This window comes from Triticum urartu, chromosome 2 (assembly GCF_003073215.2).
Source record: "Triticum urartu cultivar G1812 chromosome 2, Tu2.1, whole genome shotgun sequence".
Taxonomy (NCBI): Eukaryota; Viridiplantae; Streptophyta; class Magnoliopsida; order Poales; family Poaceae; genus Triticum; species Triticum urartu.
This window is the reverse complement of record NC_053023.1, coordinates 520048820-520120908: the sequence shown is the minus strand read 5'-3', so window position 1 is coordinate 520120908 and position 72089 is coordinate 520048820.

Sequence of the window (72089 nt, the reverse complement as noted above, 5' to 3'; positions counted from 1 at the left end):
CTGTCATGCATTTTGTTGCCATGTTTGAGTGCTGTAGCATGTTTAACTTGTTGCATTTATAGGGCTACTTGCTGTTTATCGCAGACTGGTGCCATATTTGTTTTGCTTTCCATTTCCAAACCGTGTCTCCGATTCCGGTGTTCATATCAATTTCAACCGAAATCACCTCACCTTTCCAGTGGCACACTTGGATTTCCAAGTTGAGGCCAGGTTCATTCATTCCCTTGCAAATCATGCATATGCATCGCATACCGCATCCCGCATATCATACCATGTTCATGTGTTGGTTGTTTACTATGTTGTGTGCTTATTTCCGGTGTTGCTTCTTCGGGTTGGTTCCGGTAACGTCGTGTTGTGAGGATTCGTTCGACTACGTCCGTTTGTCTTCTTCATGGGCTCGTTCTTCTTCCTTGCGGGATTTCAGGCAAGATGACCATACCCTCGAAATCACTTCTATCTTTGCTTGCTAGTTGCTCGCTCTTTTGCTATCCCTATGCTGCGATACCTACCACTTGCTTATCATGCCTCCTATATTGTTGAACCAAGCCTCTAACCCACCTTGTCCTAGCAAACCGTTGTTTGGCTATGTTACCGCTTTGCTCAGCCCCTCTTATAGCGTTGTTAGTTGCAGGTGAAGATTGAAGTTTGTTCCTTGTTGGAACATGGAGATGTTGTTCCTTGTTAGAACATGTTTACTTGTTGGGATATCACAATATATCTTATTTAATTAATGCATCTATATACTTGGAAAAGGGTGGAAGGCTCGGCCTTATGCCTGGTGTTTTGTTCCACTCTTGCCGCCCTAGTTTCCGTCATATCGGTGTTATGTTCCCGGATTTTGCGTTCCTTACGCGGTTAGGTATAATGGGAACCCCTTGACAGTTCGCTTTGAATAAAACTCCTCCAGCAAGGCCCAACCTTGGTTTTACCATTCTCCACCTAGCCTCTTTTTCCCTTGGGTTAGGCCAGCCCAAGGGTCATCTTTATTTTAACCCCCCCGGGCTAGTGCTTGTCTAAGCACTACTAGGAAAAGGCATGCTAGTGGCGCACCAAATTTGCCTTCTAATGGCGCACTACCGGTGCGCCACTGGCATCACGCCATTAGAATTAAATTCTAATGGCGCACCACCGGTGCGCAATTAGTATCTGGTGTTCTAATGGCGCACCACGTAGTGCGCCATTAGTATAGCCTGCAGTGCGCCATTAGAATGCCTCCCAGGAGGCCATATGTACCCATGTGCTTTGGCATTCTAATGGCGCACCAGCAGTTAATGCGCCATTAGTGTGATGATCAGAGTGCGCCATTAGTGTCTTGTGTGGTGCGCCATTAGTATGAATATTAGGTTTTATTTTTTTTTGCTTTTCTGATTTTTGCACAGGTTACAAAATATATTATTGGACAGAATATAGACAGCAGCACACAGCAACATCAGATTCATCGAATACAATAGAAGATTAGTCTCCGAATACAATTCATCATATTAGTCTCCGAATTCAAAAGACCGAACAAAGATAAAACATTACAAGTCTCAAGACCGCGAGTATCTAGTTTGCCTTCACATTACAAGTCGATATCGATCATCTAAACTACCATCACATAGAAGAGAGTTGTGGTCATCACGATGAGCATCATCGCGATCAAATTGGTCTTCATCCGGTTCCTCCAACGCTCCCTCCTCTCTCCCTCTAGATAGCGGGCGTATCTACATTCGGCCTCCGCCCTAGTGGTGTACCCTTTGTAACTGTTACCACTGAAACGGTGAACCTGTCTCCGACACTCCTCCCAGTCGTCGTAGACTCCGGGAACCTTACCCTTGTACACGACATACGACGGCATCTCTATGCACAAGCCAAACAACAGACAATACATAAGCAATATGTAAGTATGCAACAAAATGATCGGAAGAGAAAAGCAAGACATTAATAGCACGATTCATGGTCCTACTAATAAATAGCATCGATTACATCTAAGTTGAATGACTGTCCAAACCAAAGAGACATACAAATTCATTAAAGTATAATTACAACATGAGCCAATCAATGTTTCAGAACTACACATCACTACTTTCGACTCGACTCATCGGACAGGAACGTGGATGAAGCCGCCGTCTATCGTGATGGTCATGAAATCGGGGTCGTTGTCACCCTGCATTTATAGCATTTCATCTATCTCACTGTTGGACGGTTGATATCTGAGGAAGAACTGCCCCGAGGTATGAAGGACATATTGATGGATGATGTCCGCAAACTCCGACTGGATGCGAAAGAATTCTTGTCTGAGGTCCGCGTCCTGGACTGCCGACAAGCTCGCGGCCCAATCTTTGAGATTATCTGGTAGCAGAAGTTGATGATGGTCCCTTACGATCGCCCGCATGTGATGGAGGGCGTAGTAGGCATCCTTCTGACCGCCAGGCGGCTGCTTGACGCAGCAGAACTTCGTATTGTGTGAGAACATGTGCTTGCCGTACTTACGAACTGCCCTGGTGAAGGTGCCTCCAGATTTGGCGTAGGCGGGGAGAACATCATCAAGAACTTTCTTGACATTTGTGTAGTCTATCTTGGAGTTACGGTTCGGGTCTAAATACGTGGCCATGGAATATTTCGGGCTTAAGAGGATGAGTGTGCAATGTGTGTCACTGCACAGAACACGAAATGTTAGAAAAAAAAGAACGATCGAAATCTAAGAAATCATATGTTACGGGGCGGTTAAGGGATGACTTACTCGGAAAAGTAAGCCACAAGGAAGTTATCCTTATCTGGGTTTGCCAGAATGACGCCTTTGAGGTGTGAACTCGCAACTTGGCGGTCCCCAGCGCTGCTCAAGTGCTTGGCACGCATGTAGAAGGGGTTGACTATCACGATGTCCGGGGTCTTGTCTCTAATGATCTGCATCTCCATACTCAGCTAAAACAGCCGAACGAAGGTGTAGTGCAGCGGATGAAGGTTAAACATAGCAAAGATGTCATCAAACCGCAGGACGATCGTACCCCCGATGTCGCCATCCACAAAGCCCTTGCCCTCTGGCACCTTGGCCACGAAAACCGGGTATGCCACATCCTTCTCTCTGAGACGCCGCTTCTCCAAAGAAAGAACACTGTCGTGCAGACTCCGCATAGCACCGGTTGCAGCATTCAGCATATTTGGCAGTAGCATCGCCCTACCCGCCACATGCACCCTTTTCGGGGTTCGGTTTCACCATCGAACAGATCCTTGCATTTCCTCCACGGGTCATCGTCGCGAAGCCACCTTCGATGTCCCATGAACACGGTTTTCGAAGACCCGGGATCTCTATCTAGCTGGCGATACGTTGTGTCATCCATGCACCTTACGCATCCAGAAAATCCGTGGACTACCTGCCCCGCGAGATATACGTAACCGACATAGTCGTGCACCGTCGTGAGTAGTGTGGCTCTCATAGGGAAATATTCTTTCTCTGCAGCGTCCCACGTATTGGCTGGTGTTTTCCACAGCGTGTCTAGCTCCTCCTTCAGCAGCCCCAGATACAGATTGATGTCGTTCCCTGGTTGTTTCGGCCCTTCAATTATCATACTCATGTGAATGTACTTCCTCTTCATGCACAACCAGGGGGGAAGGTTGTACATCCACACAAACACAGGCCAGGTGCTATGTGTGCTTCTCTGGCTGCCAAACGGATTGACTCCATCGGTGCTCGTGCCCAGCATGATGTTCCTTGGATCCTTCCCAAATTCCGGGTATTCGAAGTTCAACGCTTGCCACTGGCTCGCATCCTTAGGGTGACTCAGCATCTTGTCTTTTTTATTTATCTCCGGATCATTTCCGTCATCTTCTCGCTTCTTCTCCTCCCTATCCGCGTGCCAACGCAGGAGCTTTGCTACCTTAGGGTCCGCGAAATACCGCTGCAGACGAGGAGTGATCGGAAAGTACCACATCGATTTTCGAGGAGCTTTCTTCCTCTTCTTGTATCGAGTGACGCCGCACACCGGACATATGGTAGACTCCGCGTGCTCGTCCCGATAAATGATACAATTGTTCATGCACACATGGTATTTCACGTGCGGTAAATCCAGAGGACACACGATTTTCTTCGCCTCCTCGAAACTGGTCGGGCACTTGTTCCCCTTGGGAAGACGTTCGTGCCAGAATGACATGTTCTTGTCGAAGCATGCGTCGGTCATTTTGTGTTTTACCTTCATCTCCAGAGCCATGAGCGTTACTTTCAGGCGGGTATCCTCAGGCCTGTATCCTTCATACAATGGAGTAACCGCGTCTATCTCCAGTTGATCCAGCTTGGCTTTCTCTCGGGCGGCAGCTCTTGCGTTATCCGTCTGCTTGAGAAGCAGCTCTTGAATATGAGGGTCCTGCACCCAGCCTCCATCGTCGTCTGCTCCGGCATCTTCATCTTCATGATCATGCCCTTCGTCTTGATCTTCCTCATCATCATGTACGACATCTTCTACATGATGACTGTGTACAGCATCACCGTCGTGATCATGTCCTGGAGATTCTTCGTCTTCTCACCCGCCCTCACCGCGGTGGTACTTGTCTTGTTGCCCTTCCTCATTTCTTGCCCGCCCCCATGGACGACTTCATAGTCATCTTCATCACCTGGCCACTGATAGCCATCCATGAAACCACGCAAGAGCAGGTGGTCCCACACCTGCCCGGAATCCGGGTCCGCAATAAGGCTCTTCAGCTTGCATCTTCGACACGGACATCTTATCTCCGTCTCGTTCTTTTGAATCATCTCGGCCTTCGCGAAGCTCAAAAACCTATTCACGATGCCTTCAGTCATCGTGCGGACCATGGTCGCCTGCGGGGTAGAGCAAAACGATATTTTAGAACCAAGAAAAAATTTGGCATGATCTTCCCTAAAAATAGGACCAAAAAGAATGCATAGTGCCAAAATTCTCGCCGAAACGGAAATGAATCAAAACATTCCGGCAAAATATTGGCAACTATCGCATTTCAAATACCAGTACCTTCAAACACAAACATATATGCAACACCACAAACACATGCAACACCACAAACATACATAGATCTAGCTAGGCCACAAAAAGTGCATGTGCACGTTGTTGGAGCGAGCTAGGGAGAAAAAAGTAGATCTACATCATGAAGATAGCTTTCCCCTTACTTACCTATCAAAAAAGGTAATTTCACCACTTAATTTTGATGAATCTATGGTGGAAATGAGGTGAGGAGGAGGAGATGGCCGAAAGCTTGGAGAAGGAGGTGGAGGGAATGAAGTGGGGAAAGTGAGTGGGTAGGTGTGGGGCTATCCAAAATATCTTGTTGGGGTCCCAGGTTACTAATGGCGCACCACCAGCAAATGCGCCATTAGTAACCCTGGTTACTAATGGCGCACCTGCAGGTGGTGCGCCATTAGTAGTTTTGCAAAAAAGTAAAAAAATAAATATATATATATACTAATGGCACACCGGGTAATAGTGCGCCATTACTAGTTTAAACTAGTAATGGCGCACTGTGAAATGATGCGCCATTAGTAGTTTTGCAAAAAAAAGAATATTTTTTTACAGTAATGGCGCACTGTTTGCTTGGTGCGCCATTACTACTTAGAACTAGTAATGGCGCACTTCGACCTGATGCGCCATTAGTATGTATGGAAAAATGAAAAAATAATAATTTAATACTAGTGGCGCACCCTGTTTCTGGTGCGCCATTAGTGTCTTCCACACTAATGGCGCATCACCAACCGGTGCGCCATTAGTATATAGTAGTGGCACACTGCTTCCATGGTGCGCCATTAGTATCAATCCTATCTATAGCCCTTTTCCTAGTAGTGAAGTGTTGGTCCGAACTGAGTAGACTGCGGGGCCACCTCGGGGAAACTTGAGGGCTGGTTTTACTCTTAGGATGTCTCATCCGGTGTTGCCCTAAGAACGAGATATGTGCAGCTCCCATCAGGATGTCGGCGCATTGGGCGGCTTTGCTGGTCTTGTTTTACCTTTGTCGAAATGTCTTGTAACCGGGATTCTGAGTCTGATCGGGTCTTCCCGCTAGAAGGAATATCCTTCGTTGACCATGAGAGCCTGTCATGGGATAAGTTGGGACACCCCTGCAGGGATTTGAACTTTCGAAAGCCGTGCCCGCGGTTATAGGCAGATGGGAATTTGTTAATGTCCGGTTGTAGAAAACCTGAAGTTGACCTTAACTAAAATACATCAACCGCGTGTGTAATCGTGATGGTCTCTTTCCGGCGGTGTCCGAGAAGTGAACACGGTGTTGGAGTTATGCTTGATGTAGGTTGTTCTAGGATCACTTCGTGATCATAGTTTCTCGATCGTGCTTTGCCTTCTCTTCTCGCTCTCTTTTGCGTATGTAGACACCATATATGCTAGTCGCTTGCTGCAGCTCCACCTCATACCTTTTACTCTTCCTATAAGCTTAAATTGTCTTGATCGCGAGGGTGCGAGATTGCTGAGTCCCCGTGGCTCACAAATACTTCCAAAACCAGCTTGCAGGTGCCGAAGAGTCCGTGCAGTTGACGCAACCAAGCTCAAGGAGGAGCTCGATGAAGATCTCATTCTTTGTGTTGTTCCATTTCCAGTTGATCAATAGTGGAGCCCAGTTGGGGTCGATCGGGGACCTTGTCACATTTGGGGTTCTTCTTTTATTTTGGTTCCGTAGTCGAACCTTGATTGTATTTGGTTGATGTAATGCTTATTCATGTATTTGTGTGAAGTGGCGATTGTAAGCCAACTATGTATCTTTTCCCTTACGTATTACATGGGTTGTGTGAAGATTACCTCACTTGCGACATTGCTTTCAATGCGGTTATGCCTCTAAGTCGTGCTTCGACACGTGGGAGACATAGCCGCATCGAGGGCGTTACAAGTTGGTATCAGAGCCTTCCCCGATCTTAGGAGCCCCCACTGCTTGATCGTTTTTAGCAGCCTTTGTTGAGTCTACAAAAATGTTTTGAGTCATTTAGGAATTATATATCGGAGAGTTTAGGAATTCTTTTTACTCCCCAGTCTCCTCTTCGCTCTGGTAAGGCATCCTGACGTAGAGTTTTGACTCTTCTCTTCACAAATTTCACTAAAAAAATTTAGGATCACGCGGGTATCTTGGAATCGTTCCGATCGATTTGTGACGAGAACATTGTTCTTGGTGCCTCCTGTCATTTAGGGGTTGTGGCAGTGTCCCGGGGAGTTGACCTCCGAGGTGTTGTCGTCACAATTTTATCGTTGCAGTTCTGGAATACCTGAGTTTAGTACGCCGACATCGAAAATCTCTTTTATGCAGTTCGTGGGTGAGATAACCTCGACGCCACCCAGTACTGGGGCGGGAGTTCAGGAGTATTGCCATAACTTGTATAACGGATGCTTTTCGAAGGTTGAGGTAGATGATTTCCGAAGGTTTGTTGGTTATGTGTTGAAGGATGGATACAGCTGGATGTAGGATTTGCTAGTTTGGGTGAGATATTATGCTTCCCCTGTATCCCCAACACCTGATTGCATAACTGGAAAATTTCGGGAGTTTATAAGTGGGAATTCAAGTAGCTCTTAGGATATCTTTCTGACAGATGTATGATATGAAATTGGGGTTCGACGTCTAGTGGTCCGCCTATTCACGGTTGGTTTTACAGTGGTCTCGTTGTGTCTTAAAGAGTCCTTGGCTATGCCGACTTGGGGACGCTTCCTATGTCATGTGCACTGCCTTGTACATGATGGTGTTGTACGATCGAGCCCGTGTAGTCCCCACCACGAAAACTTCGGACGAAATCTCTATCATATGTTTGTTCCGACCTATTCTGCAAGCCAATCCTTTGTTTTGTTTTGATTTGTGGTATTTGAGTTGCTTCGAAGTCAAATGTTGATTCCATACCTTCTCTAAATGGTGTTCTCATACTCCGATGTGGATACTAATCCTTCTTGATCATCCAGATTGTCATGTCAATCCTTTCAACCGGTGTGTTTCTCTTCAAGTGGATCCGATCATTTCATCAGCAAGATCAATTATCATTTCTTCTCAACGGTGTTTGTTTCATCCGTCCCAAGTTACCTTTGTTTTTCCGCCCACCCACCCTTGTTCTTCAAGGACTCATATGTCTTAATCAAGTATCCTTTTATTCTTGTGAAGTCTCTCCATCTTTTTCCGTCTATGTTCTTATCCGGTGATTCTCATGAAGATTCTAATGGAGCTTCAAGTTCGTCATTCTTCATTCTTTTCTTCTCCGGTGGATTCAAGTCAAGCTTTGTTGATCATATCCTTTCCTCGTTTCAATGTTTTCTCATGCTGGTGCAATTCTTAATCATTCACCTCTCGCTATTCAATTGTTCCGGAGTGCCAAAGATATCTCAGAAGGATCGTCTTGTCATTCAAGATCCGTTAATCCTATTTTGAGGATGTTTATCTCGTTCAAGCCTTTTAATTCAACCGGTGCAACCTCTCTTTCAAATAATTCAACGATGTTTTATTTTGAGTGGGCCCTAACCCACAGGTCTTTTCCCAGGATCTTACCTGACTCTTCTTATTTCCCGAAGCTATCCTCAAATTTCTTTTCAAAGTTTAACGTAAGAATGTATTATCATCACTCTTATGTTTTCTCCAAGATCGTCCACATTCTTTTCATCATGGGCTCAACATCTTCGCTTTTGATTCTTCCGGAGTGTCTAAACAATTCACGGTGGTGTTTCTCATCGTCTTTCTCATCATTTAAAGACCAAAGAAGATCCTTACCTCCATATCTTATCCGTTCTCTCAGGGATTCGTGGTTCTAGTTCGAGACCATCCTCTCATAATTGTTTTCGAATGTGAGATTTCTTTTCACCTATCCGGAGCAATTCAGGAGTCTTTTCAGTTTGATTCTCCGGAGGCCATAATATCAGAATTATCCATTCCAGCTTTCAGCTCTCATACTCCAAATCTTACTGGTGCATCATTCAAGTATTCTCTTATCAGCTCGTGATCGCTTCATTCTCATGTATCTAAATTCTCTCAAGCTTCTTCATTCATTTTCTAATTCTTCCGGGTGTTGTCCTTATCTTTTCCTCGGTCATTTTAATTCTTACGGTGGTTCGTTCAAGATTTCTCTTCCTTCGTTATCATATCAATTTATTCATTGTTTCAACCCTACCGGTGGTTCGTCGAAGACCTTCTCAAGTTTACGCTATATCTATCTTAATCCTTTCTACGAGAATAAGTAGTATGCCAAATCCGTTGTTTGTCATCTATTTAAATTGGTGAAGGATAAGCATAATGTAATTCTTATTCTTGTTTCATCGAGTAAATTCAATTATTCCGGAGGTTCATCAAATTCTCGGTTTCAATTGGTTCATCTTTTCTTTTTCCCAGAGTTCCAAGCTTTCATCATCACGAAGATCCATCTAAATCATTGCAAGGATTCACCTTGTGTTTTCAATTTCTCTTTCTTTTTTATTCTTTTGTTATTAGAGTTTCTTCTTGGAGGCTATACATGATGGTTCATCAAGGATTTATTTCCTTCTCGAAGCGTTCATCATGATTCTTTTCTAAGGAGCTTAAGTTTCTTCATCTTGCAATCCAGAGTGCAATTCTTTCTTCCATATCATTGAAGGTGGTATTACGTCATTCTTGATAATTTGAGTTCATGTTCCATGATTCACATGTTGTTAAGAATGAGATACTTTAAATCCATCAATCTTGTCATTGGAGTTATCTTGGGTTATATTTCACCTAAAGCCTTCCCTAAGGATTGTTGCTATTATGGTGCTTATAAATGACCCAAGTCCTTCATTTATCTTCCTGGTGAAATAAGTTTCTCGCCTCCTAGTTCATATCAATCCAATCTATTGTTTTCGTTAGTGGCAGAATTTTCACCTCATAAATTTTGAGATGATCTCCATAAGCCCACTACAACCTTGTTCTTTTTTTGTTGTTAATCCAACAAATCCATTCCAGCATTTGTTGTAAGCATGCTCTCCCAAGATCTTGTTCCCCTCCGTCCATTCCATTCCATTCTTTCATTTCTTCCGGAGGCTTTGTGATGTTGCTCTCTTCAACCGGAGTATTGTGCCCCTTTGCTCAAGCTCTTTCATTTTATCAAGTCTTTCATCTCTTTTCAACCGGAGTGCTACCCGAATCGGTTCTTTCTTTTCCTCTTTCTTAACGAAGTGCTTTCAACTTCGTTCATCGCTGTTGCTTTCTTTCTTTCTATTTGTGTAACCTTTTCAAGGTTCTTTGGTTTTCACTCGTTTGTCGAATAAGCAATTTAGTTTTACCTCTTCTCTTTCTCTTTAGTTTTCCCTCCGGTGTCATTCTAGATCTCGGGACGAGATCCTCTCGTAGTGGTGGAGTGTTGTAACGCCCCGAGATCGATGTGCCAGGTGTCGTGCAGTTATTCGCTGTTGTTGTGTTTTCATTGCTTGTGTGTCATGCATTTGCATATCATGTCATCATGCGCACTTCATTTGCATACGTGTTCGTCTCATGCATCCGAGCATTTTCCCCGTTGTCCGTTTTGCATTCCGGCGCTCCTATCTCCTCCGGTGGTCATTTCTACCTTCTTTTCATGTGTGGGGGTTAAACATTTCCGGATTGGACCGAGACTTGCCAAGCGGCCTTGGTTTACTACCAGTAGACCGCCTGTCAAGTTTCGTATCATTTGGACTTCGTTTGATACTCCAATGGTGAACCGAGGGACCGAGAAGGCCTCGTGTGTGTTGCAGCCCAACACCCTTCCAAGGTGGCCCAAAACCCACCAAAACCTCCTCCATCATCTCGGTCGTTCGATCACGATCACGTGGCCGAAAACCGCACCTCATTTGGAGTCTCCTAGCTCCCTCTACCTATATATATGTGCTCTCCTCCGAAAATTCCGCGCAGATCAAACCCTAGTCTCCCTCCTCCTCACGCCACCAGACATGTCCACTCCGCCGCCGGACGCGTCCACCCCGCCGCCACATCACCTGGACCAATCGCGCGCCGCCACCTCAGCCTCATCGCCGCTCTCCTCCACCCCGCGGCCGCCACCTGTCCCAGCCGGCACCCCCGCCGCACCGGCCCGCCGCGGCCCAGATCCAGCCCGCGGGGCCCGGATCTGGCACGCCGCCGGCCCGCGCCTGCCCCGGCGCGCCGCCTCCTCGCCGGCGTTCGCCGTCCGCGCCGCCCGCGCCCACCTCCGGCGGTCGGAATCCCGCCGCTCCGCCGCCTGAGCTTCCCCGGCCACCCAGCTCGCCGTTCGCCGCCGCTCGGTCCACCAGCGCATCCCGCGCCGAGATCGCCGCCCCGTGCCTCGCCGGAGCGCCCCTGCCTCGCCGCCTTGGCCCCGGGCACCGCCACCGACCTCGCCATCGCCATCGCCATCGCCAGCGAGCTCCCGTGCCGCCTCCTCCATCGCCGGTCGCCGTCCCGTCACCGGATCCGGCCGGTTGGACGAGATCCACCGGTCCAGCGAACCAAACGGCCCCTCCCGATCCGGATCCGTGCCGTCCCGCGTTGACTTTCGCGGAGGTATAATTTCACTAAGTCCCCGAAATTCCCAGATTCACATGCCCATGTTCATCGTGTCATAATTCATCATCCGTAGCTCCGTTTTGGGCGTGTAGCATATCAAAATGTTCGTCTCAGAGAGCTCATCATTTCATCCCATTGCACCATTTTCTTTTGAGTTCATCTTGATGCCCGAAATGCTGTTGGAAGAGTGCTATTTGGGATAATTGTCAGATCTGCTGCTCCAATTAGATATTTGTCATTTTTGCCATAATTATTGTGTGCATGATATGCCCCTGAGCTCTACATGTGTTTCGTTATATGTTTTGCCATCTTTCCAAAGGTGCAACCCATGTATTTTTGTGATGTGTGTGGTGACTAGCACAAGCTTGCAAAGTGGTGCATTCGTTAATGCTGATTTCAGGGACTCAGCTATTCCACTAAGTCCTTGATCTGTTTATTTCAATATGTCATATGTTCATGTTGTTTCCTAGTGATACGTGCCTCTTTTGAGGATGATCAGTAAGGATGATTTGTTAATCTTGTAGTGCTCTATCCATCCATGTCTTTGTTTGCAATTATGGAGCACCCTAGCTTGAGTCAATCGAGCTCTACTTTTGCTATTTCGTGAAACTGGGCAGATTGTCTACTTGTTAGCGATTTTGCCGAGGATGTTGTAGTTGATCCGTGCATGCTATGTTATTGTTCTTGCCATGTCTAGCTTGCATAAGTTGTATTATTGATGGGTGTATGCTTAGTTTTGTCATGACATTCTGTAGTGAGTGCATCGAGCTCGTAAACATGCCTACTTGATATCTGATTTGCATGCTCCAGTTTTTCACTAAGTCTGAGATCTGATTATGTTTTTGCCATGTTCACATGCTTGCAAATGTATTTTCTGATCCCTTTTGGCTCAAGGTCACTAAGGGACTTTTGTTAAGCTCTTTGAGTAGCTCCATGCCATGCTTTACTTTGCCATGTTCAGGTCCTGTAGCATATAGTTTTCATGCTCCAAAGTGTGCTACCTGATCTGAAATTCCAGACAAGTGTTAATTTCACTAAGTCTGAAATCTGTTTACCAAATGCATTTTTGCCATGCTTGTTTGAACCTGTTAATGGATGAATTGGCCGTAGCTCAGTGTTCATCTTTTGTTAAGCATCATGAATGGATCCCTGCCATGTATTTTGTTGCCATGTTTGAGTGCTGTAGCATGTTAACTGTTGCATTTAGATGGCTACTTGCTGTTTATCGCAGACCGGTGCCATATTTGTTTTGCTTGCCATTTCCAAACCGTGCTCCGATTCCGGTGATCTTTATATCGATTTCAACCGAAATCACCTCACCTTTCCAGTGGCACACTTGGATTTCCAAGTTGAGGCCAGGTTTCATTCCCTTGCAAATCATGCATATGCATCGCATACCGCATCCCGCATATCATACCATGTTCATGTGTTGGTTGTTTACTATGTTGTGTGCTTATTTTCGGTGTTGCTTCTTCGGGTTGGTTCCAGTAACGTCGTGTTGTGAGGATTCGTTCGACTACGTCCGTTTGTCTTCTTCATGGGCTCGTTCTTCTTCCTTGCGGGATTTCAGGCAAGATGACCATACCCTCGAAATCACTTCTATCTTTGCTTGCTAGTTGCTCGCTCTTTTGCTATCCCTATGCTGCGATACCTACCACTTGCTTATCATGCCTCCTATATTGTTGAACCAAGCCTCTAACCCACCTTGTCCTAGCAAACCGTTGTTTGGCTATGTTACCGCTTTGCTCAGCCCCTCTTATAGCGTTGTTAGTTGCAGGTGAAGATTGAAGTTTGTTCCTTGTTGGAACATGGAGATGTTGTTCCTTATTGGAACATGTTTACTTCTTGGGATATCACAATATATCTTATTTAAGTAATGCATCTATATACTTGGAAAAGGGTGGAAGGCTCGGCCTTATGCCTGGTGTTTTGTTCCACTCTTGCCGCCCTAGTTTCCGTCATATCGGTGTTATGTTCCCGGATTTTGCATTCCTTACGCGGCCTTATGACAGTTCGCTTTGAATAAAACTCCTCCAGCAAGGCCCAACCTTGGTTTTACCATTCGCCACCTAGCCTCTTTTTCCCTTGGGTTAGGCCAGCCCAAGGGTCATCTTTATTTTAACCCCCCCGGGCCAGTGCTTGTCTAAGTGTTGGTCCGAACTGAGTAGACTGCGGGGCCACCTCGGGGAAACTTGAGGCCTGGTTTTACTCGTAGGATGTCTCATCCAGTGTTGCCCTGAGAACGAGATATGTGCAGCTCCCATCAGGATGTCGGCGCATCGGGCGGCTTTGCTGGTCTTGTTTTACCTTTGTCGAAATGTCTTTTAACTGGGATTCCGAGTCTGATCGGGTCTTCCCGCTAGAAGGAATATCCTTCGTTGACCGTGAGAGCTTGTCATGGGCTAAGTTGGGACACCCCTGCAGGGATTTGAACTTTCGAAAGCCGTGCCCGCGGTTATGGGCAGATGGGAATTTGTTAATGTCCGGTTGTAGAAAACCTGAAGTTGACCTTAACTAAAATACATCAACCGCGTGTGTAACCGTGATGGTCTCTTTCCGGCGGATTCCGGGAAGTGAACACGGTGTTGGAGTTATGCTTGACGTAGGTTGTTCTAGGATCACTTCGTGATCATAGTTTCTCGATCGTGCTTTGCCTTCTCTTCTCGCTCTCTTTTGCGTATGTTAGCCACCATATATGCTAGTCGCTTGCTGCAGCTCCACCTCATACCTTTTACTCTTCCTATAAGCTTAAATAGTCTTGATCGCGAGGGTGCGAGATTGCTGAGTCCCCGTGGCTCACAGATACTTCCAAAACCAGCTTGCAGGTGCCGAAGAGTCCGTGCAGTTGACGCAACCAAGCTCAAGGAGGAGCTCGATGAAGATCTCGTTCTTTGTGTTGTTCCGTTTCCAGTTGATCAGTAGTGGAGCCCAGTTGGGGTCGATCGGGGACCTTGTCGCATTTGGGGTTCTTCTTTTATTTTGGTTCCGTAGTCGAACCTTGATTGTATTTGGTTGATGTAATGCTTATTCATGTATTTGTGTGAAGTGGCGATTGTAAGCCAACTATGTATCTTTTCCCTTATGTATTACATGGGATGTGTGAAGATTACCTCACTTGCGACATTGCTTTCAATGCGGTTATGCCTCTAAGTCATGCTTCGACACGTGGGAGATATAGCCGCATCGAGGGCGTTACGTTTATCCCTCTACATCATGTCATCTTACCTAAGGCATTACTCTGTTCTTATGAACTTAATACTCTAGATGCATGCTGGATAGCGGTCGATGTGTGGAGTAATAGTAGTAGATGCAGGCAGGAGCGGTCTACTTGTCACGGACGTGATGCCTATATACATGATCATGCCTAGATATTCTCATAATTATTCGCTTTTCTATCAATTTCTCGACAGTAATTCGTTCACCCACCATAATACTTATGCTATCTTGAGAGAAGCCACTAGTGAAACCTATGGCCCCCGGGTCTATTCTCCATCATACAAGTTTCCGATCTATCTTATTTTGCAATCTTTACTTTCAATCTATATCATAAAAATACCAAAAAAATTTATCTTATCATTATTATCTCTATCAGATCTCACTCTCGTAAGTGACCGTGAAGGGATTGACAACCCCTTTATCGTGTTGGTTGCGAGGTTCTTATTTGTTTGTGTAGGTACGAGGGACTTGCGTGTGGCCTCCTACTGGATTGATACCTTGGTTCTCAAAAACTGAGGGAAATACTTACGCTACTTTGCCGCATCACCCTTTCCTCTTCAAGAGAAAACCAACGCAGTTCTCAAGAGGTAGCAAGAAGGATTTCTGGCGCCGTTGCCGGGGAGTCTACGCACAAGTCAAGACATACCAAGTACCCATCACAAACTCTTATCCCCCTCATTACATTATTTGCCATTTGCCTCTCGTTTTCCTCTCCCCCACTTCACCCTTGCTGTTTTATTCGCCCTCTTTTTCCGTTCCCCTTCTCTTTTCCAGTTTGCCTCTTTTGCTTGTTTCTTGTTTGCTTGTGAGTTGGATTGCTTGCTCGTCACGATGGCTCAAGATAATACTAAATTGTGTGACTTTTCCAACACCAATAATAATGATTTTATTAGCACTCCGATTGTCCTCTTACCGATGCTGAATCTTGTGAAATTAATGCTGCCTTGCTGAATCTTGTCATGGAAGATTTGTTTTCTGGCCTTCCTACCGAAGATGCCACTACCCATCTAAACAACTTTGTTGATTTGTGTGATATGCAAAAGAAGAAAGATGTGGATAATGATATTGTTAAACCGAAGCTATTCCCGTTTTCTCTTAGAGATCGTGATAAAACTTGGTTTTCGACTTTGCCTAAAAATAGTATTGATTCATGGAATAAGTGCAGAGATGCTTTTATCTCTAAGTATTTTCCTCCCGCTAAGATCATCACTCTTAGAAATGATATCATGAATTTTAAGCAACTTGATCATGAACATGTTGCAAGCTTGGGAGAGAATGAAATTAATGATACGTAATTTCCCTACACATGGTTTGAATCTTTGGATGATTATACAAAAAATTTATGCCGGATTGAACTTTGCTTCTAGAAATCTTTTAGATTCGGCCGCGGGAGGCACTTTTATGGAAATCACTTTAGGAGAAGCTACTAAACTCCTAGATAATATTATGGTTAATTATTCTCAATGGCATACTGAAAGATCTACTAATAAAAAGGTGCATGCTATAGAAGAAATCAATCTTTTGAGTGTAAAGATGGATGAACTTATGAAATTGTTTGCTAATAAAAGTGTTTCTTCTAATCCTAATGATATGCATTTGTCTACTTTGATTGAGAATAATAATGAATCTATGGATGTGAATTTTGTTGGTAGGAACAATTTTGGTAATAACGCGTATAGAGGTAATTTTAATCCTAGGCCGTTTCCTAGTAATTCCTCTAATAATTATGGTAATTCTGACAACAATTATTATGGAAATTATAATAAGATGCCCTCTGATTTTGAATCTAGTATTAAAGAATATATTAGTTCGCAAAAGAGTTTCAATGCTTTGATTGAAGAAAAATTGTCTAAGATCGATGAGTTGGCTAGGAACATGGATATAATTTCTCTTGATGCTGATTCTTTGAAACTTAGATCTATTCCACCTAAGCATGATATCAATGAGTCTCTCAAAGCTATGAGAATTTCCATTGATGAGTGCAAAGAAAGAACTGCTACGATGCGTGCTAAAAAGGATTGCTTCATAAAAGCATGTTCTTCAAGTTTCCATGATAATAAGGATGAAGATCTAAAAATTATTGATGTGTCCCCTATTAAATGTTTGTTTTACAATATTAATCTTGATAATGATGGGACTGGATATGAGTCAACTTTAGTTAGATGGCGTCCTAATGACTCGGAGTTTTTAGATCTTTATGCAAAAATTGATAAAAGTGGGATTGGAGAGGTCAAAACTTTAAATAGCAACGAACCCACCATCTTGGATTTCAAGGAATTTAATTATGATAATTGTTCTTTAATAGATTGCATTTCCTTGTTGCAATCCATGCTAAATTCTCCGCATGCTTATAGCCAAAATAAAGCTTTTACTAAACATATCGTTGATGCTTTAAGAAAAGATTGAATTGGAAGTTTCTATCCCTAGAAAATTTCATGATGAGTGGAAACATACTATTAAAATTAATATTAAAGATCATGAATGCTTGCTTTATGTGATTCGGGTGCTAGTGTTTCCATGATTCCTAAAACTTTGTGTGATTTGCTAGGTTTCTGTGAATTTGATGATTGTTCTTTAAACTTGCATCTTGCGGATTCCACCATTAAGAAACCTATGGGAAGAAGTAATGATGTTCTTATTGTTGCAAATAGGAATTATGTGCCCGTAGATTTCATTGTTCTTGATATAGATTGCAATCCTACATGTCCTATTATTCTTGGTAGACCATTCCTTAGAACGATTGGTGCAATTATTGATATGAAGGAAGGGAATATTAGATTCCAATTTACATTAAGGAAGGGCATGAAACACTTTCCTAAAAAGAAAATTAAATTACCTTATGAATCTATTATAAGAGCCACTTATGGATTCCATACCAAACATGATAATAATTAGATCTATCCTTGCTTTTATGCCTAGCTAGGGGCGTTAAACGATAGCGCTTGTTTGGAGGCAACCCAATTTCATTTTTGTTTCCTGATTTTTGATTATGTTTAGTAATAAATAATTCATCTAGCCTCTATTTATATGTGGTTTTATGCTTTTAATTAGTGTTTGTACCAACTAGAACCTTTGGGAAGACTTGGGGAAATTCTTTGCGATCTTGCTGTAAAAAACAGAAACTTTAGCGCTCACGAGATTTGCTGCCAATTTTTACTGTAGAGTAATATTTAGTTAATTCTTTTTGAAGATGATTAATATATAAATTCCTCACGTCCAGCAATTTATTTTAGAATTTTTGGTGTTCCAGAAGTATTCGAAACCTACAGATTACTACAGACTGTTCTGTTTTTGACAGATTCTGTTTTTCGTGTGTTGTTTGCTTATTTTGATGAACCTATGGCTAGTAATAGAGTTTATGAACCATAGAAAAGTTGGAATACAGTAGGTTTAACACCAATATAAATAAATAATGAGTTCATTACAGTACCTTGAAGTGGTGGTTTGTTTTCTTTTACTAACGGAGCTCATGAGATTTTTCTTTAAGTTTTGGGTAAAGATTTGATGGATTATGGAACAAGGAGTGGCAAGAGCCTAAGCTTGGGGATGCCCAAGGCACCCCAAAGGTAAAATTCAAGGACAACCAAAAGCCTAAGCTTGGGGATGCCCCAAAATGCATCCCCTCTTTCGTCTTCGTCCATCGGTAACTTTACTTGGAGCTATATTTTTATTCGCCACATGATATGTGTTTTTCTTGGAGCGTCTTGTATGATTTGAGTCTTTGCTTTTTAGTTTACCACAATCATCCTTGCTGTACACACCTTTTGGGAGAGGCACACATGAATTGGAATTTATTAGAATACTCTATGTTCTTCACTTATATCTTTTGAGTTGGATAATTTTTGCTCTAGTACTTCGCTTATATCTTTTAGAGCACGGCGGCGGTTTTATTTTATAGAAATAATTGTTCTCTCATGCTTCACTTATATCATTTTGAGAGTCCTTTAGAACAGCATGGTAATTCACTTTGGTTATAAATTTTAAATGCTAAGAGAAGTTGGATGCTTGATAGATTGTTTTGAGATATACAAGTGGTAATATTAGAGGTGTGCTAGTTGAGTAATTGTGAAATTGATGAATACTTGTGTTGAAGTTGGCAAGTCCCGTAGCATGCACGTATGGTAAACGTTATGCGACAAATTTGAAGCATGGGGTGTTCTTTGATTGCTTTCCTTATGAGTGGCGGTCGGGTATGAGCAATGGTCTTTTCCTACCAATCTATCCCCCTAGGAGTATGCATGTAGTGCTTGGTTTTGATGACTTGTAGATTTTTGCAATAAGTATGTGAGTTCTTTATGACTAATGTTGAGTCCATGGATTATATGCACTCTCACCCTTCCATCATTGCTAGCCTCTTCGGTACCATGCACTGCCCTTTCTCACCTTGAGAGTTGGTGCATACTTCGCCGATGCATCCAAACCCCGTGATACGATACGCTCTATCACACATAAGCCTCCTTATATTGATACGCTCTATCACACATAAGCCTCCTTATATCTTCCTCAAAACAGGCACCATACCTACCTATTATGGCATTTCCATAGCCATTACGAGATATATTGCCATGCAACTTTCCACCATTCCATTTATTATGACACGCATCATCATTGTCATATTGCTTTGCATGATCATGTAGTTGACATCGTATTTGTGGCAAAGCCACCATGCTTAATTTTTCATACATGTGACTCTTGATTCATCGCAATCCCGGTACACCACCAGAGGCATTCACATAGAGTCATATTTTGTTCTAAGTATCAAGTTGTAATTCTTGAGTTGTAAGTAAATAAAAGTGTGATGATCATCATTGGAGCATTGTCCCATGTGAGGAAAGGATGATGGAGACTATGATTCCCCCACAAGTCTGGATGAGACTCCAAACGAAAAATAATAATAATAATAAAGAGGCCAAAAAAAAGAGAAAAGAAGGCCCAAATAAAAAAATGAGAGAAAAAGAGAGAAGGGACAATGTTACTATCCTTTTTCCACACTTGTGCTTCAAAGTAGCACCATGATCTTCATGATAGAGAGTCTCTTATTTTGTCACTTTCATATACTAGTGGGAATTTTTCATTATAGAACTTGGCTTCTATATTGCAATGATGGGTTTCCTCAAATGCCCTAGGTCTTCGTGAGCAAGCAAGTTGGATGCACACCCACTTAGTTTCTTTGATGATCTTTCATATATGTATAGCTCTAGTGCATCCGTTGCATGGCAATCCCTACCCCTTGCATTGACATCAATCGGTGGGCATGTCCATAGCCCATTGATTAGTCACGTCAATGTGAGACTTTCTCCCTTTTTGTTTTCTCACACAACCTCAATCATCATATTCTATTCCACCGATAGTGCTATGTCCATGGCTCGTGCTCATATATTGCGTAAAAGTTGAAAGAGTTTGAAAAGGCTAAGTATGAAACAATTGCTTGGCTTGTCATCGGGGTTGTGCATGACGGGAGCATTTTGTCTGGCGAAAATGAAGCATGGCCAAACTATATGACTTTGTGGGGATAAGTTTTCTTTGGCTATGGTATTTTGATAAGGCATAATTGTTTGATTAGCGTACTTGGAGTATTACTATTTTTATGTCAACAATAAACTTTTATTTTGAATATTTCGGATCTGAACATTCATGCCACAATAGAGAAAAATACATTGAAGAACATGCTAGAAAGAATTCCACATCAAAAATTATGTTTTTATCATTTACCTACTCGAGGACGAGCAGGAATTAAGCTTGGGGATGCTGATACGTCTCCAACATATCTATAATTTTTTATTGTTCCATGCTATTATATTATCTGTTTTGGATGTTAATGGGCTTTATTTTACACTTATATATTATTTTTGGGACTAACCTATTAACCCAAGGCCCAGTGCAAATTGCTGTTTTTTGCCTATTTCAGTGTTTCGCAGAAAAGGAATATCAAACGGAATCCAAATGGAATGAAACCTTCGAGAGCATGATTTTTGGAACAAACGTGATCCAGAGGACTTAGAGTGGACATCAAGCAACCAACAAGGCGTCCACGAGGCAGGGGTGCGCCTACCCCCTGGGCGCGCCCTCCCCCTCATGGGCCCCTCGTGGCTCAACCGACCTACTTCTTCCTCCTATATATGTTCATATGCCCTGGAAACATCCAAGAGCACCACTAAACCCTATTTCCACCATCGCAACCTTCCGTACCCAAGAGATCCCATCTTGGGGCCTTTTCTGGAGCTCCGCCGGAGGGGGCATTGATCACGGAGGGCCTCTACATCATCTCCATGGCCCCTCCGATGATGTGTGAGTAGTTTACTTCAGACCTTTGGGTCCATAGCTAGTAGCTAGATGGCTTCTTCTCTCTCTTTGGATCTCAATACAAAGTTCTCCTCGATCTTCTTGGAGATCTATTTGATGTAACTCTTTTTTTGGTGTGTTTGTCGAGATCCGATGAATTGTGGGTTTATGATCGAGTCTATCTATGAACAATATTTGATTCTTCTCTGAAATCTTTTATGCATGATTGGTTATCTTTGCAAGTCTCTTCGAATTATCAGTTTGGTTTGGCCTACTAGATTGATCATTCTTGCAATGGGAGAAGTGTTTAGCTTTGGGTTCAATCTTGCGGTGCTCAATCCCAGTGATGGAAAGGGAAACGACACATATTGTACTGTTGCCATCGAGGATAAAAAGATGGGGTTTATATCATATTGCTTGAGTTTATCCCTCTACATCATGTCATATTACCTAAGGCATTACTCTGTTCTTATGAACTTAATACTCTAGATGCATGCTGGATAGCGGTCAATGTGTGGAGTAATAGTAGTAGATGCAGGCAAGAGTCAGTCTACTTGTCACAGACGTGATGCCTATATACATGATCATACCTAGATATTCTCATAATTATTCGCTTTTCTATCAATTGCTCGAAAGTACTTCGTTCACCCACCGTAATACTTATGCTATCTTGAGAGAAGCCACTAGTGAAACCTATGGCCCCCGGGTCTATTGTAGCGACCAGACCTCAAATGGTCTGATCTCTGTGCTCCGGTGTCATCCCTGGATCAGTAATGCTGACACCACACAGTACTCAGAGGATTTATAGCAGAGTAGCAATCACACACTTATTACATCGAGTGTCTCAAAAGAGAACTTATTACAATAAATATGGCTTAAGGCCATCTAATAACTATAGCAACGGAAGGCTTGGAAGATAAGTGAGTCCATCAACTCCAACGGCATCACCGAGTATAGAACCACGACCTAAAAACTCCTTAATCGTCGTCTGAAAAGTCTGCAACATTAACGTTGCAGCCCGAAACGGGTCAGCACATGGAATATGCTGGCAAGGTAACACATAGAGAGTAATGGAATGAAACAGCTATACTACATGCATATTTGGCTGGTGGAAAGCTCTATGGTTACAATTTTGCGTAAAGCCAATTTTTCCCTACTTCAAAGGAATACATTTATTTAACTATCATGGTGGTTGTTAAACATTGAGAATGGTTGACAGCATTCTCAATCCCAATTAAGCATCATCATTAATCATAACCCAACAAAATTAATTTAGGGTAACATGTTGAGATTCACATGATAATCCAAGTACTAGATACTCAAGATGTCCATAACCGAGGACACGGCTAACCATGATTAGTTTATTACACTCTGTAGAGTTTTGCGCACTTTTCCCCACAAGACTCGATCGCCTCCGTTTGGTTTCTCGCACTACATGGTGTTTGAGAAGACGGATGACCGAGACATAGTCTTTCAGAAGCGCTAGCACCTTATGATCGGGTAGACCGTACCACCTACATCCCCTACATCTGCTAGTCTACCACTGTAAGAGTTCGCACGACTTAGTCAACTATGCTAGAGCCCATAATAGCTTGTGGCTGCACACGGAAGTTTCTAGTATGAATAGTCTCATGATCCCTTTGAGCCTGGGTGGCGGTCCAAAAGAAAACAGGCAAGTCCTGGAATACACAGGTGCCTCAATCCACCCAGATGTGTGTTTAAGTTGCCACCTTAGATAAACCATTAATTAACAATCTCACATCTGTCATGGATATCACTCACCCAATCCATGTCTACTAGCATAGCATGGCATAATAAGCAAACGTAGAAGTAACTCCCAAAGGTTTGATAATAACAGGTAATAGGTACTACCTCATCTACTTCCCATCCCACAATTTAATTAGATCCTAATCATGCAATGTGTGAGGATTGATCCAATGCAATAAAACTGGGTAGTAGAAAAGGTATGATCAAAGTGTTACTTGCCTTGCTGATGATCCGCGAAACATAACGATTCGAAGTAACAGGCGGCGCAGACAAACAAACAAGCATACAATAAGTACTCATCTAATGCACAGGTAAAACTCAAATAAGAGATCTAACCAGAAGCTTCATATTAAGAACTCCGGTTGGCAAAAAGAATCAACTCGAATGAAGCAACGAAAGTCAAACGGCGAAAGAAAATAACTTCGTTCTACTAATCTGGATCTAGGGCAAATTTTACAGTAGCAAAATCTTGTTTAAGTTGGTTAAACGGATAGAGGGTTTCGAGACGAATCTCTAGGCGCTTGAATCGCCTGATTCCGATAAACAAGCGAAAAGTTATACTAAAACAAAAATCGGATCGGGAATCGCGATCAGAAAAATCGCAGATTTAATCCGAGAAAAAGAAAAACGGCGAACGCCGATTTTTTTTCTCTCTTTTTTTTTACAACAGCACGGAAAACGAGGCGCGACGAACCTCGGCGGCGGGATCCGGTGGCGGCGGCGGCTAGGGCGGCAGCTGGGCTGGGGCTGGCTAGGGTTTCCCTCGGGGTGGGCTGCCCCGGCTTATAAAGGCCCCCCCTCGGGCTGGAGTCCTAGTCGGACATGGCCCGTAGGTCGGTTCGTTTTTTTAATTCCGCTCGGAAGAAAAATAAAAAGAAATACTAAACGGACTCCAAAAATTCTGAAATAAATTTTCACGGGCTTCTAAAATCAAGCCGCACAAGGTGAACATTTATTTGGGACCTAAATGCAATTTTGAAAAACACACATTTTTTCCTAAATTCAAATAAAACACCGAAAAACTCCAAAATAAAATCTTATTTGATTTTATTATTAAATCCTCAATATTTATTTATTTTGGGAAAGTCATTTTATTCCCTCTCTCATATTTTTGTAATAGAAATAATTGATGATAAAATAAATAAAATCAAATGATCCTATTCTCAAAATTTGAGAAAACTCAAATATGAAAATAACGAAATCCCCAATTCTCTCCGTGGGTCATTGAGTTGCGTAGAATTTCTAGGATCAACCAAAATGCAAAATAAAATATGATATGCATGATGATCTAATGTATAACATTCCAAATTGAAAATTTGGGATGTTACAAACCTACCCCCCTTAAGATGAATCTCGCCCTCGAGATTCGGGTTGGCTAGAAAATAGGTGAGGGTGGTCTTTGAGCAAATCTTCCTCTCGCTCCCAGGTGGCTTCATCCTCCGTGTGGTGGATCCACTGAACTTTGCAAAACTTGATAACCTTGCTGCGAGTAACTCGGCTGGCAAACTCGAGGATCTTAATTGGTTTCTCCTCGTAGGTCAAATCGTTATCCAACTGAATAGTTTCCAAAGGCACTGTGTCTCTCAACGGTATATCAGCCATCTCTGCGTGACATTTCTTTAACTGAGAAACATGGAACACATCATGAACTCCTGACAATCCTTCGGGCAATTCCAACTTGTAGGCTACTTCACCCATATGCTCCAAAACTCGATAGGGTCCTACAAATCGTGGTGCTAACTTCCCTTTAACTCCAAAACGCTTTGTTCCTCGAAGTGGAGATACTCGAAGATAAGCTCTATCTCCGACTTCGTAAACTGTCTCCATGCGTTTAGAATCCGCATAACTCTTCTGTCTGGACTGGGCTACCTTGAGCCTATCGCGAATCAACTTCACCTTTTGTTCAGACTCTTTAATCAAGTCAGGTCCTAACAACTGGCGGTCTCCAACATCGTCCCATGATAGCGGTGTCCTGCACCTCCTTCTGTACAAAGCTTCGAAAGGGGCCATCTTTAAACTGGTTTGATAACTGTTGTTGTAAGAGAACTCTGCATATGGCAAATTATCGTCCCAACTAGATCCTAATCTAGCGCACAAGCTCTCAGCATATCCTCCAAAATCTGATTGACTCTCTCGGTCTGTCCATCTGTCTGTGGATGAAAAGTTGTACTGAATTCTAGCCTAGTACCCAAAGTTTCATGCAACTGCTTCCAGAACTTTGAGGTAAACTGGGTTCCTCTATCTGATACGATACTCCTTGGAACTCCATGCAAACATACGATCCTGGTCATGTATATCTTTGCCAACTTAGCACTGGTGTAAGTGCTCTTTACTGGGATGAAATGAGCTACCTTCGTCAATCGATCAACTACAACCCAAATCGAGTCATAGCCTGAACGAGTCCTGGGTAATCCCGTGATAAAATCCATGCCTAGCTTATCCCACTTCCATTCGGGTATCGGCAATGGTTGTAACAATCCTGCTGGCTTCTGATGCTCTGCCTTTACTCTCTGACATACATCACAAACTGCTACATGCTCCGCAATATCCTTCTTCATTCCGGTCCACCAGAAAATATCCTTCAAATCCAAATACATCTTGGTGTTTCCTGGGTGAGTCGAATATGGTGAGTCATGTGCCTCTTGCAGTATCAACTTCCTGATCTTCGGGTCATTGGGCACGTAAACACGGTCTTCAAACCATAGGGTGTCGTGCTCATCCTCATGAAATCCTTTAGCTTTTCCTTTGCTCAGTTTCTCCTTTATAGTGGCAATCTCTTTGTCAGCTTTCTAAGCTTCCCTGATTTTATCCATCAAAGTTGACTGAATCTCCAATGCTGCTACGTAACCTCTTGGAACTATTTCCAAACATAGTTCACGAATATTTTTGGCTAACTCCCTTGGTAATTCTCCCGTCATTAACGTATTGACATGGCTCTTGCGGCTTAATGCGTCTGCTACTACATTAGCCTTTCCGAGGTGATAATGCAATTTCATATCATAATCCTTGATAAGCTCCAACCATCTCCTTTGTCTGAGATTCAACTCCTTCTGGGTGAAAATGTACTTCAAACTCTTATGATCTGTGTACACCTCACAATGATTTCCAATGAGGAAATGCCTCCATGTTTTCAATGCATGCACTACGGCTGCTAACTCCAAATCATGCATGGCATAATTCAACTCATGAGGCTTCAGTTGTCTTGAGGCATATGAAACAACTCTCCCTTCCTGCATAAGCACTGCTCCAAGTCCTCGACGTGAAGCGTCGCAATACACCTCATAATCTTTGGTCTGGTCTGGCAAAATCAACACTGGTGAGGTAACCAAACGTTTCTTCAACTCCTGGAAACTAGCCTCACATTCCTCCGTCCATATGAACTTGGTATCTTTCTTCAACAACTCCATCATAGGCTTCGCAATCTTTGAGAAATTCTCAATAAATCTCCGGTAGTATCTTGCGAGTCCAAGAAAACTCCGGATCTCTCCAACTGTTGTTGGGGCTTCCCACTTGGTCACGGTTTCAACTTTAGTGGGATCAACTGCTATACCTTCTCCAGATATAACGTGTCCGAGGAATCCTACTTCCTTTAACCAAAACTCACATTTGCTAAACTTGGCATATAATTGATGTTCTCTGAGCTTTCCAAGTACCAAACGCAAATGCTCCTTATGCTCCTCTTCATTCTTCGAGTAAACCAGGATATCATCAATGAACACTACGACGAACTTATCCAAAAACTCCATAAACACTTTGTTCATCATGTTCATAAAATATGCAGGTGCGTTAGTCAGACCAAATGACATAACGGTATACTCGTACAGCCCATACCTGGTGGTAAAAGCTGTCTTCGGAATATCCTGTTCTCGAATCTTCAACTGGTGGTATCCTGATCGCAGATCGATCTTGGAAAATACCTTAGCTCCTTGCAATCGATCAAACAGATCGTTGATCATTGGTAGTGGGTACTTGTTCTTGATCGTTACTTCATTCAATCCTCGATAATCAACAACCATCCTTAACGATCCATCCTTCTTCTCCACTAGTAGTAACCGGCGATCCCCAAGGCGAAGAACTTGGGCGAATATATCCCTTATCCAGTAACTCCTTAATCTGCTTCTTAATTTCCACCAAATCCTTTGCTGGCATCCTATATGGTCTCTTTGATATTGGACATGTGCCTGGTAATAGCTCAATCAAAAACTCAATATCTCTATCCGGTGGCATGCCTGGCAACTCCTCTGGAAATACATCAGGAAAATCCCTTACCACTGGTACTTCCTCCTGCACAACTCCTGTTAGGCAATTTACTTGAGTCCTCTTTGGCACATGCCGGGATACATACTTGATCCTTCTCCCTTCTGGGGTGGTAAGAAAAATTGACTTACTAGCACATTCAATATTCCCTTCATACTTTGGTAACCAATCCATGCCTAATATCACATCCAATCCTTGAGATTCCAATACTATTAAGTCTGAGGGAAAAACATAGTTACCAATCCTTAATGGTAACCGATCACACCATAGACTAGCCACATACTCTGCTCCGGGCGAGGTTACTAACATGGGTTACCTAAGGGCTTGGGTTGGTAGGTTATACTTATCCACAAATCCCCTTGAGATGTATGAATGTGATGCACCAGTATTAAAAAGAACGAGTGAAGTAAATGACTTAACCAAAAACTTACCTATTACTGCATCGGGCTGAGCTTCAACCTCCTCCACGCTAACGTGGTTCACCTGTCCCCTGTTGAAAGGGTTCGGCTTCTTCCTAGAACTTCCATTGCCATTTTGGCCTTCAGGACATTCATTGGCATAATGTCCGGTCTTCGAACACTTAAAGCAAGTGACTTGGCTCAAGTCCTTCTTGGCTGTGGTTGAGGGGTTGGTGCGGTTCTGGCCGTTGCTTCCTCCGTTGCCATTACCATTCTTGGTGCCATTGTGATTGTGCGAGCTACTTCCTCCATGGGTATGCTGAAAATGTCCTCCCGGTCTAGGGGTAAAACGTGGCTTATGCTGAGCTCCTGAATTGTACTTTCCTTGTCCATACTTCCTCTTGCGGTTCTCAATTTGCTGCTGCTTCCCTTCAATCATAAGAGCACGATCTACCAACTCCTGGTAGTTGTTGAAGGTGTCTACCATCAACTGCATGCTCAACTCATCATTCAGTCCTTCTAGAAACTTCTCCTGCTTAGCTGCATCTGTAGCGACGTCATCTGGGCATAACGTGCTAACTTACTAAAGTTCTCCACATACTGGCCAACTGTCCGTCCTCCTTGGCGCAAGTTGCGAAACTCGCGCTTCTTCATGGCCATAGCTCCTGCTGAAACATGTGCAGTACGAAAAGCCTGCTGAAACTGGTCCCATGTGACAGTGTCGACTGGGAAAGTGGCTGTGAAATTCTCCCACCATGATGCTGTGGGTCCTTCTAACTGATGTGCGACAAACTTCACCTTCTCCGCATCTGTGCATCCTGCTGTGGTCAACTCCCTAGCTGTCTTGCGGAGCCAATCATCTGCTACTATCGGCTCGGTGCTACTGGAAAACACCGGCGGATTCAGCCTAAGAAAACGGGCTAAGTGGTCAACATGTGGTGGTGGTGGGTTGTTGTTGTTGTTCCCCTGATTCTGATTCTGGACTAGCAACTGCATCAATGTGTTCTGCTGCTGGATCAACTGGGTGAGCTCCGGTGGAAAGGCAAATCCGGGGTCACGTCTCGGAGGCATCTGAGGGTTTTAGAAGAGATGAGATATAAGAATAGAGGGGGTCTAAAGAGAAAACACTACCCATATGCACATGAGGCAAAAACAAACAATTCACTTCAATCAATCAAACAAGGGCATACAATCGATCTAACTATCGCAAAAGTGCTCGGGCTACTATATTTACATGGTGGACTACTACTACTAATGAGGTGGTCTACTAGAAATATTCTTCGGTCGTTGACTCCATAATATCTGCTCCAGCTTCATCAACATAGTCATCATCGCTACTATCTGCTTCTGAGTCGGCGTCGTCGATGATGATGTAATCTTCCGGGCTAATCTCCTGGGGTTCTTCGTCTTCATCTACTGGCGTAGGGCCTCCCATAAATATTCCAATCTTCTTGATCAGGTCGTCATTCTTCTCCACCAATACTTCAATTTCCTCTTCATAATCTTCACGTGTAGCCTTGAGTTCTTCCTCCAGTTCCTTGATTCTAGTCTTAGCCTTCTTCAGATCTATCATGTCGACACACATCTGGTTCTCCTGTTGTCGAATGTGCTGGTTTAACTCCTGGATAAAAGCTGCGATTGATCTATCCTTCCTGGTGCTGATCATCTCCCAGTGCTCATCTCGGCGCCCACAAATCTGGTAGATAGTATCCTTGAGATCCTTGCGGTAAACTTCTCCAATGCGTCCCATGGCGATGTGAGCTGCCATGCTCTTTCCTAGACTCCAAGTTGGTGCATCAAAAGAAAACTCTATGGGCTTAGTGACTGGCATGAACGTCCTTCCTGGAACTTGAACTTGAATCATCCAGCGCTCTTCTTCAGGTAAAGTGGCGTTGTAGGTTCCCGTGAAGCTTGGTACTCCTATATTCAGGTATCTAGTGACTTCCTTCAAGTGTCGTCCAAAGGGTGTATCTTCATCCGGTTGTGTGAACTTGTTCCTTGCATCCACCATCCTAAAGAGTAGAAAAGATGAGAGGTCAGAAGAGAAGAGAGTGAATAGTGATCTAGGTCTTTAGCTTAGTGGTCATGTCCTACAGTCAGCGTGTGCTCTAATACCATCTCTGTAGCGACCAGACCTCAAACGGTCTGATCTCTGTGCTCCGGTGTCATCCCTGGATCAGTAATGCTGACACCACACAGTACTCAGAGGATTTATAGCAGAGTAGCAATCACACACTTATTACATCGAGTGTCTCAAAAGAGAACTTATTACAATAAATATGGCTTAAGGCCATCTAATAACTATAACAGCGGAAGGCTTGGAAGATAAGTGAGTCCATCAACTCCAATGGCATCACTGAGTATAGAACCACGACCTAAAAACTCCTTAATCGTCGTCTGAAAAGTCTGCAACATTAACATTGCAGCCCGAAACGGGTCAGCACATGGAATATGCTGGCAAGGTAACATATAGAGAGTAATGGAATGAAACAGCTATACTACATGCATATTTGGCTGGTGGAAAGCTCTATGGTTACAGTTTTGCATAAAGCCAATTTTTCCCTACTTCAGAGGAATAAATTTATTTAACTATCATGGTGGTTGTTAAACATTGAGAATGGTTGACAGCATTCTCAATCCCAATTAAGCATCATCATTAATCATAACCCAACAAAATTAATTTAGGGTAACATGTTGAGATTCACATGATAATCCAAGTACTAGATAGTCAAGATGTCCATAACCGGGGACACGGCTAACCATGATTAGTTTATTACACTCTGCAGAGGTTTGCGCACTTTTCCCCACAAGACTCGATCGCCTCCGTTTGGTTTCTTGCACTACATGGTGTTTGAGAAGACGGATGACCGAGACATAGTCTTTCAGAAGCGCTAGCACCTTATGATCGGGTAGACCGTACCACCTACATCCCCTACATCTGCTAGTCTACCACTGTAAGAGTTCGCACGACTTAGTCAACTATGCTAGAGCCCATAATAGCTTGTGGCTGCACACAGAAGTTTCTAGTATGAATAGTCTCATGATCCCTTTGAGCCTGGGTGGCGGTCCAAAAGAAAACATGCAAGTCCCGGAATACCCAGGTGCCTCAATCCACCCAGATGTGTGTTTAAGTTGCCACCTTAGGTAAACCATTAATTAACAATCTCACATCTGTCATGGATATCACTCACCCAATCCACGTCTACTAGCATAGCATGGCATAATAAGCAAATGTAGAAGTAACTCCCAAAGGTTTGATAATAACAGGTAATAGGTACTACCTCATCTACTTCTCATCCCACAATTTAATTAGATCCTAATCATGCAATGTGTGAGGATTGATCTAATGCAATAAAACTGGGTAGTAGAAAAGGTATGATCAAAGTGTTACTTGCCTTGCTGATGATCCGTGAAACCTAACGATTCGAAGTAACAGGCGGCGCACTCCGGGTATTCTATCGCAGACAAACAAACAAGCATACAATAAGTACTCATCTAATGCACAGGTAAAACTCAAATAAGAGATCTAACCAGAAGGTTCATATTAAGAACTCCGGTTGGCAAAAAGAATCAACTCGAACGAAGCAACAAAAGTCAAACGGCGAAAGAAAATAACTTCGTTCTACTAATCTGGATCTAGGGCAAATTTTACAGTAGCAAAATCTTGTTTAAGTTGGTTAAATGGATAGAGGGTTTCAAAATGAATCTCTAGGTGCTTGAATCGCCTGATTCCGATAAACGAGCGAAAAGTTATACTAAAATGAAAATCGGATCAGGAATCGCGATCAGAAACATCGTGGATTTAATCCGAGAAAAAGAAAAACGATGAACGCCGATTTTTTTCTCTTTTTTTATGACGGCACGGAATATGAGGCGCGACGAACCTCGGCGGCGGCGGACGACGGCGGCGGCGCGGCAGTGGCGGCGGCGGCGGCTAGGGCGGCGGCTGGGGCTGGGGCTGGCTAGGGTTTCCCTCGGGGTGGGCTGCCCCGGCTTATAAAGGCCCCCCCTCGGGCCGGAGTCCTAGTCGGACACGGCCCGTAGGTCGGTTCGTTTTTTTAATTCCGCTCGGAAGAAAAATAAAAAGAAATACAAAACGGACTCCAAAAATTCCGAAATAAATTTTCACGGGGTTCTAAAATCAAGCCGCACAAGGTGAACATTTATTTGGGACCTAAATGCAATTTTGAAAAACGCACATTTTTCCTAAATTCGAATAAAACACCGAAAAACTCCGAAATAAAATCTTATTTGATTTTATTATTAAATCCTCAATATTTCTTTATTTTGGGGAAGTCATTTTATTCCCTCTCTCATATTTTTGTAATAGAAATAATTGATGATAAAATAAATAAAATCAAATGATCCTATTCTCAAAATTTGGGAAAACTCAAATATGAAAATAACGAAATCCCCAACTCTCTCCGTGGGTCATTGAGTTGCGTAGAATTTCTAGGATCAACCAAAATGCAAAATAAAATATGATATGCATGATGATCTAATGTATAACATTCCAAATTGAAAATTTGGGATGTTACATCTATTCTCCATCATACAAGTTTCCAATCTATTTTATTTTGCAATCTTTACTTTCAATCTATATCATAAAAATACCAAAAATATTTATCTTATCATTATTATCTCTATTAGATCTCACTCTCGCAAGTGACCGTGATGGGATTGACAACCCCTTTATCGCGTTGGTTGCGAGGTTCTTATTTGTTTGTGTAGGTACGAGGGACTTGCGTGTGGCCTCCTACTGGATTGATACCTTGGTTCTCAAAAACCGAGGGAAATACTTACGCTACTTTGCTGCATTACCCTTTCCTCTTAAATGGAAAACCAGCGCAGTGCTCAAGAGGTAGCAGGCCGCACGTATATTTTTTTTCTATTTGGATGATTAATGTTGCCGCTTTATTGCTTAACCGAAGCATGGCACATATCCATCGTTGGTCTAACGCTCACGGTTCGAATAAATAAACCGTTTGGGATATTGGTTCCCAATTATTAATAATCTCCCGTTTGTAATTAGATAAAGATTAAATCAAAACTGGTCTCAAATTTGACAAAAAAAAGTACAATACCACTTTGTATTAGTGTCCATATGACAACACGATAAGTTCCATGAACTTCAAATAAGTTTTGGATGTACTAAAATTTAAAAATCAAGATTCTCAATGTTTGAAATTTGTTGCATGGGGAGTACACATGCACCCAGTGAGACACATGTGTTTTTGCAATCCATTTAGGTGCACTGTCACGTGTGCATGTAGCTCAAATTTGATTTTTGCACATTATACCCGTAGAAAATCAATCAATGTACTAAAACGTCTTAATGATCTCTGTGATTTTTTTTGAAATTAAAACGTCCCTCCTTTGGTAACATGTATGTTCACAACGGGAAAATTAATTTAACATGGATCGTAGTTGCGGTAGATTCGCGGTGTGTGTGGGTGTGTGCGTCTGGGGGGTGGCGGGTGTCTCACAGTACACTACGAGTTGTGAGCCACCGTGTGGGTTGGCCGTTTTGTTAGGCAGTCTGGTGCCACATCAGAGTCGTGAAATCGTCATTTAAAACATTACACAACCCTCTCATAAATAAATGTTTTGGCCACATGCAGTCGATGGTTGTCCTACACAACACTCGATACTCGCGTGTGACGCTTCCTATGGGCATGCGAGGTCGTCGTCCATCACTTTGACGAACAACCGGTAGTGAGGTTAATTTGACCAGCAAGGTAGAATCTTTTTTGTTTGTGTTATGGTGGTATATAGTACGCGTCGAAGAGGTGGGAGGGGACTAGCATATATACTATACGTACGCGTCTGTGAACAAGTAAACCTCACTCAGTGTCGGGACTTTTTGGTTTCCGAGGCACGTGCCTCATAAAAATTGTGAAATTGGTTATTCAAACATCACACAACACCTTTTTGGGCCACATGCATATCCTAGCTAGGACACTCACGTGTGATGCTTCCATCTATGGGCCCAGGAGGCCATCGTCGATGCATGCATGCATCACTTTGACCTACATCGGGAGAGGTTAATTAATTTCACCATCAATGAGGATTATTTTGGGTTGTACATATACTACGGCAGGAGCATATAGTATGCGATGAAGAGGGGGAAAGGGGACCATCATATGTAGTACGCTTGATATGAACCTCGCTTTGTGTGGGTGCATGGTTTATGGTTTTTGAGGCATGTGGCACATCAAAGTTGTGCATTTTGGGTATTCAACATATATATGTTTGGCCCACATGCAAAGCGGTGGTGGTTGTCCTCTCGCACCCACTTAAGCGGTTATCAACGATATCGATGCTTTCCATTTGTGGGCCCGCTTGGTCCATCACTACTTTTTGCCTAACAACATGAGAGGTTAATTTGACTTAGGAGGGGATTATTATATTTGCTCTGGGATGGCATGCATGATACAGCTTGAGCACACACACATGCATGTGTACGCATGAATCCCTCCCACCGAGTCGAAGTGGCTAGTACAATGACACATCATGAACCGATCTCGCTCTGTGTGGGGAGCTAGTGTACGATTTTTGACACACACGCCACATCAATGTTGTGTATTCAAACATGCATGCATGCATCACCTCCATAAATATGCATGTAGTGGTTGCCTTTGAACGATACACTCCATCACGTGGTTATCGACAACAAGCCTATATATTCGTGGGCCTATGTGGACATCCATGATCACCTGACCAACAACAAGATAGGTTACCATGGTGGATTCTTCATTTGGTTCGTGTTATCTTAGTATAGGTCATGGTGAGATTCAGACCTAATTAAGTTTGAGCGCATATACTATGCACGCATGCATGCATGAATCCCCGTCGTTGGCTTGAAGTGTGGTGTAACATACATATGCATCGTCAACCTAACCCTCACTCAGTCTGGGGATTTCTAGTTTGAAATCACGGTGCCACATCAAAGTTGTTCCATTGTTACTAAAAACACACCTCTCCATACATATGTTTGGGCCACACGCATGCAGTGGTTGTCTTCGGGGACTAGCTACTTGCGTGGTTATTGGCGAGCTAGCCCATCTCTGGGGTCACATGGACGGCCATCACTTTGACCAACAACAAGAGAGAGGTTGTACGACCAAGGTGGATTATTCTTGGTCCGTTTTACAATCCATCTTGGTGAGATATATGCCTCTCTGGCCCGCCGACTAAAAGTGTGTGTGGGGGGGTTGCTACTTTGCTAGGTGAACCTTAGTTGGGGGGGCTGCATTCATAGCTTAGGATTCCCTTCGTGGAGACATGAGGGGGGGTGGGGGGCTGCTAGCTAATTCACACTTTGCTAGGTGAACCTCGGTTGGGGGAAAGGAGGCATGCGTTCATAGCTTAGGATTCCCTTTGTGCCGACACGAGGGGGGCTGCTAGCTACTTCGCACTTTGCTAGGTGAACCTCGGTCGGGGGCGCATGCATTAATAGCTCAGGATTCCCTTCGTGCCGACATGAGGGAGGGGTGGCTGCTAGCTACTTCGCACTTTTCTAGGGTGAACCTCGGTTGGGGGGGATGGCATGCATTCATAGCTTAGGATTCCCTTCGTGCCGACAAGAGGGAGGGGGACTACTAGCTACTTCGCACTTTGCTAGGTGAACCTTGGTTGGCGGGGGCATGCATTCATGGCTTAGGAATCCCTTCGTGCCAACACGAGGGAGGGGGCTGCTAGCTACTTCGCACTTCGCTAGGTGAATCTCGGTTGGGAGGGCATGCATTCATAGCTTAGGATTCCCTTCGTGCCGACACGAGGGAGGGGGGCTGCTAGCTACTTTGCACTTTGCTAGGGTGAACCTCGGTTGGGGGGGCATGCATTCATAGCTTAGGATTCCCTTCGTGTCGACCTGAGGGAGGGGGCTGCTAGCTATTTCGCACTTTGCTAGGGTGAACCTCGGTTGGGGGGCATGCATTCATAGCTTAGGATTCCCTTTGTGCCGACACGAGGGAGGGGGGCTGCTAGCTACTTCACACTTTGCTAGGGTGAACCTTGGTTGGGGGCGGCATGCATTCACATATTAGGATTCCCTTTGTGCCGACATGAGGGAGGGGGAGAGGGGGATGCTAGCTACTTCGCACTTTGCCAGGTGAATGAACCTCGGTTGGGGGGGGGCATGCATTCATAGCTTAGGATTCCCTTCGTGGTGACACGAGGGAGGAGGGGGGCTGCTAGCTTCTTTGCACTTTGCTAGGTGAACCTCGGTTGGGGGGGAGGGGGCATGCATCCTTAGCTTAGGATTCCCTTTGTGCCGACACGAGGGAGGGTGGGGGCAAGCAATACAGTGCGCTTTGCGAGAGAGGTGTCACATCGAAGTTGCATTTGGTATTTGAAAATCAAACCACTCTTTTGATACATAAACTTGGTCCACATGCAAGTGTGTTCATGTTCTGACCCTCTCCCGCGTCATTTTTTGCCAAATTTATGAACATTAGATAAGTTGGATGATGCAACAGACACGGTTCACTCAAACTAACCGTGTGCCACGCCAGTGCACCTGTCACGCACACATCCGCACAATACATTGAGCTCCACGAGGCTCCCCCTCTCAAAAATATCTACCCGCCTCAAGGGTTTTTCTGTTTCATAACACACTGTTGTTATCTCCAGACCGTGTGCGATGTTTCTTGTTCCCAATCCCGCCTGCATCCCTAGAAAATATCTGCCCACCTCGAGGGTTTTTCTGTTTCATAACACACGGTTGTTATCTCCGGACCGTGTGAGATGCACTATCATCAAAATTTTCAATAGCCCGGCATTTCAATCCCGTGTTTGACTCCTGCGTAGCAAAATTTTCAGTACCCGCATCATTTCCTTAAACACCCCACGCCCCCTCCACACACACCACTACAAAAAAATACACTTCCATGATGATACGTGTTTGTCACAGTAGGTCGCTTTTTTGTCATGCATGTACATCCATGACAAATTTATGACAGAATCAAGATAGTCATACCTGTGCTATCGTAGAAGTGTTCCATGACATTACCAAAATTATCATCACAGAAGTGTCCACTTCCATGACAATAAATCACGCGTCATAGAAGTGCTTTCGTCAAGGGTGACCAACACGTGGCATCCACCGTAACAGAACACCGTTAAGCTATCGGGTCGGGTTTTGGATCCGATAACCCGTTAACAGCCCTGACCAATGGGGATTTTCCACGTGTAAAATCATCATTGGCTAGAGGAAACACGTGTCGGCTCATCGTTGGGACAGATGTCATCCACTCACTGGACAGAAGGCGCCTATGATACGTCGACACGTGGCACGGCCCAACAGTAACCCATTCCTATGAAAAGGCCGGCCCATTTGACTTGGTCAAAAGCTGGCGGGCCGGCCCATGGAAAGCCTATTAACGGCCTGTTTGCATATAGCCCATTTACAGCCCGCTAACCCAAGGCCCGTTATGCCCTATCCGAATTAGGCCTAGTAGCGTCATCTGGGCCGTCCAATATGATTCCAGCCCGTTTTCACTTCTGGCCCATGTATAGCCCATGACATCTTTCGGCCCATATGAGGCCCTTTGTAACTCTTGGCCCATTAGCGGCCCGTGCTGAAACTGGCCCGTAATGAATAGTGTATTACTTTACACCCATTAACGGCCCGTGGTGAAACTGGCCCGTAATGAATAGTGTATCATTTTATACCCATTAACGGCCCGTTATTCCATTGGGCCGTTTCCAGCCCAAGTTAACTTTCGGCCTTCTGAGGGCCCATTTATTCTTGGGCTCATTTGCAGCATTCGGTTACTTACGGCTCGTTACTGTCATTTTCTGTTTGTGGGCTAAATTCAGCCCGTCGTTACAATCGGCCCGTTTGTGGACCGTTAGTCTGTTGGGCCATTTTCATAGCATCTCCAAATACGGCCTATTAATGGCCCATTATGGTCAGCCCATAAAATGTACGATTTCCATTAAAGGCCCATCTACGGCACATTAAAGGCACGTACAAGACCCATAAATGAGATGGCGGCCCATGGATCCTACGAGACGTACAAGGCCCATGGATCCTACGAGACGTAGAAGGCCCATGGATCCTACGAGACGTAGAACGCCCATGGATCCGATGGCCCGTGAAGGGCCATGGTCGGGCGAATTGGCCCCCGTTTGAACGATATAGCATATTCAAAGAATTATCCTACTCAATACTATCACCTCTAAAAAGCCTACACTATTACAACAAAGAGATCAAGGCATAGAAAGGTAGAATAATCCTACACTATACAATAAACAAATTACAACCGATTATACCCACTGGGCATTATGGTTCGGCACAGGTGATAATAAAGCATACACAAACAACAAATTAGATACACTGGGCAAATACAGCTCATACATCATGGACGCGCATCAACTTAACTCCATTTGAACTATAATCTCTTCAGAAAATAGGATTGGCCGGATTCAGATAGCACAAATTTCAGTCTGCAAAATCTCCAATTCCTTCATGGTTACCTCAGTGTCTTGTTTCATTTTTTTGACTCCTGCATCTAATACCTGCATGTCCAGTCTCAACTTGTTGATTATACGTTGACAATCATGTACACGTTGTCTTGCCACCTCTAGTTGATGCTTGAGAACATCAGCACATTCCAATTCCAATCCATAATCATTCGGTAACGGCCATGCCGCACTGCTCGCAGATCTTTGTGTTGATGTCACTTCATCCTGAAATGTTTCTGTAAGTGCACATGACTAGGGCAAAAATATAGTTACAACAGTGAAGCGAACAAGACAGTATTTTGTACTACATGGCAAAACAGGACTAACAATAATGTTACACGTCACTTTCAAAAAAAAATGTTACACCTCATGAAGCATAAGCAGGTGATATTTTAAAAATTATAAAAAAGATAGTCTATGCAGCCTGCATACAGAAATCCCTCTTAGCTCACCAGAGGAGCATGATGTTGGGGCCCAATCGAAAACACAGACAAGTTACAAATTTAGGCAGCATGTTGTGTATAAGTAAGCAAGCAGTTGGCCATTCTATGCCTCAATTAAAGTCTTAGGGAGCATAATGAATAGCAGAGGGTTTCATACAAACATACTACAGCAGGCAAAACTATGCAATCATTAGCGTAGTATAAACTAGATTGTGAGCCTCATGCAATAATAGTTGGTTAATAGACTTCAAAGTTTCAGGCACACTTTGGCAGAGTAATTAAATGGTAAGGCCTTTAATTATGTCAACTAATAGTGATACAAATACCGAACATCAGGCATGATTATTTGGGCATCTCATTAACCGAGGACAAATAAAGCAATTGAAAAGAGAAAATTAACTATGCCTGAAACAAACAAGGAATTGAACTGTTGAGTTACATACAGTGACTTACCTTAGCAGGTTGAAGAGGCTCAGCGCAGCTCCTACTTCTCTTGCAAGGCTCCTTCCTAACATCTTGTACTTGGAAATCCTCAATCTTATCTTCATTGCACCCCCTCTGCAAGGTGACACAAACTAGTTACTCGTCTCCTTGGAAGATAAATATGCATACTTTCCAGTCTGTGAACACAAAAGGATGAGATTATAACAAAACAACACCACATAATTATGTCAACTAGTTACTCGTCTCCTTGGAAGATAAATATGCATACTTTCCTAACATACTTGCCTACTGTAGTTTACAGCCAAACCTTTATGTCACCTATGAGTTAGACAAGGCCCCACTATAGCAGCCCTTAGTGTTTAAATCGTTGACAAGCTCTGTTAGAGTGTTAGGTCAAGAACAACAAGTAATCAAAGCAAACAGTCCTAGTATGGCTGGCTGATGCAAACAAGCAATTGAACAGATGTGTGAGCAAATCTTACATATCAAGAAAAGAAGCAAAGAAGGAGGCTTAAAGACCATCACTTGACTGACCAGATTTAAGGGGCATTTAAACATCATGTGCAACGTATGAACTAACATAAACATTGCATATTCCAGATTCTACAATGGAATGCACATTTATTAGGTTATGCCATGTATGATGATGCCTAAATGTACAGATAGCAGGCAGGAGTGATTCATCATTGTACGCACAATTGAATTGCCGGTTAAGGGCCAGTTCGATTCCGCCTTTTCAGGGCATATTGTCAAAATAAGCCATAAAAGATGTAAAGAAGTCATTTTTGAGTTATAGGCTTGGGCTTAACTAATTTCGCTTTGGAGGGGGGTGTTTCGGGTAGAACCTCACTAAAAATTGAAGGGAAGGGGAATAGTGAAATGACTCTGTTGTCTGCCTATATTACACTCAAAATGCAACTGCTGACGCCCGTGTCACACCTGACCCTTAAGTAAAAACAAACACGCAAGCATTCATTGCACTGCCCGCTTGCATCTCCTCTCCCCTTTCCCTCTACCTCGATCCCCTGCCTGCAGCACTAGGGTTCCTCCAGCGAGTCGTCGCCACTGGTCCCATCTGGCCTTGTCCTCGACGATGCTATGTCCATCTAGGCTACATGGCCGGTGGGTAGGGGCAAATCTCCCTGGCTTCTCCTCCCTCTAGCGATGCCCCTCATTCTCATGGTCTCCAGCAGCTGCTCCACTGTGGTTCGTCCAACGCACTACTCCAGCGGGCGCTGCACAACTACGGCTGATGCCACACTTCGGCAGAAGGCACCTTATTCCCCCTTCCCTCCTCCCAGGCCATGGCCTTGAGGTGCTGTTGAAGGATGAGCTCATCCAACAAGGTGAGGATCTCCTCTGATTTTTTGCCAAATTTTCATTCTGATCCACTATACGATGAATTGCTATGAGCTGCTTCTGCTGGTGCTATATGATGCATTGCTATGAGCTGCTCCTGCTGCTGCTATATGATGAATTGCTATGAGCTGCTGCTGTATGATGAGTTGCTATGAACTGCTGCTGCTATATGATGAATTGCTATGAGTTGCTGCTGCTATATGATGAGTTGTTACAAGCTGCTCCTGCTGCTGCTATATGATGAGTTGCTACAAGCTGCTCCTGCTGCTGCTATATGATGAATTGCTATGAGCTGCTCCTGCTGCTGCTATATGATGAATTGCTATGAGCTGCTCCCGCTACTGCTATATGATGAATTGCTATGAGCTGCTGCTGGTATATGATGAATTGCAGACTGCTGTTGTTGTATGATGAGTTGCTATGAGCTGCTACTACTGCTATATGATGCTTTCAGGTGGTGCTGCTATACGATAATAACCAGCCACTTGGACTATCGAATTTCAATAAATAATTGTTCTTCATTTAAATGTGGGTCATGCGTTCTTCGTTTAAATTAGGCAATGGGATCTCTATGGAAAACATTGACCAAAGTAGACTGTGCCAAGTAGATGGTATCTTTGTATTTGCATTTTGAGCAAATAGTGATGGTCTGTTTTCCTATCATATTAATTACTGCACTGGGTTCAATTTGTGATGTTTGCAAGTCAAATTAATTTCCATATGGGCGAACACCAGAAAAATGAAAAAAATATAATGCAATCTAGACTTTCCACTGATCATACCAAAGATAAGCTGAAAACGCAATGAAAAGAACTGGTTGGCTTATTACATGGAGCTTATATTCACAGGTGCTTATTTTCTTAGGATAACTCATAATAACTATCCCTAGGAAACTTGGCTAATAGAACTGGCATACAAATAACATGTCACGATGATTGCAATGTAGGAGTGACGTACCATGGCACACTGTATAGGCTCACCGCTGCCTCTCCTTTTTTGTGATGTTCCATGAAATTGCCACATACATCTTGTACTTTTTCATTGTGTAACCCTATCTGCAAGTTGACACGGCTAATTTCAGACATCTCTACATGATACTACATTGCATATCCCTTGCGCATATTTAAACTACCAATTAACGATTGTGTGCGTGCCATAAACTAGCCATGACTCTGTATGCTGGACTAGCAGGCACTCTAAGGGAGCCTAATGTAGTGCACTGGAATTCATACATGCCACCTACGATTTTGTGTAATGTACTGCCCCTGTTCCTAAATATGTCTTTGTAGAGATTCCAGTATGGACCACATACAGATGTATATAGATGCATTTTCGAGTGTAGATTCACTCATTTTGCTCCGTATGTAGCCTATAGTGGAATCTCTAGAAAGACTTAAATTTAGGAACGGATGTATGAGGTAGTATCATGTATGACATCTACATATCTAATTTAGCAGCCAGTAGTAGAAATCGTTGTCTGCACAAAGGGATTACTGGTCGAAAATCCTAGCAAAGCACGCTGGCAGGCACAGAACAATACAAGAGAGAGAGAGAGACGCGCTTACAAGATCATAGCAATGCCTCAGTCCAGGATCGTGGTTGGCCAAGCTGTTAGATCCAGAAGAAACATCGTCCTTGTAGTTTTTGCCAGCTGCATAACAGGTAACAACGACCGGTTAGTATATTTGAAGTACATCGGGCAGGTGATGCTGGACGGGTTTAAAGGTGACAAGTACCTAGGCCGTGGCGGGTGCTTGGAATCTCTCCAGACTGTGGGAATCGGGTTAGAAACGTCGAGCGTGATGATGTTGCGCTGGCTGTCGGGGTCCGGTAAGGAGATCTAGAACCGTCGAGTAGGGTGTTTGTGGAGTGGCTCCGGTAGGGTGGACTATGGTGTGGGCGAAGCGGATCTATGGCCATGGACGAGGGCGTAGGTGAAGCTGCTCCGGTGGTTGGGTTAAGGATGGTGTCGACGATGCGGATCTGCGGCCGTGGACAGGGCGTCAGAAGCTGCTCCTGTGGTTGGGTTAAGGGTGGTGTCAACGATGCGGATCTGCGGCCATTGATGGGGCGTTAGAACCTGCTCCGGTAGGTTGGATGAGGGTGCGAGGAAGCGGACCTGAGGCGGTGGACTTGTGAGTTGGCAAAGTGGCCCCGGTAGGGTTGAGAATGGTATAAGCGAAGCTACTCCGGTAGGGTTGAGGAAGGTGTCGGCGAAGCGGCTCCAGTAGGGTTGAGGAAGGTGTCGGCGAAGAGGATCAGAGGCCGTCGATGGGGGCGTCTATGGGGCGGCTCCGGGGGGGGGGTGTGGACGAAGCGTCTCTGGTAGGGAGTACGAATGAGCCGCTGCAGATGCGCGGCGGTTGACGAGAGTACCGGCGAAGCAGATCCGGCGCCGTGGATAAGGCCGGCACTAAATGGGCTGTGGTACAGTGGTGGATGAGCAGTCTACTTGTTTCTAGGGGAGGTGGGTGGGGTAGATGCAGCCGCAGAAGAAGATCTGGTGAGGTGGACGCCACTGGCAGTGAATGGGCTATGGTACGCCAGTGGATGAGCAGTCTAGGGTTTCGAGAGGGGAGGGGAGAAAGGGCGATGAAGTATGGACGGCGTGATGTAAGATGCTCTGGTGCTGTGGAGTTAGTCATTTTTGCGGGAGGGGGAGAGGAAATGGGGGTGCCGTGTAGTGGGGGAACCGGAAGTTACCAAAGCAGCCCCAACCTATCATGTAGATGAGGGCGGTATTGTAACTGTTGGTCTCCGTGCACCAAGGACAAAAGGGGGATTTCGCATGATAAAGACTAAGGTGGCGGGAATTTTAGAAGGAGGCGGGAGATTTTGCTGCCCGCGGGATCGTTCGTATCCAGTTTCAACTAATTTTGGACCGTGCTAGCGGGAAGGTCATGCTAGACTATGTACACGGGGCATGCGTCAGCAGTTAATAACTGGTGTGAAGTCCACCCCAGAAAAAAGACAGTAACTCGGGATGATGCACCGATAACTTAGACGTTCACACGGGCGTGGCCAATCGTACGGGTGTAGTTGCGCGTTCACAAAAAAGGGATCAAACGCTCAGCCTATGTATTTCTCATGTAAATAGATAATCTAGTGCCATTGGTTATTTACTTTAAACATAATGCATTGACGCGTTAGTGTAGAGGCACACAAAAAGAAATGGATATTGTAGTCAGCTGCTTAAAAGTGTTACCTCATATGATTACATAGCCTCCATTTCATAAATTGCGTACCCGTTGAATTCATATATGAATATTACATATATTACTTCAAAATAGAAACTTAAATCATCCAAGACTAATGAATTTGAATGCAAGAGTAACAATGGTGCATGTTCATGATAGCTACATTGGTTGTTTGAAGAAACATCACTGTAACTTTGGCATGCACAACTAAAAAGGCTTATTTAAATAGAAAAAATGTGATATGTGAGTGTCCAATCTTTATAGCATTGAATCAATATTGTACCTTTGGCACGATACGAAGTAGATATTGACTTAAGTTCAAGCGATGCACGTCCACGATCGCTACATAGTGATACGTGAATGAATTGTGCAATCTCTCTCACACGCATACATATCTCATTTCCCTATGGGCATCGGAATCACACACGCGCACTTCATGTATTTCTCTCCCTCCGTCAGGGTTAAATTCGTCTTTCTACCCCGTCCTAGAAGTCTCTCACACAGAAACACACACGCTCTCTATGTCTAACATGCCCACCCCTTTAATTCCGCCCACCCACAGCCACTAATGTCTCTCACACATATGCTATCTACCTATCCCTTAATATAGCTAGATATGTGTCACACAAACTCCTTCTCCCTACTAGCAAGATGCCCATGCGTTGCACGAAACATCAAGATGCATTTGTATGAGAAGTTTATCTTGTGGGAGAAAAGGATGAACGAGGGAATGCCTTATTTGCAAATGCGGAGAGGGGTGTGGGTATCTTTTTGCAAAATTGCCATAGTTTCCTTCCTGTCCGTCAGATATAAATCGGATGGCCTATATTGTAGGATGGCAGGAACACCATCATGACCAACTCTATTTTTTTATAAGAGTAGAGATATGTGAGTGTCACAGCCCCCCCCCACACACACCCACACTTCCCAACACCGAAGGAGTAGGGTGACACCTCGATTTTGATACTAATCTATCGACTGGCTTCTCTCTCAAACATACACACACACACTACCCGGCACCGAAGGAGTAGGGTGGCACATCGATCTTGATAATAATCTATCTACTCCTCTTTCAAACACACACACATGCTAGTTGTGCCTCTGTGCCTACCGCGCACACTCAATACGTCTTTCTCTCCCTCCCCCCCAATAATGACAGCAGAAGGGTGACAACTCGATCTGATCATAATCTGTCAATTGGTTTCTCTCTCAAACATTGTGTCTCGGTGCCTCGCTCGGTAGCCCCCTTGATATGTAGACTTCTCACGCGCGCACAGCTGTAGTGACGATGACGCTGAACCCAGTGTGCCTTGTTTTTACCGGCCTCATGTGATAGTTTTCACCCTGTTTTTGGTTAATTAACAAGGCAACCTTTTCTTTGTTACTACTAGTGAATCTGAAATCATTCGGGGCAGACATAAAATATATCACTTCAACCCAATTATCGCAGCAACTATTTTAAAAGAAATTAGCTAGCTGCCCATGCGTTGCACGGAACATCAAGATGCATTTGTATGAGTAGTTTATCTTGTGAGAGAAAAGGTTGAACGAGGGAAGGCCTTACTTGCGAACGTGGAGAGACGTGTGGGTATATTTTTGCAAAATTGCCATAGTTTCTTTCCTATCCGTTAGATATAAATCGGACGGCCTATATTGCAGGATGGCATGCACACCATCATCACCAACTCTTTTTCTACTCCCTCCGTCCGAAAATACTAGTCATCAAAATGGATAAAAAGAGATGTATCTAAAACTAAAATACGTCTAGATACATTTCCTTTTATCCATTTTGATGACAAGTATTTCCGGACGGAGGGAGTATTTGTCTTTTTAGAGATTTCAACAAGTGACTATGACCGGACCTTACCAACATACTCAAAAAAGTAGTCCATAATTTTGATGTTACCCTCTTTTCTTGGCGGTGCAGTGCCATCTGGATACCTCATAAATAAATCAAGGACAAATCTGACCCCTTCCTGAAAAGACATACGGAGCAAAATGAGTGAATCTACACTCTAAAATATGTCTACATGCACATCCGTATGTGGTAGTCCATTTGAAATCTGAAAAAGACAAATATTTAGGAACGAATGGAGTATATATAAGAGTAGACATGGAGATATATCTCCAGCATGGTCTACAACAAAAATGTGCTGGGCTGGTTAATGCCGGATGCTCGCAACGCGATGACAATCGAACTCTGTCTTTTAACTTCATATTTTTATATTATATATTACTCTACTTATTTAATATATACTTCTTTCACTACTGTACTGACAGTGGAACCCACAGAGTACTTAGAGTACAAGATTAAGGATGGACTTGTTTCTTTTTAACTTTCTGTACGAAGTTGTAGCCACCCTGCAAGTCACGTGTACACTGTACATGCAATTAACTTTTTATAGAGGGACAATCATACAGGCAATTAACTCAAATGGATTGGATGTCACCAACATAAAGAGCATCTCCAACGGCAGCCGGCAAATTTCCTCCCGCTTCCTTAAGCGGAGGACGACATCAAACGCCAGCGGCATACATTTTTGCAACTCTAATCAACCAGATGAAATTCGTGCAAACACAGATTGATTTCATATAAGCATGAAGGATTTCATATAAAAAAGCCGGATCTTCATATAAACATGATGGATTTCATTACATTTACATGAACTAAGAGGTGCCAATCCGGCTCTCTTGTATAATTAATACTCCCTCCGTCCGGAAATACTTGTCCTAGAAATGGATGTATCTAGACTTATTATAGTTCTAAATGGCCGCCCGCGGATCCCTTTGTCTTCCTCATGTCCGTCAGACACTTGCGGGGTCGACGAAGGTCCTCGAAAGAGACGAAGCAGCAAAGAAACCACCTGAATCCGCGGTCATCGCCTCAGTGATGGCCTTCATGGGTCCCAAGTGGCGCCGGCCTCCCGTGTTCTACTTCTCCTCGATGATGGCGGCGGACACGGAGAAGCTGGCCACCTTCTCGTCGCTCTCCACGCACCCAGCTTCTGTCTCTGCCGCAGGCACGGGAGGCGCGGCCACCGCAGACACTAGTGGCGCGGTACGATGCGGCAGTGACGGCGCCCGTACCGGCGTGCTTGCCGCCATGCCGGCGTGGAATAACTCGCCACTCCTCATCGAGCTGAACTGGAGCGGCGAGTTGCTGAACCACGCGCCTGCTTGGGGCGTCAACTGGCTCCATCAGGCCAAGCGAGGTTGTGAAGCACCGAGCGGCCTCGCCCGTATCCGGAGGGCTCGGCGGGCCACCCAGCCGGGTAATCTGCCGGTGAACGGCTCATCGGAAGCCATCGGAAGAGTGGAGAAAATGGTGAAGGAGGAGATGGGGAAGCGGCGGAGGGGTGCGATTCTTGCCCGCTGTCTGTCTAGCATCGTGTAAATAGAGGGCGGACGGTAGGAGCTTGGCCGGCGCCTGGCCTCATTTAAACTGAGGGCGGACGGGAGGAGCTCGGCCAGTGTTGCATTTAATTCCGGCCCGCTCATGAACGGACGTGTGGCCGGAGTAGGATTCTCGGTTTGCATGCGGGTTTAATGGAGGCGGCGGGCATGTAGCGGGCGGTACAGTACTATTCGATTTGACAGCAGTAATGAGCCGGCAAATCACAAAGGCCCTCGCCTCTCGTGAAACCGACCGAGCTAGACTGCCCCGCCCTCTAGCCTTTTTAAAAATGTATATAGTCCACTTTTATACAGTATTACTATTAAAAGGCTTGTCACAATAATGGTGTCCAGCATAAGTGCACAATCCAGCCCTCAAATAAAACTAAGCACCCTAGAATTCTTTGACAAAACTAAGCACCCTGAAATTCTTTGACAACTAAACTGCTGGCTATATGATGTTGGCCATATATATTGTACGTATATAATGTGAAGAAACGAGTGGTTTTTGTAAGATGACTTAATACTCACCTAGACGGAGGGAGTATTCGATTTGACAGCGGGCGGCGCAGTTCCTGATACGGCTTTAATGGAGACGAGGGAGGGAGTAGCGGTTCCCGATATGTAGAACGGCCAATGCATCCTCCTTCAACTAATGCATGAGGGAAGTAATGAGAGGAGGTCTGGGAAAAGAGGATGCACGATGTGAATGCAACGCAGTTTGCCCTCATTGCCCTTATATAAAGGCGCCCCTCCATTCCAATGCATCTACCGCATCGTACGCACCTAAGCATTTTCCTAAGCACCTACACTAAGCGCAAAAGAGCTCACTCCAGACCCATGGCGGCGATGCGCGTGAACGGCCAGCGGCTGCGCCAGATGGTCCACGACGCTGGCTTGCGGCATGGCGCCGAGGATCGTCTCCAGACGGTGTTGGAGACCGGCTGGTGGATGGCCGTTGTCGACGCCAACTACGACTCTCAGTTGGACCAGATGATCGTTGACACCAGCAACAAGTTTACCGTCATCAAGAAGGTCGCGGACGACATCGCCGTACTCCTCCAGCCCGTGCGCCCGGGCTCCTCATTGCTTGCCACCCTAATCGGCCTCCATGGCCAGAACCTCTTTCAAGCACTGGTGGCCCTGCGATTGCCCGCCGACGCCACGAAGGATGTCCACCTGGAGGTCGCGCTCGCTGCGAGGCGCCTCGCCCTGCAAGAATTCGTCGACCTACACATCCACGTGTACGAGCAAATCTTGTACATAGGTATCTACAAGGCCAGTGAGGACGCTACGACGTTGGCCTTCCTCAACCGGCTGGAAGCCTTGGATGCCTTTGCTGAGAAGCACCTCGACCTCGCCACAAAAGTCGCCGCTCCTTAGCCGCCGGTCGGTGGCCCGGCGCACTAAGTTGAGGAGGAGGAGGTCGTACGTTCGTGGATCCATCTTTCTTCTTGCCTTCTGTAACCACCACTGCGATTGCATCATCGTGGCCTTAATTCTTATTGTGTTGTCGCATTCTCGTTCCAGTCAATACCGACATGTGTGATCCCTTTGCTTAATTATATGCATCACTGTAACTAGTACTCCATCCGTCAATTTATAAGTTGTGCTTACCTTTTCCATCAACTTCGTGCAATGCGCAGGCATCTTGCTAGAAACACTACTCCCTCCGTCTAGGTGAATAAGTCATCTTAGATTGTGTGTATGTCATGTGGGGCCTTAGTGTAGCTTGCCAAAGGTGTGGCTTGAACCAAACACTCACTTAAGTTAATCAAACTTGCCTAACCTTACATTCCACGAGATTTTGCCAAATCTTAGAATCCAGAAAGCTCCACATGTAGAAGCATAATGCACAAACCACCAGAATCTCATGCGTGCAATGCACGTGTACCTTACTAGTACTAGTTGGTAGGAGTAGCAGTAAGAAACAAATTCCAGTTTTGCCACGAGCTCGTACTGCGGGAGCACCACAAGGCCTGCCGCATGAGTTACATTTCCCTCTCGGGGCCCACGGGACCGAACTTCAGTGGCTTAGTGCGTGACCTATGAGTCAATGACATGCAGACCTTAAATGCGGCTGGCCCACATGTCATTCTCATGGTGGTGGCGTGGTTCGCGACTCACTCGTTCGAGATGAACCGGCCGGTGGTGGCGTGGCCGTGGCGAGGGTGCCAGAGCTGGGCGTCGGGGCGTTACGAGGCGTAGATGGCCACACCGGCGTGTACTACCTGTAGTACATAAGTACTCTAGCTGAGGATTGAAGCCTGGGATGAAATGTGTCACAGCCGCTGGATGAAAATTCGATGGTGCGGGAGTACGGATCGGAGCACAGCAGCGGAGCAGGCAAACCGCGTCCAATCGGGTGTGTCTGTGGTAGAAAGTTGATGGTCGCCGCAGTTCAGCTGGCCCGCATGTCATGCACAGAAAGGTAGAGGAGCGGTGGGGCCGAGAGGGATGAGGGGCACGTCGGGGGGATGAGGATCCCCTGACGCGAACAATCCTACCATTCTGTCACTGACATGTGGGACCCATAAGCATGGGTCCCACCTATCAGCGAAGGAAAGGTAGGGCAAGGCAGTGATAGCCACGTCAGAAGATCCATGTCCACGTTGGGGGACGTCGTGCCGTGGGTTGGAGCGACCCCATGGGAATCGCGTGTGGGTGTGGCAGTGGTAGAAACAAGAAACGTGATGGTCGCCGTGGTTCAACTTCCATGGACAAGCTGTCATGTCTGCTGACACATGTATATCAAAACTAGAGTGTTTATATTTCAAGCACGTGAACAAGTATTATTCTACTACTTTGGATCCATTGCAACGCACGGGCCAGCACATTGGTAATAGTAGTGTCCATCTCTATCTCTAGAGGCCTTCCCTCGTTCATCCTTTTCTCTCACAAGATAAACTACTCATACAAATGCATCTTGATGTTCCATGGAACGCACGAGGATGTTTCCTTGGGGGTCTCTCCAACGCGGCGTGGCCGTAGTTGCAAGTTGACGCCCCTTGAGATGCCGACGTTGAGGGGCACTCGAATTTCCTCCGATGAGCAGGTAAGATGAATTTGATCACGTAGTAAATGCATTCTAAAGAGTACTTCCGTGTCCATTTCCTAATTCTCCGCCTGCCCACTGTTTCACAGGTTATTCTCGGTGCGAGTGGAGATTGGCTTGCATATGTACGGGAGGGTACCAACATCAATTTGCACAACATTTACAACGGTGAAACCGTTCCCGTAGAACCTTTGTCCAACATTGGGATCAGCCATGCAACAGGCCACCGCATGAATTGGTACGATGGAACCACGATGAGATTGAATAAGATAGCACGAACCTTGCACATGGCGGTCCAAGGCGGACCATGCTGTCTGCGGCCGATTTGTTGCCGTACGAGTAGTGTCATGGATTTGTCACGGCAGATGTCCTTAGTGTCAGGACTTAGTCGCGAGGCCAACGCATCTATGTGGTAGCTTGAGAGGGGTTGAGTGGGACGAGAGACGCAAGGCGGATCAACACGCAAGACAAGGATTTAGACAGCTTTGGGCCCCGGGAAACATCATCCGGTAACAACCCTGCATGCTGTTTGAGGCTAGGTCTCATTATCATCACGAGGGAGTCGCCGTAAACCGGCTCTTCGTGTCTAGCCCTAGCGATCGTTTCTTCTTGCTTGTAGCTTGTCCCTCTTGGGGGAGCCCCGCCCCTCCTTATATATGTTGAAGGGGTGGGTTACATATGGAGTCCTATTAGGATTAGGACTAGTCTATCTCTAATACAAACCGGATACAAGTCCTGGTCTTAACTCCTTGTAAGGTAAATATTCCTCATGCCTTTCCTCTTAAACCGGCCCAGCATTAAACGTGAATCGGCCTTCTGGGCCTTGGGCCTTGTCATCCGTCTGTCCCGTACGCCGGATCACCAGTGAGTCATAATGACCAGGTGGGTTGCTTGTAAACCGCCAGGTCAAGGTGGGTCACGAGTGAATCGCCAAGTGTCAGCCGGATCTCAAGTAAACCGCCAACTCCGGCCGGGTTATACTTCCGGCCGGGTTATGCCGCGGGGTATATCCCCGACATTAGCCCCCAGTTTAATTTGGATTTGTCCATGTTAAACTGATCTGCAACATAAACACAAGAACAAATTTGGCGGGTTTGTGTTCGGGGTTAAGAATTCTTGTAGACCGGCACCTGATCATCCTTAAGTCCTTGTCATTCCCTTCTTCTAGGATACCCGGATCAATAACCAGCTTCATACTTTAAATTGCTGACGTTGGTTTCTCATAGAAAAATATTGTGAAGAATAATCCACTTGAGTCGGCTTCAAAAACGCCGGCTTAAGAAATTTTGGTCTTGAAATACTCATCTGATATCCATCCGGTTTGAAGATGTAGAACTTGCCGGTTTATCATTGCTAAAACTGTCGGGTTATAAAAACTGATAATTCCGGGTTATGATTGTTGCCAACGCCGGTTCATGATTGTTGATGACGCCGGGTTATGATTGTTGCAGACACCGGGTCAATCTGGTTTGCTCAAGACTGAGAATTTTGAAAATATTTCTCCTTATATGCATACCTGTAGCCCCCAAGTCTTGAGCAGAACAAAGTGATGGTTTAAGACTTGCTTCAATATAAATACTGCCACTTTTGAAGAAATCCATGTTGTTCATCCTAGTCACTAGTAAAAACTGAACACTCCATATTATGTAGCCCCAAGTGCCGGGTTGTCATGCTTGCAGCTACCTGGGACTTGTAATTGCTTATAAAAACTTCAATCAGTGTAGCCCCCAAGGGCCGGGTCATTATGCAATAATGAGTAGGGACTTTGGAAATATAATCATGTAGACTTGAGCAGTGATGTGTAGCCCCCAAGGGCCGGTTTAGTAAGATAATACTGAACCGGGACTTGATATATACTTGAATGAAAATAACATCTTATAATGTAGCTTCCATCGTAGGGCTTGAACCCATGTCCACAAGGTTAAGAGCTTTGTGCTTTAGCAACTGAGCAATGGATCCTTCAATATTATGGACGAAAACTTGTGTACCTTGAATTGTTGATAGGAGCAATTGGTAGCCCCCAAGGTCCGGCTCATTATAATATGATGAGTCGGGTCTTCAATAAAACTAGTAAAAATGACTTTGCATTAGCCCCCAAGTGTCATGATGCATGCTTGCAGCGACATGAGACTTGCATGTAATCTCAATTTGAATAATGTGGCCCCCAAGTGCCGGGTTGTAAGCCTGTAGCGACTCGGGACTATTCCTTCCATTGTAGAATAAATCATATCCTTTGATAAAATAATAGCCATTGCGCTAAAGCGACTTTGAAAACTCAGTAATAACCCGGCCATGTTGGCTATTCAAGATAATATAATCCGGTGAAAACCTTATTCATTCAATATCATAATGAAAATTCAGCCAAGTTTGGCTATTTGAATAATATAACCCAATGATTTATAAGCGCATAATTCCGATGGCGCAATCCAAATATATATATACTGGCGACTTATAGTCCAAAAGCCAGGCCGGTTTAACAAACAACGGATAATTTCTCATCATACTGGCGACTTATAGTCAAAAGCCAGGCCGGTTTAACAAACCTGTTTCTGCATACAACAAGTTTAAAGTGTCCTGGCGGTTTACCCCCGGACGGGTCATAATGCCCAACATATAACCCGGGTTTATAACCAAGGCTGTACTTAAGAATAATCAAATATGAAATATATCATACCTGTGACATTGAATCACATTGTTGGTTTTACCAACTTTTCGTAGTAAGGGTGATAACCCAAATCTTGAGTACTGATAACTCCTTCCATATTGTGCTGGTTTATGATAAAACTGTGCCGGTCTGTGATAAACACCGGATTAACCATATATAATACTGGTGACTTGTAGTCAAACCAGACCGGGCTGATAGACTCCGGATTATAACTTGATCGCGTACTGACAACTTGTAGTTGAAAGCCGAGCCGGGCTGATAAACACCGGTTTACTCCATAATAGGATGGTAACAGAAAATCAAACCGGGCAGATAATCTCCGGATTAAGATTTGACCGTGTTCCGTTAATTTGTAATTGAAAGTTTGAACCGGTTTAAAACTTTGTCGGTTTTAAAATGCAACAAAAATAAAAGAAATAGTTATCAAGGAAAATATTGAAGCAAAGGCAATGATAAAACCATTTGCAAAAAGAGGCTTATTGAGCCGATCAGATGGTGTTACCATGGTCGGACACGACCAAGCTCCCCAATGGTGTAGCTATGGTTCAAGTCAGCCAGGTCCCCAAATGAAACCGTGGCATTATGCCGATCAAGAGGCGTGGCAATGGTTCGGGTTCGACCAAGCCCCCAAGTGATTCTATGGCCTTAGGCCAATCAAGAGGCGTGACTGGTTCAGACTTGACCATGTCCCCAAGTGATCTGGTGGCTTTCGCTATCAAAAGGTGTTGCATTGGTTCGGACACGACCAAGCCTCCAAGTGATGTTTATAAAATTTTCAAGGGGTAAACCGGAGGCCGCTTTAAGATAGAACAGCTCCGTGTAACCACGCATGATGTAAAAGAACAGAGACCCCGCTTTATGAAGCAGAAGCCCCCATGTGATCAATAATATGTCAGGACAGTAAGGCGGGATACCCATGTTTGAACCGCGCATCATGGCAGCAGGTCCTCTTTGGCAATTTTTAAATTTTTTGCAAGAGATAAATTATTGTTGAACCGGGATCTTGAACCGGATATTGAGAGCTTCAAAGCTTTGTGGGAGACAACTTTCCCTTGAACCGGAATCTTCATTTTTAGCCAGAAATTTTCTGACGGCCTTTAAACTCGAACTTGCGAGAAGTTAATTCCTTTTTGAACCAGAAATTCTTAAACCAGATTTGAGAGTTTCAGAGCTTTGTCGGAGAACAAATTTCCCTTGTACCGGATTGTAAACTAAAATCCTTTTCTGATGACCCGAAACTTCTTCATTGAGCCGGGATTTTGTAACTATCATATACTTTCTAATCCGGAAATCTTCTGACAGCACGATGTGAATCCGGGACCGGGTTATCTTTCCCTCCAACGTATTGGGGTTCTTGACTTCACTGAAAACCGGCAACGTTTGCTAAGTCATATCATTGGAGCCCCCAAGTCGCAAGGTGACTCGAGGAGTTGGCTTGAGATTCTCCATATTTGACTGTGATATAAACCGGCATAACTTGTATATCATTGGTGTTGATAGCACGATGTGAATCCACAGAAGGTTGAGGTGACTGCAGCGGGTTGTAAATGATCCCGTATGAGCCGTGTCAGCAACTCGGCCAATGGTTCCTTCCAACTAGTGATTTGAAGCTAACCAAACTGTAGTGGCGGCGATTTGTGCGCCTGCCCATTGAACCACCCAGTGCAGACGGCGGTTGATAGTATATGATGATTTTCCTCCATTTTATTGAAAGAAAAACTGGGCTACCCAAGCTGTGACTTGCTCATACTCAATAAACAGCTCATGCAGACAGGTGCGGCCCGGTATGTTGATGTAGACCAGGCCGCGAAAGATGGACGACAAGGACGACTGCAACATCAGAGGCAGCTCGGACAGATGAGTCGGCCGCGGCATTATAAGCTGGTGCGGACGGGGAAGATTGGCACCGGTGTCATAAACCGGCTCGGACGGGCAAGTTAATCGCGGGCGCGGTCCCGGCAAGCTGATGTAAACCGGGCCACAGGGACGGCGACCTTCTCACGTTCATTCACCGGGTGGTAGGACACGGACGAAACACCAGTGCAGAACGTTGCTAGCGCGTGCTCCGTGCCCGTAACATAGCGCCTCATTTGTAATGAACAATTGTCCTGCATAAACAGTATTGCAGACCAAGGCAAAGATAATCTGCTCTTTGATAAAAATAATATGTGCTAATAAAATATATTTCATTTGGGTATCACCTGATGTGTTTAGGCCGGAAATAACCCGCCATGAAGTTGATGGTAACTGTATGAAGCTGAAATTAATCACGGGTGAACCGGCCGCAATGTGGTAAACCGGTGCGGATGGGTAAGTCGGCCGTGATGTTTGTAAACCGGCGCGGACAATGAGTCGGCCGCATGCGTGGAGGATGTAAACCGAACAGCGGGGGCGGTGATTTGCATGTGTATCCGTCGAGCAGCATGGCCCGGAAGAACGCCACTGCAAAACTATGCTGGCACGCGCTCCATGTCCACGGTATAACAATACATTTGTCATAAATAATTATCCTGCATAAAAACATTGCAGCAAAGATAGATTGTTTTTTGACAAAAAACAATATGTGTTAAAAGTAGACTCGGATGAATATCACCTGATTTATCCGGACGACAAATGATCCGTGCGCAGGCTAGAATTTGATCGGACCAAATATCAGTGTAGATGTGCCATGCATGGCTGTTATTCTGTCTTTCTCTTCCTCCATGTACTAGTATCGGTAGTACGTCGACGACTCGGTGGAGATAGGCAGTAGAGGCGGCCAGCGGCTCAGCGACGGGCGTCTTGGCGCACCGGCAAGGGGAGCAGCAGGGCCGCGCTCTAAGGCGGAGGCACAAGGCTACAGCGGATGTTATCCCGCGTGGCCGAGCGGCTCGCGAGGTCACGTTACATAGAGACGGCGAGTGCTACAGAGGCGAACGCCGCGCCGGCCTAGGCAGGTGCGATAGCTTGAAGTAGCAGCTCAAGGCCGTGGTGGCACGGCGGCTCAACCGAGGTTGAGTGGAGATGGCTCGATGCTGGATCATAGCAAAGGCAGAGATGACCTGGTTGCTTCAATCGTAGCAAAAGCAGTACTGCAGGCTTGCCTCGGAGCCGCGAGTCACAACAGCGTAGGTGGAAGCACAACGCAGCCGGCAGCCTGTTGGCGGTAGCTCGGCAACTTAACACGGAGATGCTCAAAGGCAAGATTTTGACCCGGGGTGGCTCAACAGGGCGGCTCAACGGCGGGAGGCCAAGGCGGCGCGCGCAAAAGAGGCATCCACCATGGTCGTTTAGAGGCGCGAACCGGCGCGAAGTGCGCGGGCGGGATCATCGTGGTTACTGGATCCGTATTGATCAAAGCTTGCAGGGCTTTCGCTGATAGCTTTCCCCTGATCTGATTTCTTTGATATTCACGTGTTAATCCCACATAGTAACTTTTCCTTCCTTTAATCCTTGAATTAATCTTGCAACGGTGGGCACTCGGCGAATCAAAAAAATAACCAAAAATTGGTCGCTTGATGTAGACGCGCTGGTAGCTTTTGCTGGATTGATTGCATAGGAACTCGAGTTGAGGCTGACCTCCACCGTAACGACCCGGCCAGACTGATTTTTGTGGCAACCGTCTAGAAACAATCGGACCCGGCTGTCGAATCCGTAACAAAATTCACCAATGACTGTGGAAATGCTCCTACCAATCTCGGCGACTTACGGAAGACGATCATGTCGCAGCCTTATTTTTCTTAAATTTTCAATCTCACAGCCTATAAACTAGACTGATGACTTGAAGCTGATCCAGCTCCTTCCAAACCGGCTCTTCTTCATCCGGAAACTTGCGAACTTCTCGAAACCCTAGATGAGATCCCTTCAAGAACTCAACACCACCGTGTGCAGCCCCACGGTGGGCGCCAACTGTCATGGATTTGTCACGGCAGATGTCCTTAGTGTCAGGACTTAGTCGCGAGGCCAACGCATCTATGTGGTAGCTTGAGAGGGGTTGAGTGGGACGAGAGACGCAGGGCGGTTCAACACGCAAGACAAGGATTTAGACAGCTTCGGGCCCCAGGAAACATCATCTGGTAACAACCCTACATGTTGTTTGAGGCTAGGTCTCATTATCATCACGAGGGAGTCGCCGTAAACCGGCTCTTCGTGTCTAGCCCTAGCGATCGTTTCTTCTTGCTTGTAGTTTGTCCCTCTTTGGGGAGCCCTGCCCCTCCTTATATATGTTGAAGGGGCGGGTTACATATGGAGTCCTATTAGGATTAGGACTAGTCTATCTCTAATACAAACCGGATACAAGTCCTGGTCTTAACTCCTTGTAAGGTAAATATTCCTCATGCCTTTCCTCTTAAACCGGCCCAGCATTAAACGTGAACCGGCCTTCTGGGCCTTGGGCCTTGTCATCCGTCTGTCCCGTACGCCGGATCACTAGTGAGTCATAATGACCAGGTGGGTTGCTTGTAAACCTCCAGGTCAGGGCGGGTCGCCAGTGAATCGCCAAGGGTCAGCCGGATCTCAAGTAAACCGCCAACTCCGGCCAGGTTGTACTTCCGGCCGGTTTACGCCGCGGGGTATATCCCCGACAAGTAGGAAGACGTTGTGCTCCTTTCTAACCGCATCTTCGCGGTGACAAACCAGGGGACTTATTTTGTATGGGACACATCCTACGATATACTCCCTCTCTCCCAGTTTATTTGTTTTGAATATTTTCGTTTTATAAGTTTCAAATTCAAATTTAGAGCTCCCCATCACATGTTGAGATTACAATGTCCATTAAATCGTTGAGTTCATGTATAGTAAAGAAACAAATCTCGAGTTTGGCATGAGTTCGTGCTGCGGGAGCACCACAAGCCCTGGCACAGGAGTTACATTTCCCTCTCAGGGCCGTCGGGACTGAGCTTCAGCGCCTTACTACACCTACCTTTGAGTCAATAACATGTGGACCCGATAGGTGACTGGTCCACATGTAATGCTCCCGTAGGCAGAGGGGCAGTGGGGCCAAGAGGGGTGAGCCGCAGGTCGGGGGACGTGTGGTTTCATGGGTTCAAGTGGCGTCGTGGGAGTCGCGGGTGGCTGTGGTAGAAACTTGATGCTCGCCGCATTTTAGGTGGCCCACATGTCATGCCCACAAAGGCAGAGGGGCAGTGCGGCCAAGAGGGGTGAGGCGCACGTCGGGGGGCGTGGTGCCGTGGGTTGGAGAGGCGTCGTGGGAATCGCGAGATGAAACATGATGGTCGCCGTAGTTTAACTTCCATGGACAAGCTGTCATGTCTACGGACACATGCACTGCATACCGATCACTGGAAGGAGTAGCAGAGAAAGCTATATATGCGGATAAATAGTTCCTTATAGTCAAGCGGACCCACGCTATTACTCTGTTCCAAATACATGCACACCATCGAAATAGTCCATCTATATCAACATACACCGAGAGGGAATAATTTTTTTACAAGAGAGGAAATAGTTCATCCATCCAAAATGCCCTCCTGGTGGTGCAGCCTTTTCTTCTTCTTCTTCTTCTTCTTCTTCTTCTTCTTCTTCTTCTTCTTCTTCTTCTTCTTCTTCTTCTTATTTTTCTTCTCATTCTCTGTGGGAGACGGCTTCGCAACTAGCTCTTTGGACCTTGCAGCTATCTCGAAACTCACACGGGCATCGAGGGCAGCATATTTTATCCGCTCATACGACAAGGGATAATTCTCCCATCCAGATGACCTTAATGCCACTGTCTCGTCACCCTTCTGAAGATTTGTACCGAGCACAAAATTCTCAACGTCGAATAGGGATGGTGTCTGTTTATCACAAACTTCTACAGGAATTTTGATTCTGGTTTGTAGGTCAGCGATGCTATTCAAATCAAGGTTGTACGGCTCCAGCTTCTGTTTGTCCCCTTCGATGGCTGCCCCACAGAAGTATACGTCCTCCCGAGAAAAGAAATCGTGAAGCTCACCTGGTATGGAGGGCAAGTGTATGATGTGGTACACCAAAACTTCATCTTCGAGGCACAGCTAAAGGACGGCGGCGCGCTGGATCTTCCCAGGGGCACGCTCCGTGTACTCTGCGTCGAGACCGATGACCCTCGTCTCTACCTTCTCGAGGGAGTTGGATACATTGTTGATCCACTGCCGAACAACCCTTTGGTGGACAGTGACGGTGGCAACTATGCGCATCGAGCCTTCGACGAGGACATGTTGGACGCTAAAAACCTGCATCTCGATCTCTATCGCCATTTGGAACCGCTGGAATGGAGGGGTATGGTTTGGAGAATTAGGATTAGATGGAAAGTCTAACTGAAGTAGTAGATGATTATTTAAAGAGGTTAAAACAATGTGAACGCAATGGGGTTTGGATGCAAATGAAGACGAAGGGGAGGTGAAGAAGCTGAGGAGAATCGGTTCCCGATGGAGAAGTAAATGTGAGAAGTGGCGTGCAGGCAGTTGATTAGATGGCTAGGTAGACTAAATGAAAAGGTTATGCAGGTAGACTGATGAGTCGTACCTGTTCGTGTACGTGCCCATCCTTCCTGATATGTGGGACTATGCAAACAGATAAAAAAATGTGTCATAGTTTTTTTTTTGAGCGCGTGAGTGGCAGACACAACATTCTCTGGTTAAGGAATACTCCCTCCGTTTAGGTGAGTATAAGTCACCTTATGAAAATCAGGTTTTCCCAAAACCTTTAGGTGTGGAGCATTAACTTCCTGCTCGATCCCCTCCCAGCCTCGTTAGCCAGCGTTCTCTTCCTCTGCTGCCGCGTTCTACCTTTCCGTTTTTCCTCTTCTCAAGTGTGGAACGATCTGCATGCCGTCCTTGATGCACCAGAATGACCACTGCATGCATCGCGGCAGAGCGTTGATTGGGCATGCACGAGAATTTGGTTCTGCTCGCAATATGGATGATACCTGAACGATGAAGTGAACAGGCATGCTAGCAAGGGAGACCTATTTACGCTATACAATACTGGAGTACTCATGTACCTACTACTACTACTACTAGTAGTAGTAGTAGTAGTAGTAGTAGTAGTAGTAGTAGTAGTAGTAGTAGTAGTAGTAGTAGTAGTACAACTGTGGTACACTTGATGGTCAAAATACTATTCATCCGGTCCTCACAGTGAAGTGACAACACCCGCGCCTGACACTAGTGCAGTCTGTCACCGCCGCTGTACAGCACATTGGCGCCTCGCCTCGTCTCCCTCTCCGCTCCCATAGCACCACTCCATCTCCATCTCCTTCTCCATCTCCATCTCAATATGCCCCAGTGTACCGTCGCCTCACTTGCCTCCCCCAGTACCACTATTCCCTCGCTAGCCGCTCCAGCACCGACATACTTCTCCCCCGTAAATCAAGCCCCCTTCCAAACTCCACCATGGCCGAACGCGAACCGCGCAACATCCATATGAGCCGCGATTGGAGCAATCTCCCCAGTGACATCCTCGACCTCTGTTGTTCGTGTATGGATATGTTGAGCGCCCTGCGGCTGGTTGCATGCTCGAGGGACATGCACACAGCCATCGTCGAAATGAGGCCTAAGATTTTCAAGACACCCTGCTTGCTGCTATCTGGTCTTGTGAGATTGGCTCACCATGATACGGAGGCGTGCATGATGCCCCTCGACTTCAATCCGATCTCCATTAGCCGGAACTTCTTTGCATGTATGTAGTGGGTCGCCGTACATCATTTCCCTCGACATCGATCCGATCACCATCGCCTGAAACTTCTTGGCAGGTATGTACTGGGTCGGCATGAACTCCCACTAGATGGCTGCCTTCAGAGAAGACGGTAAAAAGTTGGTGCTCATGAACTTCCAGACCTCCCATGAGATTATCCTTCCTCCGTTGGATTATATAGAGTATTACCATCGCGGTCCAAGTCATCTAGAGTACTACGTCAGTTGGACGGACCTTGTTTTGCAGAAGATTATAATCTGCCAAGTGCCCACATGACATGCGAATTACGCAGACTTCAAGCTAATTGCCTTGTTCGACCGCGGACTCGCCTATCTTTACGCCGGTGCCTTCTTTAGCTGGAGACAACTCGGCTCGCAGTGGATCATCGTCAAAGCTGATACACACTTTTGTGATGCTATTGAACACAATGGCATCATCTATGCAATCGACAAAGCAGATGGCACCACGTATTGCTGGGACGGCGCGTGTAAGTGGTTTCCTCTCATGTTAATGATGACGCCATGACACTGTTTGAACTTTTTGTGATGATTGGCATATCTCTGTTTGAGCAGAATTTGAGTAGAACTATGGCAATGTATTAGAGACGCCGTAGATCAGCTATATTTGGAATGAGTTAATTCATGCGATTGTGACCATGTCATTACAGCCAATTTGTACCCTGAATAATCAAACGATTAGGAATATATGGATATTATCCTTATTTTACAGTAATCTATATACTACTACTAAATATGAGTGTGTATCAATGGCCATGTTAGTTTCCTCATTTTCATGATGTAGAAACATGCACCACACTGTTGGTTTCATCTAACCATACATTAGGGAAGTAAATGTGCATATGGAGAACTCTATATTTGGAAGTAGTGAAATCCTGCAATGCTTACCAGGTGTACATACCTATATTCTCCCTTCAGCAATCAATGGCTAGAATAATATCCTCACAAAATTTTTGCCCACAGAACATGAGAATATAACAATGCATGGTCTTTTAGTTACCTTGAAGAATTTGTTTGTGAGGACAGAACATGATTACATAACATGCATGACATGGTAGTTTCCTGTGAAGAATCGATTGCGAGATAACATGAGTATAACCATGCATGGCACTTCTATATTTTCGAACCCAGTATACATTTCCCTGTATTTTCCTCCCAGTTCCAACAGGGACATATCAATGTTGTTTCTTGCATTATCCTACTCATACTCTGAACAATGTTGATCTTACATTAACAATGCATGTCCTTTTTGATATGATGTAGTGTCCCTATAGTTACTGCCCTTTGTAATCACACCACCTTTGCCAAAAACAGGGAAGCACAACCGGTTCCTCGCTCGATCAGACGACGGCAAAAGACTGATGATCATTCGGACACATGAGCCGGAAAAGTTATATTGCAAAAACCCCACTGTCTACAAGCACCGTGTAATAGTATCCGGACAATGTCCGTTACGTCTATGAGCAGGATACCAGCTTGTTGGGGCCTTTAGGATTTTTTAGTTGGAGGCGGGTAAACAACCTTGGTTCACACTCTTTGTTTGTTGGACTCAATTATCCGATTAACCAGGAGATCACCGTTGGCAAGGACCTTGATGGCAGAGAGGCTCTATTTGCTATGGAAAATTGTGTCTACATGGCGAGCCCTAGGAGTTCAGGAGCAAACTCCCCTGGTTGTCAATGATACAGCCTGCAGCCAAAAGAAGGTGAGAATGACAAAGGCATCCGGATTAACTTTGATCCTTGGATGTCTCAATTACGACAGGCAGTGATGTGGTTCGAGCCTTCAGGTTGATAGGTAATTGGGCTGTTGCATCGAAAGGGTGGAGTACTGGTGTCTCCGGATCACTGGTCGCTGAAGCGGGGCTGCAAATTATGATGGTGTTGGATCATCTCTTCGAATGACTTTGTTGTCTTTGCTGCTGGTTCTGGATGGGTAGTTCTTTCTTTTGTTGTGCATATTCCTTGTCATTTGGTCATCCTTGTCTATGTCACTCTTACTATGTAATAATTGCTTATGTTTAGAATGTCATTCTCGTCTGGATCACGAGAGTCTGAGCACTGCAGATGGGTGCATTTTGGTGGTGTAGTAAAACTTCTTATGAACTATCATGTCTTGCTGTTTATGTCAGTAGTAGTCACTAGTCAGTGTTTGAATGTTGTATATATCGTTGTTTCGAACTGTTTATTGTCTCGAACTACTGGTGGGCTAAATGAGGGCATCACCATTCTCCAGTGTTCAGAGTATATCTCCTTTTCTCAAGTTATATAATTTGAGCTCAGTGTCTTTTCGATGATGTACACTTGTTTGGGCCAGTGAGGTGTCGTTGAATATGGGTCGAGTAGTAACGCAATGCCAAACAGGTCAATTATGACTCTCAGGCCGGTCTCTCAAAAGATCCTAAAAAAAGGCCGGGCTCTCCAAAAAAGAATGAATAAGGACCCTTAGGCCAACATGTGGGCACCACCGGTGTTTTCCTGCGCTTGCGCGCCGAGAGCATATTGGTGCGTGCTCGAAATTCATGCTACCTTTTCATCCGCAGTCTCCCGCCCCTCCCCCACCTCTGGAATCTCGATTCCTACTCTAGTTCCCCCAAATCCCACTCCTGTACTCCCTGTACTCAAGCGCACTATCATGTCGCCGGTCAACGCGGATCTCTGAGCTGGAGATCCTGAGGTCCGTCCTGCCTTCGGTCGCTGCGTGCTGTCGCTCAACAGTGGCATGGCGGCGCTTGACGACCAGTTTGCCGGCAAAGTGCTGATGGTAACCATCAACGGCGACCGGCCTCCCGTCTCGCCGGATGACCTTGTCAAAGCTCTTGGCATTGCGCACGGCATCCAAATAAGTGACTTGCTCGTCGAAGTCTCTCCGCCACCGGCTGATTTCTTCGTCAGGTTCCGGACAACTTTCGACTGCAGTCGTGTGTTCGAATCTTCCCGGCGTTTGTTCTGCGATGGCGCGCTGGTGAGCTTTGATCGGTGGCACCCAGGATGTGGCTCGGTGCCCTCTGAGCTTGAGTTTTTAACAAAGCTTACCTTCCACAGCATGCCTCGACGTGCTTGGAACAGCAAGTCCATGCACGAGCTTATCAACGACCTTGGAGGTGAACTCGTAAGTATGTTTGTTCCTCCAGACAGCTGGGCTCTGACGGTTATGGCATGGATGAAGAAGCCGTCCACCATACCGAAGGTGATTGGTGTTGAGATACTGGTGCAGGAACCGGGGTTGTACTATTCGTCGCCACCAAGGCCGCCGCGGACCATGTTAGGGATGTACCTGTATCGAGTGTTCGTGCATGTCGAAGAAGTGGTCAATCCATCAATCGAAGTCCTGCCACTGCTGCTGGTGCCAGGGTCCGTCGATGACGTCCATTACAGGAATCAACGTCAGACTTTCCCCGTGTTGCTCGGAACGATGGATGGCACAGGGTCTACTCCATCGCGCGGCGGAGGCCACTGCTTCTTTGGGAGAAGAGGCAGGGCTGGCTGCCTGGATGTGCTCTAATTTGAGGTAACAACTGAATCTTGTCAGATACTAGTTAAATCCGAGCTATGGGTGTGAAGCACTGATATGCCAGTACATTTGATTGTGACCTATTCTAATTTTGTACCTGAACTTTTTTTAGAAAGGGATGTACGTCAACTTAATGTGATAGGAGAACTTATTGTGTTGTCTGTCTGTTTTCTTTGCACAACATTCAAGATATTTCCCCATCATTGATAAAGACGATGAACCGTTATGTACGACTTCGTTGGTTTCAACATTGCCCTTCCCGTAGCGATCCACTGCTTCCATCTTGATTGTGCCGCCTGCGTGAAATTTTTGTATGCAAGTTCAGTGTGCTATGATGTTCTATATGATTGTGTCAACTATATAAGTTTTTACTGAGCATCAGCAATGCATATGGCTGAAAGATGTATTTACGAGCATCGGCCGATGGGTCTCTCTCTCTCTCTCCCCCCCCCCCCACACACGCGCGCGCACACGCACAACTAGGACCCGTTGAATTATTTATTTGCTCATGACAGCTTTTAATTAGGTTCCACTATAATCTAACTTTTTTCTTAAGTTATTAATTGAGCTAAGTGACTTCAAAAAGTTGTACAGAAGCCTTGTTTGGGCCTTTCCCGCGTCGCTGAATGTGGGCTGAGTAACCATGTTAGGTTGTACTGTACTACACAGGCCTTTTTCGCTATTTTTTTAAAATAATACATTTTTAATTAATTTTCGTAAATATTACGCTGGGTAAATTTTTTTCAAAAATAATACACCGTCGGCTCGCTGCAGGCCGACTGGGCCTAGTCGGCCCACAGCAGGCCGATTGGACTCCAGTCGGCCTACTGCTGGCCGACTGGCCCCTGTCGGCCCACTGTGGGCTGACTGGAGCTAATTGGCTCGCTGTGGGCTAATTGTTTTTGCAAAAGTGTTAATCATGTATTTAAAAAATATGTGTATTGTGACCTCCTCCGCTCGCTGTGAGCCCACTGTTGACTAAAAAATATGTTTTAAAAAGTGTTAATCATGTATTTAAAAATTGTTAAATGTGTGTATAAAAAATGTTCCTTATCTATACAAAAAAATTAAATGTGTGTATAAAAATAGCTTTTTTTCAACATCAGCAATGCAACTGGGCCGACAGTTGTACACAATATCCGGGTCAACTTGTTATTCTCCGCCCCGCTGGGCTGCAAACTTTCCCAGGAGGTATGCATTAGGCTTAACAAGAAAATGGACTTTAAGAAATAATAAATGGGATGTAATTATAATAACTGGACAGTTACTATGCACCAAACACGTAATTAGTTTGAAAAATATATTATTTTTGGAATTTGAAAATTTTAATTTCATTAATTGTTGCGCGCGCAATATTTCCTTGGATTTTAACGTAATACAAATTTATTTTGAAATTATATTTAACCTGACTAGAAATTTCGGATAAAAATATTTCGGATCACATCAAAATGTGGGAATTTTTTTTGAATTCTGTTTTGAGCGGTTGTTTGAAATTATTAATCGTTGTCCTAGCTAGAAGTTGGGTTGTACTTTTAACAAACTGTAAATGGGCTGTAGTAAATTCTATTAGAATTAAAAAATGGGTTGTACATTCTTACAAATCACAAATGGGCTATATGTTCTCTACCAAATCCGAGCTGTGGGCCTACTAAGTTGACGCGTACCAAGGGCTTTGTCAACTTAGTCAATACAAACAATTCCAGCTGCAGTGATCGTACGATGTCCATCCAACGGCCGTAGTGCTTCTTCAACCTCTGGTCTTCTTGCTCCAGCCGCCCAAAGCAGCGCCGTTCGTGTTGCGTGCTCCTACCTCCCGTGGCCGGCTGTGATGCCGCGGAGGCCTCACCGCCCCGTACTACTCCCACCGTTGGCCAGGCCATCCCTCTACTCACCCACACCCCCTGTTATTCTGCAGCGACGGCAGCCTCACACCGCAGCCAAACCAGTGAACCCTCGTACTCCTCTCCGCGCGGGCTTCCACTGTTGCGTCTTCCCCGGCTCCGCATCGTCCCCTTCCTAGGCCTCGCCATCGTCCAGACCACCGCCCTGGTGCTCTCGGTGTGGCGTGGTCAACGTGGTCAACGACCGACTTCCATCAGAAGAGTACTGTATGTGGAGAGGCTGACAACTGGGTCCACGGCAGCCGCAAGTAAGTGCCTCGTTATTACGCGCAAAATAATTATTCCTCCCCCTGACAGCGAGGACCCACCAGACGGGCCACCGTATTTCGTGAAAAATGATTTGCCCCCTGACTGCTGGGGCCCACGAGCTACATCTTCGCACGCAAGGAAGTGCGTCCGAAAAAAACGATTCGCCCCCCTGACTGCTGGGACCCACGAGCCCCCCGACTGCTAGGACCCACCAGCTACACCTTCGCACGCAAGGAAGTGCGTCCGGGCAAAAAAACAAAATGATTCACCCCCTGACTGCTGGGACCCACCAGCTACATCTTCGCAGGCAAGGAAGTGCCTGACAGTCGGGACCCACCTGGTCGAAGCATAAGTAGCATTGTCATTCTGGTCGCGAACATGTACATACATACTGGTCGATGTAGAGGCGTGCACGTGTCGTAGTAGAGGCGCGCACATGTCGTAGTAGAGGCGTGCACGTAGCATGTACACGTACGTACAACGGCCAAGGTGCAAGAAAGAAAATGCGGCCACGTATGTGTACATACGGGCGGGGTCTCGAACGCCTACTCGCGCATACGTACGGCCAGGGCTCGTGTACATGGCTGGGTCGGAACGGAGAAACAGCGTCGTCGTCGTGTTCATGGGGAGGCAATGGAATGCGTCGTGTTCATGGGGAGGCAACGAAATGCGTCGTGTTCATCGGGAGGGCTTGGACGGAACAGGCGATGGAAACGAGGCCTGGCGTACCGCAGAACGGAGGAAACAGCCTTGTGTTGGACCGGCCATGTTCGAAACGTGATCTTGTTCATCGGGAGGGGTCTGGCGTACCGCAAAACGGAGGAAACGGACCTCCTACAGTCGAAACGGGGGTCCTGTTGATCGAGAGGGGTGTGGCGTACCGCAAAACGGAGGAAACGGACTTGTATTGGAGCGCTACGGTCGAAACGGGGGTCCTGTTCATCGGGAGGGGTGTGGTGTACCGCAAAACGGGACTCCACGGGATACTGTTCATCTCCACCGTCGACCTCCTCCAGCCTCCACGGGCTCCTGTTCATCCAGCCTCCACGGGCTCCTGTTCATCCAGCCTCCACGGGCTCCTGTTCATCCAGCCTCCACCGCGCGCTACTCCAACGGCTACTATTGAACCACCCCTCCATCGTCTACTATTCATCCAGCCCTCCACACCACGGGGTCCTGTTCAACCACCCCTCCACGGGCACCCCTTTACCATCTACTGTTCATCCAGCCCTCCACACCACGGGGTCCTATTCAACCACCCATCCACCGTCTACTGTTCATCCAGCCCTCCACACCATGGGGTCCTGTTCATCCACCCCTCCACGGGCACCCCTCCACCGTCTACTGTTCATCCAAACCCCCGCAACGCTCACTGTTCATCCCATCGATCGGCTTCATTTAGCAGCAGTAGCGAAGGAATCGCTCGATCGGGTTCAGTTAACAGCCATCGATCGATCGCTCGGGTTCAGTAACGCGTAGCCTGCAGTGCAATCGTTCGGGTTCAGTTAGAGACCAACGCCTCGCTCTGGTTCAGTTAGAGCCAACGCCTCGCACACACGCGCGTACGTGTATGAGAGAAACGTGCATCGCTCGGCCCCCGACCTCCCACCGTAATCGGGAACTCCCCGAAATTTTCCTCGCCCTCGCTTCTACCATGGTTTTTTCGTCATGGACAGCCCAAAGAATGTCATGCAGCTGCGTCTCCGGCCCGCCCAGGACGAAAAGCCCATTTTATGTCATGATTTTTTGTCATAGAAGTAGGAGCCCACCACATCTACGATGATATCGGGTTTTGTCACAATTATCGTCATAGAAGTGTCATATGTATGACAGAAAAAATTTCGTTCGGCCCAAAATGTCACGGATGTGTCTTTTTTTGTAGTGCACACACACACAGACACACACACACACCAAAACCTCCTCAGGCGTGCGCGCGCACACACACACCCTCCCTCGCTCGAAATCCTAGCAAGGTCCCCGCCGCAACTACCACCACCACCGCAAGGCCTCCATTGTCAACATCTGCCGGTTTGCCCGTGCAGCTTACCCACCGATCTCCATACCCAGGCCGTCGTGAGTTTCTTAGATGACGCCTGCCAAACGCCCCCTTTCCCACAGATCCCCATCCCCATCCCCCACTCTAGAGCGTCACAGCCTAAGCCCAGCTACGCTTCCCGTGGAGCTCGAGGAGCAACTGGCCCAAAAGAGTTGTATAGAGGTCTCTTCGCCCGACATCGCCGAGGAAGCTGACGACTATTACTGGCGACGGGCACTCAAGCAGCGGGCTAGAGTATGCGGGCATGTCTCGGCCGCCGGCTACGACATCGAGGTCATCGACAGCGACGGCCTGAGGCGGGTTGTGTCACACGTTAAGTGGCCCACCCCCAACCCCTCAGGTTCAACCGCCGTCGATCTCATCCATGGCCCCGCTGCTGATCTCCTCCGTCTTGCTGTCAACAATTTGCCATTCCACATCGCCATCGAGCCCCCTTTGTCATTTCTGAAGGACACGTTCTGCGACACTGGCTTGGGATCCACGGCTTCCAAGTCAGATCTCATCGATAGCGACCATGAGGAGGGCACCCTCTTCGGCTCTTCCAAGGGGAAAGCGCCCGTCTGCGACATCAGGGAGGGCACCCTACAGCCGTGCTCTTCCAACAGGAAGGAGCCCATCTGCAACAACATGGAGTGCATCCAGGGTCCGTGCTCTTCCCACAGGAACGATCCCATCTGTGACAAGTGAGGAAACCCATGATTTGTTTTGTCGTGCCTCTTCACAGGGGAAAACCCATGATTTGTTTTGTCGAGTCCCTTTTGTAGTGTAGTGAGAATATGTCCAGTTTTAATTGCTCTATAAGGTTGTTTGCAGTATGCCTTGTTTATTTCAGTTGTTCACAATGTGATGCTCTATATGTGCAATTATTTACTGTGCAGTACATTTCATCAATCCAGTTTTAAACATACCGATAGGAATGCATATATTTGCTTGCTGTTAAGCCTGTTATAGCTAGCATGTGCCTCTTTTAAAGTTTTTTGATTGTTCGGTTGTTTGTAGTTAGCATATGTGTAGTTTAAAATGCTATCTTTGGTTGTTCGTAGTATGCCTTATTTATTCCAGTTATTCAGAACGTGATGTTCTATATGTGCAAGTATGAACTGTGCAGTTCAATTTCATCAGTACCAGTTTCAACATACCACTATGAATGACTACATTTGGTTGATGCATCTTGTAGTTAAAACGCCTTTCCATTTTTATTTAACAATAACCAGTGTACTTAGACCGGCACAATACCAGTTTGAATGACTATGTTTGCTTGTTGTTAAATGTTAGGCATGTTGCAGTTAGCACACCTTTTCACTTGTTTTGATTTACTAGCGTGCTTAAACATGCACACTGAAGCTATCCTTTGGAGATTATTTTGTCTGCCATGTATAATTTTGGTTGATGTTTAGCCTGTTGTGCTTAACATGCTTCTCGATTTACCTACACAGGACAATTTTGGGAACGACTGTTGTTTTCCATCGAGGTTAGTTTCATCCCATGGCTTATATCTGCTCACTGTTCAGGATATCGGTAGCTGGTACCATATAGGCCAGTGACTGAGAAGGGACTAATCGGTGAATCGGACTTTTAACTGGATATATCTGCAACCCATTTTTCGTTAGGTTAACTAGGGCCATATGTAATATATCTGAGGCTACATAGCAACATGCATTGTACTTAATGTCTAAATATGCAATCCTAGGCTACATAGCAACAAGGAAGAGTGTTACATTAATGTTCTAATGATGTCTAGATATACGTAGAAGAGCAACATCAGCAGCAGCAGCAACAACAACAACAACAACAACAACAACAACAACAACAACAACACAACCCTTTTTGGATACTCAACTTAGCTAGACGTTAGAGTTAGTTTCTAGCTCATTACTAACCCTGAACTAACTCCATCCAAAGAGTTGTTTGGATGGCAGGGTTAGATTGACAACAAAAGCACTAGGAGAACTAGCTCCAATTAGCACCTCTTGGGTTGGATAGTTTTTTGGGTGGGTTATAGATGCAACTAGCTCAAACTAGCCCTCATGTTTAGATATACTTTAGGGCTATTTGAGCCCGAACTAGCTCAAACTAACTATAACCCATGGATACAGCAACAGTTAATCAGCCGGTAATTTGAAAGAATGCACTAAACTCCTTCTAGCCCATAATATAAGATGTTAATTCCTCTAATATGTGAGTATATTGGATGTTATAAGATACTCCCTTCGTTCCTAAATATTTGTCTTTTTAGAGATTTCAAATGGACTACCACATACGGATGTATATAGACATATTATAAATGAGTGTTGTACTACATCATTATGCAATTGATGTTGAGCTTCTAATATTAACTTGGTGCTTTTAGGTACATATGTCATTGGTAAAGATCCGTGCTTCGACCCTTTCTGCGTATGGGGCAATGAGATATCAATGAACCAGCAGCAAGTGAGGAAGCTGATAAAGATTGTTAGTAAAATGGGTCCAAAGATGGCAATTAAACTATTTGTTTCCACTTTATCCAAGACATCGGCAAACTGCACGATGGTAAGTAAGAACTCTGCAGCCTTCTTTTTACTGCCCATAATGAGTTGTGTTAGATGACAATGTTTGAATACTTTTCCTTTGTAGTGGTTGCCAAAGCAGTTTACTCAAGATTACCTCACAAACTACATGATTGGTGGGCATGCAATGGTTAAAGTATTTCAACCAGAACACAATGATTATCTAGATGTTTTCATGAAGACCATGAAGGATGGGCGGTCGGCCATCACAAGGGGTTTTACTAGAGTCGTGCATGCCTTCTGCATGGAGGAAGGCACAATATGGGCATTCCGCTTCACCTTGTTCAGCAACTAGAATATATTTTGCCTCTTTATTTACAGTCTTTAATAGTACAAGTATACAACTGTGGTTCATCATTTTTTATTTGGTTCTTATGTAATTCTTGAACATATGTACCTATGAATCGAATAATGCATTGGATGGATATGAATAAAGCTGTAGCATACATTCAAATTCAAATCCAAATTCGGTACAATTTGGAAAAGCAGCAATTAAATTAGGGTGAAATTATGCTCTCCAGGTTGTTATGGCACACACGGTTGGTAAAACACAAACAATTGTAATATGCGCCATAATCCGAGACGGTTCACAGAGAGAAAACATGTGCAAGCATGCACACAGTTGCTGTTTGTAAACCGTGTGTGATGTTAGAAAATATCACAAACGGTGCGGGAAAACTAATCTTTTGTGTTAGTTGCCTTATCGTACACAATTTGCAACCTTGAACTATTTCTGAGGAAGTATGCATCGTAAATGTTGCACCACAGGATAGCGTGTGTGATAGTTGTCATGTACGACGATGTTACGACGGTCCAACATTTCGTAATCCTGTCTGACACTCGTACGACGATTAGCTAATCTTCTTAACGGTGAACCATTTGTGATGGGTCACGCATCATTCACGTTCTATAATAGTGAACCATTTGTGATGGGCCGTGCATCGCAAACGTAGCACCACAGAATACCGACTGCGATGGCAATGCAAGCAGAAACAAGTAGGAGTACTGTAGGGGACCTATCCCCGACGGGTTTTGGGTCGTGTGGGAAGGACCCCCTGTCGGTGCCAAAACCGGCGGATCTCGGGGTCCCGAACTGTGCGTCTAAGGTCGATGGTAACAGGAGACAGGGGACACAATGTTTACCCAGGTTCGGGCCCTCTCTATGGAGGTAATACCCTACGTCATGCTTGATTGATATTGATGAATACGAGTATTACAAGAGTTGATCTACCTCGAGATCGTAATGGCCAAACCCTAGAGGTCTAGCTTGTATGACTATGATAAAAAATATCTCCCCTCTCTAGACTAAGTCCTCTGGTTTATATAGACACCGGGAGGATCTAGGGTTACACAAGGTCAGTTACAAAGAAAGGAATCTACATATTTGGTCACCAAGCTTGCCCTCCACACCAAGGAGAGTCCCATTCGGACATGGGTCCAGTCTTCGGTGTTCGTATCTTCACAGCCCATCCATCTAGCCCATGGCTAACAGGCCAGACACCCGAGGACCCCTTAGTCCAGGACTCCTTCAGTAGCCCCTGAACCTGGCTTCAATGACAAGGTATCCGGCGTGTAGATCTGTCTTCGGCATTGCAAGGCGGGTTCCTCCTTCTGAACTCAAAGATAGTCTTCAGACGGAACAATCGTGTCCGGATCTGCAACACACAGTCATAGAGAGTATAATATTTCAAGAATCCAGTCTGCTGACCACTTTAGTAACGTGACGCCACGTCTGTCCGGCCATAATTTCAAACCATTTTTCATCTGCCACCGCACGTTTC